The sequence below is a fragment of the Bufo bufo genome, chromosome 8 (genome assembly GCF_905171765.1).
Source record: "Bufo bufo chromosome 8, aBufBuf1.1, whole genome shotgun sequence".
NCBI lineage: Eukaryota > Metazoa > Chordata > Amphibia > Anura > Bufonidae > Bufo > Bufo bufo.
Window position 1 is genome coordinate 174,563,549 of NC_053396.1, and position 72,089 is coordinate 174,635,637.

Consider the following 72,089-nt stretch of genomic DNA (forward strand, 5'->3'; position numbering starts at 1 on the left):
GCTGACAGAAGTTTATTTTTAACTTCATTTTTTCAATCCCTGTCAGCTGAGGAGTGGGATGGGGCTAACGAAATCGAGGCATGGCTTAGCGGGACCTAGAAGTAGATTTTTAACTTTATTTTTTCAATCCCTGTTGGCTGAGGAGTGGAAGGGGGCATGGCCTAATCGGATCAGGAGCGTGGCTTATCGTGACCTGGGGGCGGGGGTTTTAAGTTCGTCTGGACAAATTGTAGCAGGGTGGACAAATTGTAGCAGGGGGCATGTCTGTACTCCCTTCTACAAGAGTGACACCCCTCTGGGCATCTTATTGGCTCATTTGCATACCAAATATGCTGGATTTTCAGAGGATAAAAACATCTATTGCTGGCACAAAGGCACATCTTGAAATAAGGTAAGAAGTGCTATTAGGCCATGGCTTTACTTCAATAGTGATTATCCTGGTGACAGATTTCCTTTAAAGCTCACCTACAGCAGTGAAGCAGTGGCTGGGTTTTTATGGAAACCTGGAGTAAAACTGTGTATGTGGAGGCTAACGGCCTGCGAGCTTCTATTGGCTGATAAGGGTCACGTGTCAATAGAAGCTCGCTAATGCATTTTTTTGGGAATATCTCAGGAACGGTATGTCCTAGAGAACTGAGACCTGATCTAAAATCTTCCCGGACACCTGATGTACCTGTGTGCCAAATTTCGTGATTGCAAATGCGACGGTGCAGATTCCTTTAGCGGACATACATACACACATACACTCAACTTTATATATTAGATGATGATGATGATTATTATTATTACCATGCATTATTATTTTTTTACTTGTACTCATATTATTATTACTATTATTATTATTATTACTTATTGTTTTGGCTTTTTGTTGTTTTTTTGTTGTTGTTTTTTTGGGGGAGTTGCAGTATATTAAACCAGTTTTTTTGTTTTGCTTTTTTCTGCTCTCTTTATTAAGTTTTCATCTTTTTATTTTGGAAACATGTCAAACGGGTGAGAAACAAATAGGAAAAAAGGTGCTCATGCTCCCAATAAAAATCTATAATATATATGAATTTACCACAAATAGGCAAGTAAGATCTACATAAACAGCACTTAAAATACATTAGAAGCACAGAATTTTTAAGCTTCTACACAAAGCTGGCTACAATCAGAAGAACCCATCTTTCAAGGCAGACCTTCTGCTTTTATCTATATTTTAAACCCCACACAAGGTATACAAGGCGAATGGTGCTGTTATCGTCTCAGGGACTTAAATAATATATGAAGAACAGAAGTTGCTTCGAAAAAAAAGGACATAGAGAAAATTGTAGAAAAAATGATGTGCAGTGGGAAAAAAAAAACCTTCATTTTAGTAACTACACGGAACCAGCTCACAGAGGTTTTATGGCGGAAGCAATGATTGGAGTCTATTGATGAAACCATTATTTTAGACACAGTGATTAGTGGGATCAACTCTAGATATGTTTTGTATGTTTGTTGGTGGGATAGGGATTGGTTTACTTATGTCCTACTGTATCTGTAAATCTGGATATGGAATACATAGAGTGAAAGAGGTTTTCTGGGCTCCACATATTAATGACATATCCTCAAGATGTGGGGGACTGAAACCAGTCCCCCACACAGATCAGTTGTTACGTGCAGCTTCAGATATCTGAACTAGTAGCTCCGCTCAAGGTGTTAGTTCTAGTGCTGGAGGCCCCATGGAACTAACGATCAATGGTTGCCGGACTTGAGGATAGGTCATCAATATATGGAGTTTAGAAAACCCCTTTAATAGATAATAGATATACGTAAATATCTAATTTTGACCACAATTCACAGGTCAATGTTACCCTTTTAAAAGGTACCCTTGTCTCAGGTCTTTTCATGCTTTGTATATCGGAAAAAACACAGAATCATGGAAATTCAAATAGTTGGGTATGTGTAACCTGTATTTCATGTATGGATGCAGGTTAAAAGAAATTCTCGAACTAAAGAACCAATCAGAACCAATCACATTTCTCCTAACCCAGATAGGCATTTAAAATATACTGTACAGGGTGAGGCAAAAGTCTGGACACACCCTTTAAACTAGTTTAATTTGTAGAAGATTGACTTCCAATGTGTGCCAAGGTTGATGTATCATATGACCCCCTCCTCATTGGAAAAATATTGGCTGAATTCAATATGATGGCTGAAACCTTTTCCTCTACCAAATAATGCAGCCCCCATTATTACTTTGACACATTTGAAGTGAATTGTCTACATATTGCAAATTATACTTGAAAGGCATGTTAAGAAAAAAGTCCATATATTTTTCAAAAACAGCACCCCTCTGGACTGTTTGGTATTGCAACTCAACCACCTTCGGAAAGAAAAATGCAGAATTATTTTTTAATTTGTGACATGGGTTCGCCTGGGTTATAAAATTTGTATCCTAAACCTAGGCTGTGAATGATGTTTAACCAGTGTGAATGAGCGATGATATCCTCTGACTAGTAAATTACAGTGTATTGTTTCCATCAAAAATCATTACACTCAAGGCTACCTTTAGACTGATATTAGATTTTTACATCTCATTTTAATCATCTACTTTGACATTGGCAAGTTGCTTGCCATAATGTGCTGGCACAGGCATAAATGAACTTAGATGTAAATCCCAATCTCAGTGGTACAGAATATGTGATGAGCATGAAGACTGAACATCTGGAGCAAGTATGAAAAGAAAAAAACAGCACAGTTTAAGAGATAACGGCAACCTTTCAATAGGTTGTCACAACCTAAATATACATTATGACATATCTCCTATGTTGTCAGCAGATCACTAATTCATAAGAATTGTCTAGTACCAGGTAATATTAAAATGTCAAAAGGACTTTAAAGTGCCTGTCAAAAACAGTGCCACTCTTGTTCATGGGTTGTGCCAGGCATTTAGCTCCATTTACTTGAAAGGGCATAAACTAGATTGTCAGATATAGGCAAAAGACCGGAGTGATGCTATTTCTGGAGAAAAGGGCAGATTCTTTTTTTCTAATTCTGGACAACCCCACTAATCTAGTTAAGTTAAACTTTATGGCTCATTATTGCAAGGTACTTAGGGGTCCATTTTCTAATAACTAGTTTTTGGACAGTGTAACAGAAATTGAAGAGATGACATGCATGACCAGTCCACCACTGAAATCATTGGTCACCATTGACCAGTCCCAAATCTGGCCGAGTTGTTTCTTAAATGCCATGATCCCATTGATCAGACCATTTTTGTGGGTCCAAGCTACAGGACCATATATGCGTGGTGCATAGGTTGAACCTATGGCAAATTTCCAAATAAAACAGGTTGCAACATGTTATAGACTGATTATACATGGAAATCTCTGACACACAATCTCTGATGCACTGTTCTATGATTGGTGTAGCCCCTGAATTTAAAGGGAACCTGTCACCGGGATTTTGGGTATAGAGCTGAGGACATGGGTTGCTAGATGGCCACTAGCACATCCTCAATACCCAGTCCCCATAGCTCTGTGTGCTTTAATTGTGTAAAAAAAAAACGATTTGATACATATGCAAATTAACCTGAGATGAGTCAGAGATTGAAAATATGACTCTTCTCTGGTCACACAAGTAAGATATGACTCTTTTATGTTAATTTGCATATGTATCAAATTGTTTTTTTTACACAATAAAAGCACACAGAGCTATGGGGACTGGGTATTGCGGATGTGCTAGTGGCCATCTAGCAACCTATGTCCTCAGCTCTATACCCAAAATCCCGGTGACAGGTTCCCTTTAAATGAACAAATGCCTGGCTGTAGTAAGGGACGGAGCTGAACTCCGGGTAGGGGTCCTATTACAACCTCTGGATTTGCAAATGCGCTCCTCCTGAGAAGGATAAAATTTGAAAAGGAGTCTTGCAACTCTGAAACGCATTGTCACCTTGGCATCACATAGAAGCCATTATGTTTATCCTGTTGTGGTGTCGGAACAACGCAGGCTACCCTTTGCCTGCATTTCCTTCTTTTGTCTACAGTATATATACTCCTCCAGAGGGTTGGTTACCCCTCTACATGTGGATTTCACGACATCGGCAGCACTGACCAACTTACATCCACACGCCCTCACTACTATTGTCCCTATGGTCGCAAAACACAAAAAGGTGACCATAATAATCTAATTGTTACACCTACAGGTTTATAAATATCTCCCTATGGGCACCTTCCCTTTTCTATTTTTTCCATAATGTGCTATTCTATCTCTCTGTCTGACCTGTGTCCATTACCCTGGTCTGTTCATCTACCTATGTTCCTCTTCTGGTTGTTGGCTGGATCCTAACCCTGTGCCACCTGCTCTGGTCGTGGGATTTTCTGGGATTTGCATGTACTGTACTCTGCCTGCCTGTCCTTAGTCTGGTTCTGACTGTGCATTGTTTGATCCATTGGTGCTTTGCACCTGTTGATATCTCTGACCCCCATGGGACAGCTGCCAACTACACCAGGAGTATTCCAAGAGATAGTGGCCTGGTGGCTCCCCTGTAGCTTAGACCATATCCCTGTACTGAAAACTAGGGGTGCACCAGGACAACGTCCTTAACAATAGCATAAAGTCAAACTGGTTAGTTGGCACAGTGGTTCCACAACCATTGTCCATAACAAACACATTCTCTAATTAATAATTCTCTAATCAATTCTCTAATCTAAGCAGTGTAACAATAATGCTGGGAATTATTATCAAACGTAACAATGTTCAGTGTTCTGTTACCATTTTTTCAACACATTTTGTCTTGTTCATTGAACTATAGTTATAAAACAGACAAATTACATGTTCTGTTTATGTATAATTTGCATATATACATGACTTGGGCTGAGCATCTCTTAGCTAGGATAAATTAGGGCTCTGCCGAGTTTTCATATGTAAATGATGGGCTTTCCTTATTTCTTTAGCATTTTCCTTCTGAATATGTAAATATCTTTAACTAGAAATGTTTTTCATGCCTTGTACTCTTAAACAGCAGGGTGCTCTCAGCTTGGCTACAAACTATGAAGACGACTTGTCGAGGATCCCTCAAAGTTACCTTTGATCACAGGGTCGTTTGTCAATCTCATGTTTAATGTAATTAAATATGCAGGCATCTAAAAAAAAGTGTTTTAAACAAGTAATTTCTGCTTAACTTGTGTATGTATTGATCACAATTTTCTACATTTTTAGATTTATTCTCACTTTTTACACTTTGCTTTGAACTTATATCAAATCATTTTTATTAATCACAGGAGTAAATATTATTACATACATGACTTTTTTAATTTAACTTTTTAAAGTTATTGTATTTTTAATATTTTATAGTTTGATTTGAATTTTTTTATTTCCTTTTATCATTTTGCTTTTACATTTCTAAGTTTACTTTTATATTATTATTATTTGTTTGTTATTTTTTTTTTTAAAAGCCCTTACAATGACAAAGTTTATTTTATTGGTACGGTTTTTCTTTTTACACAGCTTGATGTTCTTAGCCCACGTTTGATGTTAACTGTTGTAAACCAAAATGATCACGGTGAGCTCAAGGCTTTTTCCGACCTCCTGGTGGGCAGCACCATATGAAGCTATACGTTTGTTTCTACTGATTGACCTCTTTTTGTGGTCACTTCTCAAGAAAGTTTTTTATTGGGATTCTTTTGTTTTAAACCCAGATGTTTGGATTATATTATATTATTATTTTGATAAAATGAAGAAACATTTATGCTTAAAAATTGTACAAAAATGAAAACTTCTATATATATTTTCTTTTACTTGAATTATGTTCAAGGTAGACTTTCCATTAATATTTCAGTGACATTGTTATTTTTTTTTTTACAAAAAAAAGAAGAATATTTAGTAAAAATCACAGATATGTAAATTGCAAATAGTTTTTAAACGTCTTGACTCAAAGTCAACCCATAAATCAGATTACCACTGCTAGTCCAGCTTCTTAAATCCCTGGCTTACCACGCTTGGTGGTAGACATACTTTTTCTGAGCATTGACCTTACATGTTACCCATGCCAATAAATAGGTGACCATGTAAAATACCTGGGTGAGCTGAGACTACCAGAACAGGTGCTGCTCTTTATTGCAGAGTGGGGTCTTGAGAGGTGGAACCCCACTGTAGAACACCCATATACATTTTCTTCAACTGAGAATCTGCAAGATCCATCAACTTGCACTCAACCAATAGAGTCAATGCTATCAAGATATAGTATAGCCTCAGCATTTACTTCATTATGTGTTCCTGAGCATAAATCCAGATTCGGACAAAGTAGGAATGGATAAAATGCAGCAGTAGGGTGTTATAGCTGTATTGGAGCAACAAGCTCTATAGAAGTTTCCAATTTCAATTGACACCTATCAAGATTCCGCAGGATAATTTTCAAGGAGAAATCCAAGGTACCCATACACATTAGTCTAAAGTTAAAAAAAATTGCAAGTTTCAACCAAAACCATCATTTGTCTGGTGAAATTTAACAACGCATGACTGTTGTAGCCGACCTATGACAGACCATCCTTGTCTGAAAAGAAGTTGGCCATGTTTGAAATTTTGGACTGATAGTCGGACAAAAGACCGTTCTTTGAAAAAACATTCTCAGAAAGATCTTTCATCCCTTGCCCAATTTCATTGAATGTGTATGACCAGTTTGAACAGCTATAAAATCCAATATGGACTAAAATGTGTATCGTCGTGTCTGTGAAAACATTTTTCACCAGATGATTGTCTGTTTAATGTTCAGCCATCAACCAACTTCTATCTAATGTGTATGACCATATTTATTTAAAGGACAACTGTGTATAAGAAATTGGAAGGGGGGGGGGCAGTGTGAATTGAGAAACTGTGAGCATATGTCACTGTGTGCATTTGTTTCCAAGGCTGTCTTCTATGCTAACATCTTTAACAGCTTGGCTGTCAGTATGTATTTTTGTCAGCTTGAAGTCAAGCTACTGTAGCTTAGCTATAATGCACCTACATGCATTTTTTTTCTTTGGTTTTCTCCAGGTTTGCTGTGGGGCCCCCTGGCTTATGAGTTCAGCCCCTGGCTACACAGATATCTTCACTTAAAAGTAACATCTTTAAATATTCTTTATTCTAGAGAGATTAGCTGAAATGCACTTTTCTTAATCTTGTTGGTTTTCTTAGTTCAGTGCATTTCCCAACTGTTTAAAGGGGTGCCTTGGCTACTGCAAGACACGTGAAGTCACAGTTTTCTTTCTTAGGAATTACAATTGATCACTAGGCGTTTCAGTTGTAAGGCTCAGTTCACATTGGAGACTCTGTTAGGAACCTTCATCACAGAGTTTGTCAAAAATAGCGGAGAGAAAAGTCCTGCAAGCAGGACTTTTTTCTCCTCTAAAAAAATAAAAATAAATTCTCTCTAACGGAAACTGAATGGATTCAATTGTAGGCAGATATATCTGCCAAATGCAGCACTTCCGTTATTTCTGTTCTTCTGCTCCTATAACAGAGCAGGAGAATGGAAACTGATGGCACAGATGTGAACTTATCCTTAGGGCTCATGCACACGACCGTATGTATTTTGTGATCCGCAAAACATGGATCCCCCAAATAACGGATGACATCCGCGTGATGTCCGTGTTATATCCGTTTTTTGGTGGATCCTTTGTAACAATGCCTGTCCTTGTCTGCAAAACGGACAAGAATAGGACATGTTCTATTTTTTTGCAGAATGGATTTGCGGACATATACGGATATGGAAGTCACACATGGAGTCATTTCCATTTTTTTTTTGCGGCCCCATTGAAATGAATGGTCCAGCATATGGAAAATAGATAAAAACGGAACAGACAAAAAAGCCCTTGGACTGGTGATCACCATCACATTCTGAGAGAATGGTTTATCCACATGGGACCACTGATTTAAAATACACAGCGCACCAACAAAAATATAGGAAAATCCACACAGACCTATATAAATCGTAAATTATCTTTATTCTTAAACAGTATAATGTTAAAAACAATACATAAAAAATTAAGTTGTCATAGAAAATAAGAGAGCTGAGGAGATTACTTAGAAAATAGACTACATACATAAAGTGCCAAACAGGATTAAACAATTAATACCCTCACAGGTAAAAATAAATAAGTAAAAACACGTGTTTCGCTTGCACTTCTTCAGAGGAGGACTCCACCCCCGGAATGCGTGTTGGGGCTAGGAGCTTCTATGTGGTCTGTATCATATATATGTACTTGCTTTTTACTTATTTATTGTATCTGTGAGGGTATTTCTTTTTCTTATATCTAATTATATATTTTTATGTATTGCTTACATTATTACCGTAAGTTCTTTCTGAATAAAGATTATTTACTCTTTATATAGATTTGAGTTGATGGTTTTGATAATGTGATCTTTTTAGGGTTTTATTTGAACCCTTTCTCTTGTCTAGTAGACCCCCTTATTTGAATAGTGTCGGTGTGTTCTTTAAAATGTAGTAGGATAAAAGTGGTCATACACCTTAGATAGAAGTAGGTTGACGCGTTTCGGAAAAAACGTAGTTTCCTTCTTCCCTGATTTCTGGATCTGGCATTGCCGGAAGCTGCCTGAATGCGAGCTGGCCCCATTAACTGCAAGAACAGCCTGCCGGAGCTCTCAAGCGTCAGTGTGAAACTAGCCTAACCCCTTTACATCAAATAAAAAGCGAACAAAAGAAAAGTTTCTATTATTCTACTAAAGGACCAAACCTCATGATAAATAGCTGCTTGATAAAATAGACTCAGAAAGCTGTGAAGCCGTTGTCTTCATTGAAAGCATTTGATTTGTCATGCAAATTAGAAGCAGCAAATTAAGCAGCATGCTCTCCATTCATTGTTCACTGTGGCTTGGAGACACCGCACAGAACACTTGCTGGTCTTACATGATCAAACTGTTACTTCATTCTGCTGTAATTTGTAAACAATTACGATTCCCATCCCATCTCACCAGGCACAGGAATCAGAAGTCAAAGGAGTTTTCACAGAACGAAACGTAGAAAGTTCTTGAAAGTTCTTGTTTATGCTGCATGTTATATCACTGATATTGTTTTTCTCAAATAGTATCCACTTTGCAATATTCAATGACAGAACTACTCAATAATTTTTATACAACAAAAATAAGCAATGAGTTCTTACATTTCCTAATTTAAAAAATAATTTTATTTTATTTATTTAACCCCTTAAGGACTCCGCCCTATTTCACCTTAAGGACCAGGCCATTTTTTGCAAATCTGACCTTTAAGTGCTGATAACTTTAAAACGCTTTGACTTATCCAGGCCATTCTGAGATTGTTTTTTGGTCACATATTGTACTTCATGACACTGGTAAAATAAAGTAAAAAAATTCATTTTTATTTATAAAAAAAGACCAAATTTACCAAAAATTTGTAAAAAATTGCAAATTTCCAAGTTTCAATTTCTCTACTTCTATAATACATAGTAAAACCTCCAAAAATAGTTATTACTTTACATTCCCCATATGTCTACTTTATGCTTAGATCATTTTGGGAATGATATTTAATTTTTTGGGGATGTTACAAGGCTTAGAAATTTAGAAGCAAATCTTGAAATTTTTCAGAAATGTTCAAAAACCCAATTTTTAGGGACCAGTTCAGGTCTGAAGTCCATTTGCGAGGCTTACATAATATAAACCACCAAAAAATGACACCATTCTATAAACTACACCCCTCACGGTATTCAAAACTGATTTTACAAACTTTGTTAACCCTTTAGGTGTTCCACAAGTATTAATGGAAAATAGAGATACAATTAAAAAATTTCACTTTTTTGGCAGATTTTCCATTTTAAGAATTTTTTTCCAGTTACAAAGCAAGGGTTAACAGCCAAACAAAACTCAATATTTATGGCCCTGATTCTGTAGTTTACAGAAACACCCCATATGTGGTCGTAAACCGCTGTACGGGCACACGGCAGGGCGCAGAAGGAAAGGAATGCCATACGATTTTTGGAAGGCAGGTTTTGCTGGACAGTTTTTTTTGACACCATGTCCCATTTGAAGCCCCCCTGATGCACCCCTAGAGTAGAAACTCCATAAAAGTGACCCCATCTAAGAAACTACACCCCTCAAGGTATTCAAAACTGATTTTTACAAACGTCGTTAACTCTTTAGGTGTTCCACAAGAATTATTGGCAAATGGAGATGAAATTTCAGAATTTTAATTTTTTGGAAAATTTTCATTTTTAATAAATTTTTCCGAGTAACAAAGCAAGGGTTAACAGCCAAACAAAACTCAATATTTATGGCCCTGATTCTGTAGTTTACAGAAACACCCCATATGTGGTCGTAAAACAGATGTACGGGCACACGGCAGGGCGCAGAAGGAAAGGAATGCCATTCGGTTTTTGGAAGGCAGGTTTTGCTGGACTGTTTTTTTTGACACCATGTCCCATTTGAAGCCACCCTAATGCACCCCTAGAGTAGAAACTCCAAAAAAGTGGCCCCATTTTAGAAACTACAGGATAGGGTGGCAGTATTGTTGGTACTAGTTTAGGGTACATATGATTTTTTGTTGCTCTATATTACACTTTTTGAGAGGCAAGATAACAAGAAATAGCTGTTGTGGCACAGTTTTTATTTTTTGTTATTTACAACATTCATCAGACAGGTTAGATCATGTGATATTTTTATAGACCAGGTTGTCACGGATGTTGCGATACCTAATATGAATACTTTTTTTTATTTATGTAAGTTTTACACAATGATTTCATTTTTGAAGCAAAAAAAATCATGTTTTAGTGTTTTCATAGTCTGAGAGACATAATTTTTTCAGTTTTTGGGAGATTACCTTGGGTAGGGTATGATTTTTGCGGGATGAGATGATGGTTTTATTGGCACTATTTTGGGGTGCGTGTGATTTTTTGATCGCTTGCTATTACACTTTTTGTGATGTAAGGTGACAAAAAATGGTTTATTTAGCACAGTTTTTATTTTAAATTTTTTACAGTGTTCACCTGAGGGGTTAGGTCACGTGATATTTTTATAGAGCCGGTTGATACGGACGTGGCGATACCTAATATGTATACTTTTTTTTTATTTATGTAGGTTTTACACAATGATTTCATTTTTGAAGCAAAAAAAATCATGTTTTAGTGTCTCCATATTCTGAGAGCCATAGGTTTTTCAGTTTTTGGGCTATTATCTTACATAGGGTCTCATTTTTTTGCGGGATGAGATGATGGTTTGATTGGCACTATTTTGGGGTGCATATGACTTTTTGATTGCTTGCTATTACACTTTTTGTGATGTAAGGTGACACAAAATGGTTTATTTAGCACAGTTTTTATTTTTTATTTTTTTACGGTGTTCATCTGAGAGGTTAGGTCATGTGATATTTTTATAGAGACGGTCGATGCGGACGTGGCGATACCTAATATGTATACTTTTTTTTTATTTATGTAAGTTTTACACAATAATATAATTTTTGAAGCAAAAAAAAATCATGTTTTAGTGTCTCCATATTCTGAGAGCCATAGTTTTTTCAGTTTTTGGGCGATTACCTTGGGTAGGGTATGATTTTTGCGAGATGAGATGACAGTTTTATTGGCACTATTTTGGGGTGCGTGTGACTTTTTGATCGCTTGCTATTACACTTTTTGTGATGTAAGGTGACAAAAAATGGTTTATTTAGCACAGTTTTTATTTTACATTTTTTACAGTGTTCATCTGAGGGGTTAGGTCATGTGATATTTTTATAGAGCCGGTCGATACGGACGCGGCGATACCTAATATGTATACTTTTTTTTATTTATGTAAGTTTTACACAATGATTTCATTGTTGAAGCAAAAAAAATCATGTTTTAGTGTTTCCATAGTCTGAGAGCCATAATTTTTTCAGTTTTTGGGCGATTACCTTGGGTAGGGTATGATTTTTGCGGGATGAGATGACGGTTTGATTGGTACAATTTTGGTACCATACACCTTTTTGATCGCTTGCTGTTGTACTTTTTGTGATGTAAGGTGACAAAAAAAATGTTTTTTTTTTACGGTGTTCATCTGAGGGGTTAGGTCATGTGATATGTTTATAGAGACGGTCGATACGGACGCGGCGATACCTACTATGTATATTTTTTTTATCCTCCTATTTTTTACCAATTTTTTTTACTTTATTTGGGGAAAATTACGTTTTTGTTTATTTTTACTTGAAACTTTTAATTTTTTGGGGGGGGAAACTTTATTTTTTCAACTTTTTTTTTCACTTTATTTTTTGTCCCACTTTGGGACTTGAACATTTGGGGGTATATTCCTTTACAATGCATTCCAATAATTATTTTTTGGAATGCATTGGCTGTATGAGTAATACTGTGTGTATTACTCATACAGCTTCCGGGGCCTGTGAGATCTAGCCCGTGAGATCACCGGAAGGCAGCGCAGATGCCTCAGGAAGGCATCGCGCTGCCTTCCATGCCATCGGGTCCCCCCCACAGCCCCATCGGGACCCGATGGCACCACCGCCGCACCAGGTAAAAGCCGCAAACCGCAGGTCTGAATTGACCTGCGGTTTGCGGCGATTGCCGACACGGGGGGTCACGGGACCCCTCCGCGCATTTAGCCGAGGTGCCTGCTCAATGATTTGAGCAGGCACCTTGTTCCGATCACCGCCCGGCGGCGGTGATCATAACAACACATGACGTACCGGTACGTCATGTGTCCTTAAGGACTCGGGAACCATGCCGTACCGGTACGTCATGTGTCCGTAGGGGGTTAAAAATCAACCAATCAATTATAGGTGGGATCCAACAAACTGCCTACCAAAACCACTAATAATACTATATTGATTAAAGACTTCTGCTATACCTTGGAGCCCCGGTGTTATCCTTCGGGGACACAGAAGCCATGTTTACAACTGACAGGCGAGCTCGGCAGGGGAGGCACAAGTAAAGGTGTTTTGAGTTTATCCTATACTTCCCTCCCTGGTAAAGTAAGTCCTTTACCTTTGCAGTCACAACTAATTAATTAATCGTTCAAATTAATTGTTCGAACTGTCACAACATGTGAATTTTTATGATAGGTTTTGTAAAACCTAATACTTTATGCACTCCATCCCTGTACTCATTTCTCATGTACTAACAACGACCGCCAATAGTAGTGATTGATTCACTAATTTGGATAAAATTCCGACCATTTCTTGTGTCTTGCTCTTTTGGCGCCCCCACAGTGCTTTCCAGTAGGCCACTGGAGTAGTACTGTATAACTTTTTCCCTTGTCCCATAAAATCAGTAATAGGGCAGTGCTAGTGTGAGTTAATATATTGCACTATATCCTTTGCTAAAAAAAAACATACAATAATACACCCCTATTAATAATAATATTATCCATGCATTATGTAGTTCAAGACCTCTATGTAAAGTATAAAAGGCAATATGAACAATATATGTAAATAACCTGCAATGAACTTGCAATGGATGGGGGGAAAAATAGCTCAATAAAGGTAATGGTGGCCCCCTTGATGTGTGTTTTGTGTGAGCTTCTTCAGGAGGAGAGCACCTGAGGACAGCCACCATATAGGATCGAGGGCAAATTTTTCCAATGGGAAGGGGGTCAAGTAGCATATCGAAGAAGACACAAATTTTCTTAGAAATCAACTGACTCAATCAGATTTGCAATATCTCTTGTGGTTCAAAAGTTATCAATACAGAAAGTTGCAACAAAAATCAGGAATGTTCCCTGTGATGCACAGGTATTTTACGTGTTTACTGTGTTGTCCATGGTGCTGAACACAGAACTTTGAAGTTTTGAACCTTTTCTTTTGATGAAGCTTGGAGCGAAACCCGGGTCGGGCAGAAGTACTAGGCTGTTATATCTACTTGATATGCCGATATTTTATCTGTATTTGTGAGTATAATTAAATACTTTTTATGTGGTTATTGACGACGGTGCTTTACTATGGGAGTGATTTTATGATGTCTCATAGAATTTTCTGTGGGAAGGAAAGGTTGGGAGAAGCACGAGGCGGCTGGATTTTTCTGATGTGCTTGCATATGCATGTGAATAGTGACGACAATACTTCACTATTGGTACGATCTTTGATATTTCACAGGAGGTGTGTAGGAGGATACTTGTAGAACTCAATGTTTTTTCCATACATGCACAAGTGGATAGCTCTGATTTAAAGAGGTTACCTCCTTTACCATTGGAATCGCACGGTCCGTGAAAATGCATTCGCCTCTCACCCATTACTTGCTCGGGTGTTCAGATATTTCATTTTCCCAGTCTGAAATAAAAGGGTGTCCTGCAACTTTTGACTCACCATGTAGATTGATGGTTCTAAAAACTTTACAGTACATGAATAACTAGCAAACCACATGTAAGGTATAAAATACAGTAATTTAGACCAAAGAGAATACACAGTACCTAAAAAGAGTCCAAAATCTCATACAGTAAGCAGGTATAAGTATTGAAGTTACTCCATATGTAAATGCTGAAAACAAGAAAACTTAAAGATTAGACTGAGATTCCTGTGCATTTACTGTACCAGAAGGCAGGATGGAGGACATTCCAAGGCTGTTCTTTCCACATAGGTGATCCATGTTGGGAGTGGATATGTTTACTGTCCAGGTTACGTCCTAGTTTTGCACAATTAGATCTCACCCTGGTACCCCAATGATACTGTAGCTAATACCATAACAAAGGCAGTACTAAGCTGCCTCTATATATACAGTTGCAATAAAAAGTATGTAAACCCTTTGGAATGATATGGATTTCTGCACGAATTAGTCATAAAATGTGATCTGATCTTCATCTTACTCACAACAATAGACAATCACAGTCTTCTTAAACTAATAACACACAAAGAATTAAATGTTACCATGTTTTTATTAAACACACCATGTAAACATTCACAGTGCAGGTGGAAAAAGTTTGTGAACCCTTGGACTAATGACATCACCAAGAGCTAATTGGGGTGAGGTGTCAGCCAACTGGAATCCAATCAATGAGATAAGATAGGAGGTGTTGGTTACAGCTGCCCTGCCCTATAAAAAACACACACCAGTTCTGGGTTTGCTGTTCACAAGAAGCCTTGCCTGATGTGAATGATACCTGGCACAAAAGAGCTCTCAAAAGACCTACGATTAAGAATTGTTGAATTGTATAAAGCTGGAAAGGGTTATAAAAGTATCTCCAAAAGCCCCGCTGTTCATCAGTCCTTGGTAAGACAAATTGTCTATAAATGGAGATAGTTCAGCACTGCTGCTACTCTCCCTAGGAGTGGCCGTCCTGTAAAGATGACTGCAAGAGCACAGTGCAGACTGCTCAATGAGGTGAAGAAGAATCCTACAGTGTCAGCTAAAGACTTACAAAAGTCTCTGGAATATGCTAACATCCCTGTTAGCGAATCTATGATACGTAAAACACTAAACAAGAATGGATTTCATGGGAGGATACCACAGAGGAAGCCACTGCTGTCCGAAAAAAACATTGCTGCATGTTTACAGTTTGCACAAGAGCACCTGGATGTTCCATAGCAGTACTGGCAACATATTCTGTGGACAGATGAAACCAAAGTTGAGTTGTTTGGAAGAAACACACAACACTATATGTGGAGAAAAAGAGGCACAGCACACCAACATCAAAACCTCATCCCAACTGTGAAGTATGGTGGTGGGGGAATCATGGTTTGGGGCTGCTTTGCTGCATCAGGGCCTGGACGAATTGCTATCATCGAAGGAAAAATTTATTCCCAAGTTTATCAAGACATTTTGCAGGAGAACTTGAGGCCAGTTGCAACAGGACAACGACCCAAAGCATAGAAGTAAATTAACAACAGAATGGCTTAAACAGAAGAAAATATGCCTTCTGGAGTGGCCCAGTCAGAGTCCTGACCTCAACCCGATTGAGATGCTGTGGCATGACCACAAGAAAGCGATTCCCACCAGACATCCCAAGAATATTGCTGAACTGAAACAGTTCTGTAAAGAGGAATGTTCAAGAATTACTCCTGACCGTTGTGCACGTCTGATCTGCAACTACAGGAAACGTTTGGTTGAAGTTATTGCTGCCAAAGGAGGTTCAACCAGTTATTAAATGCAAGGGTTCACATACTTTTTCCACCTGCACTGTGAATGTTTACATGGTGTGTTCAATAAAAACATGGTAACATTTAATTATTTGTGTGTTATTAGTTTAAGCAGACTGTGATTGTCTATTGTTGTGACTTAGATGAAGACCAGATCACATTTTATGACCAATTTGTGCAGAAATCCATATAATTCCAAAGGGTTCACATATTTTTTCTTGCAACTGTAGTTATTAGTGTTGATCGAGCACCATAGTGCTCGGGTGCTCGGGCTGAACACCTTGGGATGCTTGGGTGTTCTACCAAGCACCCGAGCACAATGGAAGTCAATGGGAGAACCTGAACATTAAACCAGGCACCCCTTGGTCTGAAGAGGAGAGTGTGTCTGGTTCATATGAAAAGTTCCTAAATTGATGGAAACACCACTGAAATGGTTTGGGAACAGCATGGGGTGGATGTCTGGATGCATATTGGACTCCCAGGTCGCTGCTGGGTGCAATGTTGTCTGAGTAGTACGCCACTTTTACAGACTGACAATAATGTGCACGAAACCGAAGATAAAATCGATTTTAGATGGAGGAAAAATTGTTAGGAAACATTCTTTCCTGTATATTTACTTGTATGTATATAAAGTGCAAGTGCTGCCAAAAATTACAAGGAAGAGGCACTTCAATACAACCTATATATCACATAAAGGAGGGCCTCATTCACATTGTGGTACAATTGTTCAGGTTGTGGGACTCCTACACTCATAAAGTGCCAAAAATTACAAGGAAGCTGCACTCCAATACACCTTTTATTACACATAAAGGAGGGCATCATACACCCTTGAAAAATTATGAAAGATGGTGAGCTGACCCTCTAAAACATTATATGCGAGGGCCTGCAAGTGAGCTGACCTTGTAAATTATTTTAGGTGCGTGCCTGCTGGTGAGCTGACCCTGTAAAAGATTGCAGGTGAAAGACTGCTGGTGAGCTGACCCTGTAAAACATTATCTGCGAGGGCCTGCAAGTGAGCTGACCCTGTAAAAGATTGTATGTGAGGGCCTGCTGGTAAGCTAACCCTCTAAAAAATTATATGCGACGGCCTGCAGCTGAGCTGACCCTGTAAAAGATTGTAGGTAAAGGCCTGCTGGTGAGCTGACCCTCAAAAAAATTATATGCGAGCGCCTGCAGCTGAACTGACCCTTTAAAAGATTTTCCTTGCGGACCTGCTGGTGAGCTGACCCTGTAAAAGATTTTAGGTGGAGGCCTGCTGGTAAGCTGACCCTGTAAAACATTATATGTGAGGGCCTGCAGGTTAGCTGACCCTGTAAAAGATTGTAGGTGAGGGCCTACTGGTAAGCTGACCCTCTAAAAAAATGATATGTGTGTGCCTGCAAGTGAGCTGACCCTTTAAACGTTTGTAGGTGAGGGCCTGAAGGTGAGTTGACCCTGTAAAACATTATATGTGAGGGCCTGCAGGTGAGCTGACCCTGTAAAAGATTGTAGGTGAGGGCCTGCAGGTGAGATGACCCTCTAAAAAAATTATATGCGTGTGCCTACAAGTGAGCTGACCCTTTAAACGTTTGTAGGTGAGGGCCTAAAGGTGAGTTGACCCTGTAAAACATTATATGTGAGGGCCTGCAGGTGAGCTGACCCTGTAAAAGATTGTAGGTGAGGGCCTACTGGTAAGCTGACCCTCTAAAAAATTATATGCAAGTGCCTGCAACTGAGCTGACCCTGTAAAATATTGTATGTGAGGGCCTGCAGGTGAGATGACCCTCTAAAAAATGATATGCGAGTGCCTGCAAGTGAGCTGACCCTGTAAACGTTTGTAGGTGAGGGCCTGCTGGTGAGCTGACCCTGTAAAACATTATATGCGAAGGCCTGCATGTGAGCTGACCCTGTAAAACATAATATGCGAGGGCCTGCATCGGAGCTGACCCTGTAAAAGATTGTAGGTGAGGGCCTGCAGGTAAGATGACCCTGTAAAAGATTGTAGGTGAGGGCCTGCAGGTGAGCTGACCCTGTAAAACATTATATGCGAGGGGCCGCAGGTGAGCTAACCCTGTAAAATATTGTAGGTGAGGGCCTGCAGGTGAGCCGACCCTGTAAAAGATTATATGCAAGGGCCTGCAGGTGAGCTGACCTTGTAAAACATTATATGCGAGGGGCCGCAGGTGAGCTAACCCTGTAAAATATTGTAGGTGAGGGCCTGCAGGTGAGCCGACCCTGTAAAAGACTATATGCGAGGGCCTGCAGGTGAGCTGACCCTGTAAAACATTATATGCGAGGGCCTGCAGGTGATCTGACCCTGTAAAACATTATATGCGAGGGCCTGTAGGTGAGCTAACCCTGTAAAAGATTGTAGGTGAGGGTCTGAAGGTGAGCCGACCCTGTAAAAGATTATATGCGAGGGCCTGCAGGTGAGCTGACCCTGTAAAACATTATATGCGAGGGCCCGTAGGTGAGCTAACCCTGTAAAAGATTGTAGGTGAGGGTCTGAAGGTGATCTGACCCTGTAAAACATTATACGTGAGGGCCTGCAGGTGAGCTAACCCTGTAAAACATTATATGCGAGGGCCTGCAGGTGAGCTGACCCTGTAAAACATTATACGTGAGGGCCTGCAGGTGAGCTAACTCTGTAAAACATTATATGCGAGGGCCTGCAGGTGAGCTGACCCTGTAAAACTTTATATGCGAGGGGCCGCAGGTGAACTAACCCTGTAAAAGATTGTAGGTGAGGGCCTGCAGGTGATCCGACCCTGTAAAAGATTATATGCGAGGGCCTGCAGGTGAGCTGACCCTGTAAAGCATTATATGCGAGGGCCTGCAGGTGAGCTGACCCTGTAAAACATTATATGCGAGGGCCTGCAGGTGAGCTAACCCTGTAAAAGATTGATGCAAGGGCATTAAATGCGACGAATAAGCATGTTGATATGATGGAAGAGGAGGAGGAGGAGGATGAGAAAATAAAGATTCAACCATATACCCTTGTTTGTGGTGGAAAGGGTGCATGGGAATACAATGTATTCAGTACATTATATACAACACATTTAAAGTGCCTTTATGTTCAGCCACTTTCCTCTGGTGGAGTCGAGAAGTCATGGTCAATCCAGGCCTTATTCATCTTTATGAGTCAACCTGTCAGCATTTTCAGTTAACAGGAGGATACGCTTATCTGTTATAATGCCACCAGCAGCACTTGGACACCCAGTAGTTGTAAGGCACTGAGGGATCATTGAGGACGCTGACACGGTCTGCTATGTACTCCTTCACCATCTTCCAAAATGTTTCCCTCCTTGTGACACTAGGCCGCGCATCAGGGTGAGCAGTGGCGTAACTACCGGGGAAGCGGATGCTTCGGGGCCCGGCGCCCCAGCAGCGTGTGTGACAGTTTATTTTCAAGTTAGTTAAATAGCCGCAGCAGACCAGGCCCCCTCGCTAATGTGATCTAATCTTACTGTCTCCTGATGTGTCTGGGATTCGAACCCACAACCTCCATGTACCATGTATCAGATGCAAAGCATTTACCCACACAGCCATAAGGGCTGCATTGCTACTGAATGAAAAAATATAAGACTTCTACTGTTATAGCTGGCTAAGTGTACATCTATACACATGACAGCTGCCCCAACACACCCAGCACAGAGCTGGGTGTGCTGGGGCAGCTGTCATATATAGAGATATATTAGAGCTGAGTGTGCTGGTGCAGCTGTCATGTATATTAGATGTAGCAGAGCTGGGTGTGCTGGGACAGCTATCATATATAGAGATATAGCAGAGCTGAGTGTGCTGGGACAGCTGTCATATAGAGATATAGCAGTGCTGGGTGTGTTGGGGCAGCTGGGTGTGTTGTGTATAGCTGTAGACTTAGCCACCTATAACAGTAGAAGTCTCAAATTTTTTCAGTCAGCAGCAAGGCAGCTCTTATGGCCGTGTAATTAGGTGCTTTGCCTCTGATACAGAAGGTTGTGGGTATGAATCCCAACAGAAACTTTTCTGAAATACAAGCACTGACTCCATATATGGACATACAGGAAGAGACTGCATCGCATCGCTAACATGGAGGTAAGTATAAGTGTTTATTTTTATTTTTTTAATACCCGACTGTTACTGCCATGGGGGCAGCGGGAGGCACTTGATACTGGCACATGGGGGGAGGGGGTTTGGCACCTGATACTGGCACATGGGGGGGGAGGGGTGAGGGGGGTTGGCGCCAGATACTGGCACATGGGGGGAGAGAGGCACCTGATACTGGCACATGGGGGGGGGGAGAGGGGTTGGCTGGCACCTGATACTGGCACATGGTGGGGGGGGAAGAAAGGCACTTGATACTGGCACTTTTTTTTGGGGGGGGGTGGCACTATGATACTGGGATATGGGGGGGGGGAGAAAGACACTTGATACTGGCACGTGGGGGGGGGGTTTGGCACTTGATACTGGCACATGGGTGGGTTTGGCACTATGATACTGGCACATGGGGGGAGAGGCACTTGATACTGGCACTTTTTTGGGGGGGAGATGGCACTATGATACTTGGACATGGGGGGGGTTTGGCACTTGATACTTGCACATGGGTGGGTTTGGCACTATGATACTGGCACATGGGGGGGAGGCACTTAATACCGCCACTTTTTTTTGGGGGGGGAGATGGCACTATGATACTGGGACATGGGGGGAGAGAGGCACTTGATACTGGCACATGGGGGGGGGTTGGCACTATGATACTGGCACATGGGGGGGTGGGAAGGAGAGAAGCACTTGATACTGGCACATTGGAAGGATGGGAGATGGCACTATGATACTGGGACATGTGGGGGGGGAGGAGAGAGGCACTTGATACTGGCACATGATGGGGGGGCATCTATGGGGACACTTACTGGCACATTATTGGGGGGCATTATAGGGGACACTAGGCCGGCAGCCTATCAGAGGCCGGACACGGAGGGGCATCTACTGGGGCACTATATATGGGGCATTTTATACTGGTACATTATGGGGGGCACTAGCAGGAAGGGGGGAGAGGAGCACTATGGGGGCACTATATAGGGGTATTTTATACTGGGACATTATGGGGGCACTATGGGGACATTAGCTCAACTGGGGGCATTACAAGGGGGTATTTTTGCACTGTCACATTATAAGGAGAATTATTTCTACTGGGGGGGGGCATTATGGTGGGCTTTTTTACTCCCCCATGGTATGACCCCCTAGTAGCAGCACCATCCTCTCCCTGCTCTGCTATCCCTCTGCCCCTTCTCCAAATCCTTATTATGAAATCTTTCTCATTAGGATAAAGCACAACATCAGCTCCACCGAGCCCCCGACCAAAGTGTGGAAGTGGTGTCCGATATCCCCAAGGGCCAAGTATAGTAACTGTAAGTTTTCATATGAAATATGTTTATGTTATACACATATAGCCTACACTGTGCCACACAATATACAGTATACGCTACACTGTGCCCCACAATATACAGTATACCGCTACACTGTGCCAAAGGAGTGGGGTTTACACAGGAGGAGGGAGGTGCGAAGTGCGCTGGGGGGGCCCTTACAAATATTTGCTGTGGGGCCCAGTCACTTCTAGTTATGCCCCTGGCACTATGATACTGGGACATGGGGGGGGGGGGAGAGAGGCACTTGATACTGGCACGTGGGAGGGGGGGTTTGGCACTTGACACTGGCACATGGGTGGGTTTGGCACTATGATACTGGCACATGGGGGGGAGAGGCACTTGATACTGGCACTTTTTTCGGGGGAGATGGCACTATGATACTGGGACATGGGGGGGTGGTTTGGCACTTAATACTTGCACATGGGTGGGTTTGGCACTATGATACTGGCACATGGGGGGAGTCACTTGATACTGCCACTTTTTTGGGGGGGAGATGGCACTATGATACTAAGACATGGGGGGGAAGAGAGAGGCACTTGATACTGGCACATGGGGGGGTGGCACTATGATACTGGCACATGGGGGGTGGGAAGGAGAGAAGCACTTGATACTGGCACATTGGGGGGATGGGAGATGGCACTATGATACTGGGACATGTGGGGGGGAGGAGAGAGGCACTTGATACTAGCACATGATGGGGGGGCATCTATGGGGACACTTACTGGCACATTATTGGGGGGCATTATGGGGGACACTAGGCCGGCAGCCTATCAGAAGCCGGACACCGAGGGGCATCTACTGGGGCACTATATATGGGGCATTTTATACTGGTACATTATGGGGGGCACTAGCAGGAAGGGGGGAGAGGAGCACTATGGGGGCACTATATAGGGGTATTTTATACTGGGACATTATGGGGGCACTATGGGGACTTTAGCTCAACTGGGGGCATTACAAGGGGGTATTTTTGCACTGTCACATTATAAGGAGAATTATTTCTACTGGGGGGGGGCATTATGGTGGGCTTTTTTACTCCCCCATGGTATGACCCCCTAGTAGCAGCACCATCCTCTCCCTGCTCTGCTATCCCTCTGCCCCTTCTCCAAATCCTTATTATGAAATCTTTCTCATTAGGATAAAGCACAACATCAGCTCCACCGAGCCCCCGACCAAAGTGTGGAAGTGGTGTCCGAGATCCCCAAGGGCCAAGTCAAGTAACTGTAAGTTTTCATATGAAATATGTTTATGTTATACACATATAGCCTACACTGTGCCACACAATATACAGTATACGCTACACTGTGCCCCACAATATACAGTATACCGCTACACTGTGCCAAAGGAGTGGGGTTTACACAGGAGGAGGGAGGTGCGAAGCGCGCTGGGGGGGGCCCTTACAAATATTTGCTGTGGGGCCCAGTCACTTCTAGTTATGCCCCTGGCACTATGACACTGGGACATGGGGGGGAGAGGCACTTGATACTGGCACGTGGGAGGGGGGGTTTGGCACTTGACACTGGCACATGGGTGGGTTTGGCACTATGATACTGGCACATGGGGGGAGAGGCACTTGATACTGGCACTTTTTTCGGGGGAGATGGCACTATGATACTGGGACATGGGGGGGTGGTTTGGCACTTGATACTTGCACATGGGTGGGTTTGGCACTATGATACTGGCACATGGGGGGAGGCACTTGATACTGCCACTTTTTTGGGGGGGAGATGGCACTATGATACTGGTACATGGGGTGGAAGAGAGAGGCACTTGATACTGGCACATGGGGGGGTGGCACTATGATACTGGCACATGGGGGGTGGGAAGGAGAGAAGCACTTGATACTGGCACATTGGGGGGATGGGAGATGGCACTATGATACTGGGACATGTGGGGGGGAGGAGAGAGGCACTTGATACTAGCACATGATGGGGGGGCATCTATGGGGACACTTACTGGCACATTATTGGGGGGCATTATGGGGGACACTAGGCCGGCAGCCTATCAGAGGCCGGACACGGAGGGGGATCTACTGGGGCACTATATATGGGGCATTTTATACTGGTACATTATGGGGGGCACTAGCAGGAAGGGGGGAGAGGAGCACTATGGGGGCACTATATAGGGGTATTTTATACTGGGACATTATGGGGGCACTATGGGGACTTTAGCTCAACTGGGGGCATTACAAGGGGGTATTTTTGCACTGTCACATTATAAGGAGAATTATTTCTACTGGGGGGGGGCATTATGGTGGGCTTTTTTACTCCCCCATGGTATGACCCCCTAGTAGCAGCACCATCCTCTCCCTGCTCTGCTATCCCTCTGCCCCTTCTCCAAATCCTTATTATGAAATTTTTCTCATTAGGATAAAGCACAACATCAGCTCCACCGAGCCCCCGACCAAAGTGTGGAAGTGGTGTCCGAGATCCCCAAGGGCCAAGTCAAGTAACTGTAAGTTTTCATATGAAATATGTTTATGTTATACACATATAGCCTACACTGTGCCACACAATATACAGTATACGCTACACTGTGCCCCACAATATACAGTATACCGCTACACTGTGCCAAAGGAGTGGGGTTTACACAGGAGGAGGGAGGTGCAAAGCGCGCTGGGGGGGGCCCTTACAAATATTTGCTGTGGGGCCCAGTCACTTCTAGTTATGCCCCTGGCACTATGATACTGGGACATGGGGGGGGGGGGGGGAGGAGAGAGGCACTTGATACTGGCACGTGGGAGGGGGGGTTTGGCACTTGACACTGGCACATGGGTGGGTTTGGCACTATGATACTGGCACATGGGGGGGAGAGGCACTTGATACTGGCACTTTTTTCGGGGGAGATGGCACTATGATACTGGGACATGGGGGGGTGGTTTGGCAGTTGATACTTGCACATGGGTGGGTTTGGCACTATGATACTGGCACATGGGGGGGAGGCACTTGATACTGCCACTTTTTTGGGGGGGAGATGGCACTATGATACTGGGACATGGGGGGGAAGAGAGAGGCACTTGATACTGGCACATGGGGGGTGGCACTATGATACTGGCACATGGGGGGTGGGAAGGAGAGAAGCACTTGATACTGGCACATTGGGGGGATGGGAGATGGCACTATGATACTGGGACATGTGGGGGGGAGGAGAGAGGCACTTGATACTAGCACATGATGGGGGGGCATCTATGGGGACACTTACTGGCACATTATTGGGGGGCATTATGGGGGACACGGAGGGGCATCTACTGGGGCACTATATATGGGGCATTTTATACTGGTACATTATGGGGGGCACTAGCAGGAAGGGGGGAGAGGAGCACTATGGGGGAATTTACTGGGGGAACTATATAGGGGTATTTTATACTGGGACATTATGGGGGCACTATGGGGACATTAGCTCAACTGGGGGCATTACAAGGGGGTATTTTTGCACTGTCACATTATAAGGAGAATTATTTCTACTGGGAAGGCATTATGGTGGGCTTTATTACTCCCCCCTTGTCAGATGGAAATTTTTGGAGAAATTTTTCAACAAGGACCTTCTGGTATTGCACCGTTTTGCTCGTCCTCTCCACCAGAGGAATGAAAGATGAGAAGTTCTCTTTGTAGCAGGGGTCGAGAAGGGTGAACAACCAGTAATCCGTGTTGTCTAAAATGCGTATAACACGCAGGTCGCTGAAAAGGCAGCCTAACATGAAGTCAGCCATGTGTGCCAGAGTACCAACAGGCAAGACTTCGCTGTCGTCATCAGGAGGATGACTCTCAATGGATGAGGAGCCTCTTCTTCATCTTCTGCCCACCCATGCAAAACAGATGGAATTAAACTTCCATGGGTACTACCCTCTGTAGCGGAAGCAACCTTCTCCTGCTCCTCCTCCTCTTCATTGTCCAATTTGTGCTGAGAAGACAAACTGAGGGTGGTCTGGCTATCACCCTGTGTAATGTCTTCCCCCATTTCCACCTCTTCCACATGCAAAGCGTCATCCTTAATTGTGAGCAACGAGCGTTTGAGTAGACACAGGAGTGGGATGGTTACGCTGATAATAGCGTTATCGCCGCTTACCATCTGTGTTGATTCACAGAGGTCAGACATCCATGCCCATTCCTCGCTTGTGAATAGCGCAAGCTGACTGGAAAAGTGACGACCATGTTGCAGCTGGTATTCCACTACTGCCCTCTGCTGCTCACAAAGCCTGGCCAACATGTGGAATGTGGAGTTCCAGCGCGTGCTCACGTCGCACAGCAGCCGCTGAGCTGGCAATTTCCTGCGCTGCTGCAGCGTTGACAGCTGTCGATGACTTGCCGAAATGTGCACACACACGGTGCACCTTTACCAGTAGCTCAGGCAAATTGGGTTAGGTTTTGAGAAACCGCTGAACCACTAAATTTTAGATGTGTGCTAGGCATGGGATGTGTGTGAGCTTGCCGAGCTCCAAAGCCGCCACCAAGTTATGGCCATTATCAGACATAACCATGCCTAGTTCTAGGTTGAGTGGCGAGAGCTACAGCTCAGTCTGGTCTCTTATCCCCTGCCACAGCTCTGCGGCGGTGTGCTGTTTGTCACCTAAGCAGATCAGCTTCAGCACGGCCTGTTGACGCTTATCCACTGCAGTGCTACAATGCTTACAGCTACGACTGATGGCTGACTGGTGCTACAAGAGGATAATTCTGAGGTGGAAATAGAGGAGGAGAAGGAGAAATGGGGGTTGGAGCCACTAATGTAGGTGGTGGCGGAAACCCTGATAGAATTGGGGCCTGAAATTCTTGGCGTTGGTAGCACCTGTTCCATCCCAGGGTACTACTTGCTCCCGGCCTCCACAACGATCACCCAGTGTGCGGTCATGGAAATGTAGCGTCCCTGGCCAAAAGCACTTGTCCATGTGTTCGTGGTTAAGTGGACCTTCCCAGTAATTGCGTTGGTCAGGGCATGTGTGATGTTACGGGACACATGTTGGTGTAAGGCGAGCATGGCACACCTTGAAAACTAGAGGTGGCTGGGGACTGCGTAATACGGGACGGCCGCCGACATCAGGCTGCGGAAGGCATTACAGTGAGGGCAGTACGTACCTGCACGTTTATTGACTGCATAGCCGAATACCACCATGTACCGAGCATCAAGATGCTCGAGCCGAACTAGTGTTCGGCCGAGCATGCTCGATCATCACTAATAGTTATCCTTATACCACCCTTATCTACTTCCAAAATGTTTCATCCTCTGGGTGCTGAGAAGTCATCAGGGTATACAAGATGGCGTCCCTATATACAAGAAGAAGTACCCGGTAACTAGCTAAGTGCTCCCCAGGTGAAAGACAGCCATATGGCTTTTGGTCATCAACTAGCAATGTATTTTCTTGTTATATGATACACATTTTAAATATTATATACAGGACATGATGATGTAGGTGGTGCGTCACGCCCCCCCCCCCCCCCTCCTGCCATGCTGCACCGCGCTCCTGACTTTCCAACTGTTGGATCTATTCCAGAGTGATAGATCTGTGCCCCCGTCAAGCTTGCCGATTGCTGAAGTGCTGTCTTCCCGGCTGCTATGTGGAACCTTAGGGTCTGGACAGTTTTCTGCTGCGGCTGCCCCTCATGGTATAAGGTTCCCTTGGTTGCTGTTCTCGGCTGGAACGAGGTCTGGAGTCTCAGGAAGCCCCTTATCTTTCCGCTCTGCCTAATTCCCCTGTCTCTGCCTCCTACGTCTCTGTTTCTTGGAGAGGCTGGTATTGATTTAATTCTCTGTGTTCTTGCATGCTTTGGAAAGTCCGCTTGCCGTTCCCTATATTGTTTTCCCATTTGCGTTCTTCTGGATAAACTGCTGCGGTCCGTGGCATGTTAGAAGAAGACCGGTGAGATCTTTTTGATTTGGACTGTTTTTCCCTTTTCTTAATTTGTTGTTTTGCCTACTGTTCTCCCTATAAAGCATCAAGAATAAGGAGGAACAAGGAGAGAGGGAGATTAAATAAATAAAAATAAAATAAAATAAACTGTACGGGGAAAAAATAAATAAAAAAAAGTGAGGGAAAAGGACAGAGAAGGAAAGAAGGAGAGAAAAAAAAAGGAAAAATAAAAAGGAAAAAAAAAGGGAAGAAGGAAGAAAAAGAGAAAAAAAATGGGTACTAAGGGGGACTATTCTGTTTTAAAAACAAGTCAAAGACCTTCGGATTTGGCAAAAATCAACCAGTTTATGAAATCTCCAAAGCTCAAATACAAGAGCAGGGCAAAAGGGGACTTCAGATACTAAGGGCTCATTCAGATGCCCGTATGAAACATGTCCTATACTTGTCCGTGAAAATCAGGACATGGCCCCATTGAAGTCTATGGGTGGACATGCTGAACTGTCCGCAAAAAAACTGATCCGCATTTTTGCGGACAGCATACGGCCATCTAAATGAGGCCTATCAGGGGTAGAGGTGTGAGACCCCCTAGAAGATCCATATTCTGGAGGTCTTTTGGCTGATTTTATGTCAGTTAGGAGATAGAGTAAAAAGACAGGCGATTGCGAATTTGGTGCGGAGACATCTGCCAGCGATTGTTTGCCTGGTGGAGACACACTTCATCAGGGAAACTATCCTGCGTCTTGACAGAGGAATGGGCTGCGCAGATGTATCACTCCACTTTTAATACTGTAGTTATTCTAGAGGAGTGTCAGTTTTCATCCATAGGGGGTTGATTTTGTCTGCGAGGCATTCTCTGTTGATAAGCAGGGAAGATTTGTTTTTCTTTATGGTAAAATTACTGGAAGAACATGCATTTTGGCCTTTACCTATATTCTACCGCCTTTTTCGTTATATGTGCTTAATTGTTTACTAATAGTGTTGAGCGCACCCGAACTGTAAAGTTCGGGTCCGTACCGAACTTTGCGAGTTCGGGTACCCAGACCCGAACCCGAACTTTGCCGGAAAAGTTTGGGTTCGGTGTTCGGGCATTTAATAAAGCTTGTTGAAAGGCTGCAGGGCAGCCAATCAACAAGCTTTTAAGCTGTAGGCACTTAGAAGCCATAACAGCCATGCCTACTAATGGCATGGCTGTGATTGACCAGTGCATCATGTGATCCAGCTTCTATAAAAGCTGGATCACATGTAGCACTGCCCATCAGCTCTGCGTATTGCAGGGACAGGAAGCAGGCAGCTGAACTGAGGGAGTTAGGAACCTGGCTATTTGTTTTGTGGGTGACCTACAGTATAAAGATTTTTTGTGGGTGCAATACACCGGCTTTGCACCCCTGACACAGAAATATAATAGTAATCTGTCTGTTAGTTTGGTGGGTGACATATACCCATTTTTTGTCTGAGGTACACCTGCATTGCATATGTGACAGTGAAATTGATATAGTTAATACATCTGTTAGATTGGTGGATGACATATTCCCGTTCTTGTTGTGAGGTACACCTGCATTGCATACCTGACAGGGATATAAATACAGTTAATCCGTCTGTTAGTTCGGTGGGTGACATAAACCCATTTTTTGTCTAAGGTATTAGTGATGAGTTTTTAGCCGAATATTTGCCATAAATTCGCAAATCCGAGAATTCGTGATCTCCAGTCATTGTTTACTTGATTGCGGCAATGTAAAATATTCACGATACATTTGCGATAAATTAGTGATTAGAATATTCAACACTATTTGCAAATACAAATATATAGCACTATATTAACCCCTTAAGGACTTAGGACGTACCGGTACGTCCTAACTTTAAATCGCGATTGCGGCTCGGCGGGGGTTAATCGCTACAGGATGTCCGCTAAAATCATTCAGCAGGCATCCTGTCACAGAGCCGGGGGGGGGGGGGGTCTAGTGACCCCCTGTGTCGGCGATCGCCGCAAACCGCAGGTCAATTCAGACCTGCGGTTTGCGGCTTTTACCTTATCCGGCGGGTGGCGGTGCCATCGGGTACCCTTGCGGCTGTAGGGGGGACCCAATGGCATGGAAGGCAGCGCGATGTCTAAGGAATCGCGCTGCCCTCCGGTGACGAGCCTGTGAGGTCCAGCCCCCTGGATTTCACAGGCCGGAAGCTGTATGAGTAATACACACAGTATTACTCATACAGCCAATGCATTCCAATACTTCTGTATTGGAATGCATTGTAAAAGGGATTAGACCCCCAAAAAAATAAAGTAAAAAAAAAGTTGGAAAAATAAAGTTTTCCCCCCCAAAATTTAAAAGTTTCAAGTAAAAATAAACAAAAACGTCATTTTCCCCAAATAAAGTAAAAAAAATTGGTAAAAAATAGGGAAAAAAAAAAGTATACATATTAGGTATCGCGGCGTCTGTATCGACTGGCTCTATAAACATATGACATGACCTAACCCCTCAGATGAACACCGTAAAAAATAAAAACTGTGCTAAATAAAAAAAAAATTGTCACCTTACATCACAAAAAGTACAACAGCAAGCGATCAAAAAGGTGTTTGCCAACCAAAATAGTACCAATTTAACCGTCACCTCATCCCGCAAAAAATGAGCCTCTACCTGAGACAATCGCCCAAAAAAAAAAAAAAAACTATGGCTCAGAATATGGAGACACTAAAACATTTTTTGTTTCAAAAATGATATTATTGTGTAAAACTTACATAAATAAAAATAAAAAATAAAAACTGTGCTAAATAAACAATTTTTTGTCACCTTACATCACAAAAAGTGTAATAGCAAGCGGTCAAAAAGTCATATGCACCCCAAAATAGTGCCAATAAAACCGTCATCTCATCCCGCAAAAAATTAGACCCTACCTAAGATAATCGCCCAAAAATTTAAAAAACTATGGCTCTCAGACTATGGAAACACTAAAAAATGATTTTTTTTGCATCAAAAATGAAATCCTTGTGTAACACTTATATAAATAAAAAAAAGTATACACATTAGGTATCGCCGCGTCCGTATCAACCGGCTCTATAGAAATATCACATGACCTAACCCCTCAGATGAACACAGTAAAAAAATTTAAATAAAAACTGTGCTAAATAAACCATTTTTTGTCACCTTACATCGCAAAAAGTGTAATAGCAAGCGATCAAAAAGTCACACGCACCCCAAAATAGTGCCAATAAAACTGTCATCTCATCGCGCAAAAATCATACCCTACCCAAGGTAATCGCCCAAAAACTGAAAAAATTATGGCTCTCTGACTATGGAAACACTAAAACATGATTTTTTTTGTTTCAAAAAAGAAATCATTGTGTAAAACTTACATAAATAAAATAAAAAGTATACATATTAGGTATCGCCGCATCCGTGACAACCTGGTCTATAAAAATATCACATGATCTAACCTGTCAGAAGAATGTTGTAAATAACAAAAAATAAAAACGGTGCCAAAACAGCTATTTCTTGTTACCTTGCCTCACAAAAAGTGTAATATAGAGCAACCAAAAATCATATGTACCCTAAACTAGTACCAACAAAACTGCCACCCTATCCCGTAGTTTCTAAAATGGCGTCACTTTTTTGGCGTTTCTACTCTAGGGGTGCATCAAGGCGGCTTCAAATGGGACATGGTGTCAAAAAAAACAGTCCTGTAAAATCTTCCAAAAACCTTCCAAAAGCCCTTCCAAAAACCGTATGGCATTCCTTTCCTTCTGCGCCCTGCTGTGTGCCCGTACAGCGGTTTACGACCACATATGGGGTGTTTCTGTAAACTACAGAATCAGGGCCATAAATATTGAGTTTTGTTTGGCTGTTAACCCTTGCTTTGTTACTGGGAAAAATTGATTAAAGTTGAAAATTTGACAAAAAATTAATAAATTCTGATATTTCATCTCCATTTGCCAATAACTTGTGTGGAACACCTAAAGCGTTAACGACGTTTATAAAATCTGTTTTGAATACCTTGAGGGGTGTAGTTTCTTAGATGGGGTAACTTTAATGGAGTTTCTACTCTAGGGTTGCATCAGGGGGGCTTCAAATGGGACATGGTGTCAAAAAAAACAGTCCAGCAAAACCTGCCTTCCAAAAACCATATGGCATTCCTTTCCTTCTGCGCCCTGCCGTGTGCCCGTACAGGGTTTACGACCACATATGGGGTGTTTCTGTAAACTAAAGAATCAGGGCCATAAATATTGAGTTTGGTTTGGCTGTTAACCCTTGCTTTGTAACTGGAAAAAAATTATTAAAATGGAAAATTTGCCAAAAAAGTGAAATTTTTAAATTGTATATCTATTTTCCATTAATTCTTGTGGAACACCTAAAGGGTTAACAAAGTTTGTAAAAATCAGTTTTGAATACCTTGAGGGGTGTAGTTGATAGAATGGGGTCATTTTTGGGTGGTTTATATTATGTAAGCCTCGCAAAGTGACTTGAGACCTGAACTGGTCCCTAAAAATTGAGTTTTTGAAAATTTCTGAAAGATTTCAAGATTTGCTTCTAAACTTCTAAGCTTTGTAACATCCTCAAAAAATAAAATATCATTCCCAAAATGATCCAAACATGAAGTAGACATATGGGGATTGTAAAGTAATAACTATTTTTGGAGGTATGACTATGTATTATAAAAGTAGAGAAATTGAAACTTGGAAATTTGCAATTTTTTGCAAATTTTTGGTAAATTTGGTATTTTTTTTATAAATAAAAATGTTTTTTTTTTTTTACTTCATTTTACCAGTGTCATGAAGTACAATATGTGACGAAAAAACAATCTCAGAATGGCCTGGATAAGTCAAAGCGTTTTAAAGTTATCAGCACTTAAATTGAAACTGGTCAGATTTGCAAAAAATGGCCAAGTCCTTAAGGTGAAATAGGGCTGAGTCCTTAAGGGGCTAAAAATATTAGCAAATTCTTGAAGTGGCAATATTCGCGATTAAAATTTGCAATTAGAATATTTGCGCTTAACTCTATGAGGTACACCTGCATTGCATACAAGACAGGGAAATTAATATAGTTAATCCGTCTGTTAGTTCAGTGGGTAAACTCAAAGAATGAGGAGAGCATCAAATAAGGGCTGTGGCCCTGGTCATGGTGCTGGTTGTGGTGGTGGAGCTTCTATTGCAATGCAGGGAGAGGACGTGGTCGATCTGTGCCAGCTACAAGCCCAAATGATACACCTTCCTCAGGTGCACATACACGCCAAAAACTTCAGCATTATTTTGTAGGCCCGAATACCGGTGTACGAATGGTGAGGCCAGAACAAGAAGAGGCGGTAGTAGATTGGGTGGCTGACAGTGCCTCCAGTTCCTTCACATTGTCTCCCACCCGGTCCCCTGCTGAAAGCACAGAGTTGGCAATTGCAGGCCATGGGCATCTGTCTTTCACCTCACCCCTTTGCAAATCATCCAAGTAGTCTGAGCCTTAAGTAATACAGCAGTCTCTTATGCTTTTTGATGACTCTGCTGGCGGGGTTTCCGTGGGACATCCACCTAGCCCTGCCCCAGAAGTGGAAGAGATTGAGTGCACCGATGCCCAACCACTTATGTTTCAGGATGTGGACATGGGAGGACCACCGCAGCATGCTCTCTGATGATGAAACACAGGTGCCAACTGCTGCAGCTTTTTACAGTGTGCAGACCGGCAAGGGGTGAAGAGTGGGTGGAAGATGATGTGGAGGATGATGAGGTCCTAGACCCCACATGGAATCAAGGTCATGCGAGTAACGTGTGCAGTTCGGAGGAAGAGGTGGAGGTGACACAGTGCCAGTCCCACAGCAAAAGAGGGAGCAGGGTGCAAAAGCAGAGTGGCCATCCCCTAGCCAGTGCGCCTTCTATTGCCCACCACACCCAGGAACTGAGCACACCAAAACCAGCACCAAGGAGTTCCCTGGCATGGCAGTTCTTCAGACAATGTGCTGACGACAATACGCAAGTGGTTTGCACGCTGTGCAATCAGAGCCTGAAGCGAGGCATAAATGTTCTAAACCTGAGTACCAGCTGCATGACCAGGCATCTAAATGCAAAGCACGAGCTGCAGTGGAGTAAACACCTAAAAAAAAACACAAAATATCTCAGGCTCCTCCTGCTCCCTCTTCTGCTGCAGTCTCGGCCTCTTCCTCCCCCTCTGGAGTGACAGTGGCACCTGCCACCCAGCAAACGCCACCACCTCCGTCACCATCACCAAGTTTCTCCACACTGTCCCATGGAAGCATTCAGCTGTCCATCTCCCAAACACTGGAGAGAAAGAGGAAGTACCCACCCGCGATCCCTGGCCCTGAATGCCAGCATTTCAAAATTCCTGGCCTTTGAAATGCTGTTATTCCATCAGGTGGAGACGGAGACTTTTAAAAACCTTATGGCGGTTGCTGTCCCACAGTACGTGGTTCCCAGCCGCCACTACTTTTCCAGGCGAGCTATCCCTGTCCTGCACAACCAAGTGGTGGACAAAATTAGGTGTGCACTGCACAATGCCATCTGTGGCAAGGTCCACATAACCACCGATACGTGGACCAGTATGCACGGGCAGGGACGTTATATCTCCCTAACTGCACACTGGTAAATACAGTGGCGGCTGGGCCTAAGGCGGTTAGCAGTTTGGCACATGTCCTTCCGCCATCGAGGATTGCAGGACTTTTCTCTTTGCCTCCAGTTGCCTCCTACTCCACTTCCTCCTCTACCACCTGCTCATCCGATCAGCATAACACCTTCTCCACCAACTTCATCGCAGCCAGGGGGAAACGACAGCAGGCAGTTTTGAAACTCATCTGTTTGGGGGAAAAACCCCACACCGCGCAGGAGCTGTGGACGGGCATGGAACAACAGACCTATGAGTGGTTGGTGCCACTGAGCCTCAAGCCCGGCCTGGTGGTGTGCGATAATGGGCGAAATCTCGTAGCAGCTCTGGGACTAGCCGGTTTGACGCACATCCCTTGCCTGGCGCATGTGCTGAATTTGAAAAATTACCCCGATATGTCAGAGCTGCTGCAGAAACTGCAGGCCATCTCTGCGCGCTTTCAGCGTTCTTACCCTGCTGCTTACCTGTCTGCGCTGCAGCGTAACTTCGGCCTTCCAGCTCACCACCTCATATGCGACATACCCACAAGGTGGAACTCCACCTTGCACATGTTGGAGAGACTGTGCGAGTAGCAGCAGGTGATAGTGGAGTTTCAGCTCCAGCACGCACGGGTGAGTCGCTCTGCGGAACAGCACCACCAACAAGTGGGCCTCCATGCGGGACGTGTGTGCCGTTTTGTGCTGTTTCGTGTACTCCACCAACATGGCCAATGCCGATGACGCTGTCCTCAGCATTACTATCTAACTTCTAGGTCTCCTTGAAAAAACACTTCTGGCGATGATGGAAGAGGATGTGGCACAGGAGGAATGGAGGGGGAATCCACGGTTATCAGGCCAGTCATTCACAAGTGGCTTGGAGGGTGGGTTCCTGCACCAACAGAGGCCAGGTTCACAACTGTCCAGCCAGGGCACAATTCTGGAGGATGTGGAGGAGGATGATGATGATGAGGAGGAACCGTGTTCACAGCAGGTTGGCACCAAAAGCAGCTCATGGGTATCACTGTAGCGTGGCTGGGGGGATACAGAGGAGACAGACGATACACCTCCTACAGAGGACAGCTTGTCGTTGCCTATGGGCAGCCTGCGCAATGACCACCCAGTTGCCCACATTCTAACCAGTGCTGATTACTGGGTGGCCACCCTGCTGGATCCCCGCTACAAGGACAAAGTGCCATCTTTAATTCCGTCAGTGTGATAGGAAGATGCGCGAGTACAAGGGCACGCTGGTAGACACACTGCTGATGGCATTCCCACCTGACACTGGGGGCTCAGTGTAAACACAAGGCGAAGACAGAGAAGGAGGAAGTCGCCAACGCAGCTGGGGCACCGCCAGCACCTCAGAAGGGAGGGTTAGCATGGCCGAAATGTGGAAAAGCTTTGTCAGTACGCCTCAATAACCAGCACCACCAGCTGATATGGAACATCTTAGCAGGAGGCAGCATTTCAGCAACATGGTGGAACAGTATGTGTGCACAAGCCTACACGTACTGACTGATGGGTCTGCCCCATTCAACTTCTGGGTCTCCAAGTTGGGCATATGGCCTGAGTTTGCCCTTTATGCCTTGGAGGTGCTGACCTGCCTTTCGGCCAATGTATTGTCCAAACGTGTGTTTAGCACGGCGGAAGGGGGGGTGATCACAGACACGCGCAGACGCCTGTCCACAGCTAATGTGGATGAGCTCACATTTATTAAAATGAACCAGGCATGGATCCCACAGGACTTGTTGATACCTTGTGCTGAGTAGACAAGTATACCAGCCGCACCTAGCCATTGTTATACTTCAGCGCACTTTCTCTTTGCATTCTCTATTCTATTTCCCAATGTTTTGGGGTCTTCCCAAATTTATTAAAAAAAGCAGCAAAAACAGTGTTGGCTACCTCCTTCTCCTCCACCGCCACTTCCACCTACATCGCCACGTCCACTGCCTCTTCAACCTCCTACTCCACGTTGACCTCCGCCTCCTAGTTCAAGATTATAATTTTTTTTTTTCTATTCTATGTTATTTAAGTAATTTCCCTATCCACATTTGTTTGCAGGGCGATTGTCCTGCTCTTACCCCCATTTTGCTTCTTACTAGCCCTTACTATGTCTATTTTACAGGCATTTTAGAGCCCCAAAGTTTGGGTCCCCATCGACTTCAATAGGGTTCGAGTTCGGGGTCAAGTTCGGGTCCCGAACAAAAACTTTGAGCCGAAGTTCAGCCGAACACGGCAAACCCGAACCTCCAGGTGTTCGCTCATCCCTATTTACTAACCTTTATGGAGAAATGGCCTGAATGCCCCTAATTAGTTAATGGGGATTTTAATTGTGTTATTAACCCTACCTTAGATAGGATCTCCATGGGGGGAGATATCTATATCTCTCCCCAGGGGTCTCCCTTAGCACGCTTCTGTCAAGAATCAGGCTTTGTGGATGTTTGGGGATGTCTGGGGCGGGGAAAGAGAGTGTTTTCTTGTGTAAGTAACTCTGGAAATTCTATGTCCAGGATATACAGTACAGACCAAAAGTTTGGACAAACCTTCTCATTCAAAGAGTTTTCTTTATTTTCATGACTATGAAGGCATCAAAACTATGAATTAACACATGTGGAATTATATACATAACAAACAAGTGTGAAACAACTGAAAATATGTCATATTCTAGGTTCTTCAAAGTAGCCACCTTTTGCTTTGATTACTGCTTTGCACACTCTTGGCATTCTCTTGATGAGCTTCAAGAGGTAGTCCCCTGAAATGGTCTTCTAACAGTCTTGAAGGAGTTCCCAGAGATGCTTAGCACTTGTTGGCCCTTTTGCCTTCACTCTGCGGTCCAGCTCACCCCAAACCATCTCGATTGGGTTCAGGTCCGGTGACTGTGGAGGCCAGGTCAACTGGCGCAGCACCCCATCACTCTCCTTCATGGTTAAATAGCCCTTACTTTCAAAGTTTTCCCAATTTTTCGGCTGACTGACTGACCTTAATTTCTTAAAGTAATGATGGCCACTCGTTTTTCTTTACTTAGCTGCTTTTTTCTTGCCATAATACAAATTCTAACAGTCTATTCAGTAGGACTATCAGCTGTGTATCCACCTGACTTCTCCTCAACGCAACTGATGGTCCCAACCCCATTTATAAGGCAAGAAATCCCACTTATAAACCTGACAGGGCACACCTGTGAAGTGAAAACCATTTCAGGGGACTACCTCTTGAAGCTTATCAAGAGAATGCCAAGAGTGTGCAAAGCAGTAATCAAAGCAAAAGGTGGCTACTTTGAAGAACCTAGAATATGACATATTTTCAGTCGGTTCACACTTGTTTGTTATGTATATAATTCCACATGTGTTAATTCATAGTTTTGATGCCTTTAGTGTGAATCTACAATTTTCATAGTCATGAAAATAAAGAAAACTCTTTGAATGAGAAGGTGTGTCCAAACTTTTGGTCTGTACTGTATATATTGAGCAGCTAGCTTTGGCGTTTAGGCAAGATTCTAAGATTGAAGGTTTTGGATCAATGGGGGCTGATGACCGCATTTCTTTATATGCGGATAATTTTTTATTTTTTAATAATCATACCAATGTAATACTCCCAAGAATTATGCAGATAGTTGATCTTTTTAATGAGGTCTCGGGTCTTGATATAAATTGGCCAAAAACAGCTCTTTTGCCAATAGACAGTTTTGAACTTTCCAGTAAGGGATCCCTGAACATGTTTAAGTTCTCTGACTCATTTCAATATTTGGGTATTATGATATCTGCAAAGATTGAAAGTTTTTTGCAACTTAATTTTACTCCTTTGATTACTAAACTAAGGTCCAAAATTGCGATATGGCTCCGACTTCCTTTATCTAGAGCTGATAGGATATCTTTGGTAAAAATGGTAATTCTACCTCAATTCCTTTATATTTTAAGGAACTCACCCATATGGATTGAGAATAAGTTTTTTAAATTAATTGAGAGAATCATTAATGATTTTTTGCGGGGAAGAATGCGGGTAAGGCTTAAACTAGAATATTTATACAGGCCGGTGGAACAGGGAGGGCTGAGCCTTCCCTTTTTCAAGGGCTATTTCATTGCTGGTCAGTTATGGTTATATTATCATTGGGAGAATAGTGCACTCTGCAAGAGTCTGGTTAGGAGATCTCCTTATAACAACATATTTACATTACTGGAGTCTGGGCAGTTAAGTAATGTACAGGGTGGGCCATTTATATGGATACACCAAAATAAAATGGGAATGGTTGGTGATATTAACTTCCTTTTTGTGGCACATTAGTAAATGTGAGGGGGGAAACTTCAAGATGGGTGGTGACCATGGCGGCCATTTTGAAGTCAGCCATTTTGAATCCAACTTTTGTTTTTTCAATAGGAAGAGGGTCATGTGACACATCAAACTTATTGGGAATTTCACAAGAAAAACAATGGTGTGCTTGGTTTTAACGTAACTTTATTCTTTCATGAGTTATTTACAAGTTTCTCTTTGTTTACAGCTATTGACATGTCGCCGAGGTTAACACGTGAGGAGCTGATAGAAATTGTGTTGATGTCTGGTGAATGCAGTAACCGGGTAATTGCAGCAGATTTCAATGCAAGACAACCTACGAGACCACCCATCTCCCATGCTACAGTTAGCAAACTGCTTGCTAAGTTTCGTGAAACTGGTTCAGTGTTGGATTTGCCAAAATGTGGACGCATGAAATCTGTCTCTAATGAAGAAACATCAGTGGCTGTCCTAGCTTCATTCAGCAAGAGCCCACAGCGTAGCACTCGCCGCATGTCACTGGAGAGTGGCATTAGTCGAACATCCCTTCGGCGGATATTAGCTACTCACAAATGTCACCCTTACAAAATCCAGCTACTGCAGCATCTCAATGAGGATGATCCAGATCGGCGCACTGAATTTGCAGAATGGGCAAAACAAAAATTGGAACAGTACCCTTAGTTTACGCACAAGATTTTGTTCAGTGATGAGGCAAACTTTTATGTGAATGGTGAAGTTAACAAACAAAACTACCGCTATTGGTCTGACACTAACCCACATTGGATAGATCCCTCCAAGACTGTTGGAACAAAAAAATTGATGGTATGGTGTGGTATATGGGGTAAAAAGATAGCCGGGTCATTCTTCATCAATGGAAACCTCAAGGCCACTGGATATGCGAAATTGCTACATGATGATGTGTTTCCCTCTTTATGCACTGAAGCTGGCACGTTTCCTGAGTTTTTCCAGCAAGATGGTGCACCACCACATTATGGGTGTCAGGTCCGAGCATTCCTAGATGAACAGTTTCCTGGAAAGTGGATTGGTCGTCGTGGGCCAGTTAAATGGCCCCCAAGGTCTCTCGATCTGACCCCCTTAGACTTTTATCTTTGGGGTCATCTGAAGGCAATTGTCTATGCTGTGAAGATACGAGATGTGCAGCACCTGAAACTACGGATACTGGAAGCCTGTGCAAGCATTTCTCCTGCGGTGTTGCTATCAGTGTGTGAAGAGTGGGAGAAGAGGGTTGCATTGACAATCCAACACAATGGGCAGCACATTGAACACATTTTATAAGTGGTCAGAAACTTGTAAATAACTCATGAAAGAATAACGTTACGTTAAAACCACGTTTTCTTGTGAAATTTCCAATAAGTTTGATGTGTCACATGACCCTCTTCCTATTGAAAAAACTAAAGTTGGATTCAAAATGTCCGACTTCAAAATGGCCGCCATGGTCACCACCCATCTTGAAAAGTTTCCCCCCTCACATATACTAATGTGCCACAAACAGGAAGTTAATATCACCAACCATTCCCATTTTATTATGGTGTATCCATATAAATGGCCCACCCTGTAGATCAGGACTACAGAGAGGGTAGAAAACTACTCTCCAAGACATGGGATACCATTAGAGGATGGCTAGGAGTAAGGGGATTTCTTTGGTGTACTCCTCTATGGCAGAACTATCATCTTCAGGTTTTGCATAACTTAGTCGGGGATCACTATTGGCAATGGAGAGACTTTACCAATTTTGGGGTTAGCACAGAGCAATATTAGGGGTAATTTCCTCTGCTTTAGATATTTTCAGTTATGTTCGGCACTTTCTACTGTAAAGGATAAATCACTACTGGAGATAGACACTTCCACTTTTTTGAATGATTTGTTGGGGAATTCTGACCAGAGGGTCAAGATTGCTGATTTGTATAAATCTTTGCTTAAGGCACTATTTATTAGTTCTTGTTCACCTGGACAAAGGGCCTGGGGTGTTGACTGTCCAACGATTCACTTGGATGATGGGGAAACATCTTTGCGAATTTAAGTTTGATTTCCCACAATTTTAATCACATATTCGTTCAATTCAATATTTTGCATAGAGTTTATGTCACCCCGAAATGTTTAGCTAGATGTCGACTAAGAGATATCTCTAAGTGTCCATGGTGTGACGTACTCGGAGCAGATCACTTACATATGCTATGGTCCTGCATAGAATTAAAAGAATATTGGATTGTGGTTAATAGTTTTATTATAAATAAGTTGAAACTGATGATCCCTTTCACTGTGGAATGTTGGATATTGGGTGATCTTTTCAAGGTAAATTGCCATAAATATGAAAAGATACTCCTAACCAGAATAATGTTTTTGGCCAGACTTTTGATTACCCGAGTGTGGTTTTCACGTAATACTCCAAATGTGAATGCATAGATAAACCTGGTTAAGAGGGTCAAAAAATATGAACATATATTATATAAGCAAAGAGATACTGAACAGAAATGGACTAAGATATGGGAGGCTTGGAGATTTTAATATTTCCTGCCTCCACTTGCATGCTTAATTTTAATAGTTTTTTCTAGTTTCTGTATTTTCTTTTTTTCCTTCTTCTTTTCTCATCATTGGGTTGATAGAGAGTTTTAGAGACGCATCGCAAGGGGATGGAGGATAATGATTGTTGATTGTGATTTTTATGTAAAGACAATCTTTTGTACTGTATTGAAAATATAGGAAAAAATATATATATTGTATACAGTAAGTTTGCTCGGAAGTTTGTGAGCGCTTCAGAATTTTCAATATTTCTACATGAATTGTACCTAAAAGTATATAATGATAACCAAACAAATGAGTTCAATCAAAATATTAGACGTGTTCTTATATTTAATTGAAGAAAATGATCCAATATTACGTGCTTGTGAATTGCAAAAGTATGTGAACCTTTGATTTCAATATGTGTGATCCTTTTATGTAGGATTAACTGCAACTAAACATTTTGATAATTGTTGATTGGTCCTGCACATCAGCTTGGAGGAATTTTAGATCATTTCTCCATACAAAACAGCTTTAACTCTGTTGTGCTAGGGGGTTTTCTCCTATGAACTGCTCGCTTCAGGTCCTTCCACTACATTTTTATTGGATTAAGGTGTTTGACTTCGCAATTCCAAAACTTCAACTTTATTCTTCTTTAATTATTGTTTGGTAGAACAAATTGTGTGCTTAGAGTTGTTTTGCTGCATGGTTCACATTCTTTTGAGATTCAACTCACAGACAAACTTCCTGACATTTTGTATCATTCAGAATTCATTGTTCCATCAATGATGGCAGGCAAGCTGGCTTGACCCAGGTTCAACAGCACAGTCCAAAACCATAATGCTACCAAAACAAGCTGGAATGAAGTGTTTTCCTTTCTCTAAACATAATGCGTCTCATTTAAATAAAAAACTGGTATCATAGTCTCAGTTCACAAAACATTGTTCCAATGGCCTTCTGGGTTGTCCAGGTGATCTTTAGTAAATGGCAGATGGACAGCAATGCTCTCTTTTGAGCAGTGACTTTCTCCTTGCAATCCTGCTATGCCCACCATTGTTGTTCATAAACATTAATGGGATTCTGTCACCAAGTTTTAGGTTAAAGAGCTGCGGACATGCACAGCTAGATCGCCGCTAGCATGTCAGCAATATACCGGTCCTATAGGGCTGTGTGCTTTTATTTTATTTAAAAAGGATTTTAGAGATATATAAATTAGTCTTGTAAGGTGACCAAGGGGCTGTACGAACCTTACTGGTGCCCAGCCACGCCTGCCTGTAAAGGAGCCCAGCACCGCCTATCTCCTTCGAATCTCCTCCTTTTGTCACCGTTAGATAGCCGTAATCTCACGATGCGCGAGCTCGCGCATGCGCAGTGCCGGTGTAGTGTTCCTTCCCTGTGCTCGCATCAGCCTCAGGGAAGGAACTGCGCATGCACGAGCTCGCGCATCGCGAGATTACGGCTATTTATCGATTAGTTATATATGTTCAGTTATATATGGACGTACTGTGCGTCAGACTCATTGTCAACAGGCGGTGTAATATATAGGCACGTTTTTCTAGTCTATCTGCTCCGCAATTTATAATTCATCTGTTACATTGCGGATTCGGTTACTTTACACAATGGCCAATAGACAGGTGCCTGGGCCCTCAAAAAGAATGGGCAGTGAAAAAAATATTGTTTGGAAATGGGACTTCTGGAGCCACGTGTGCCCGGGGTAGACCGTCTGGTAATCATGAGCCTACCTGTCATGAACAACATTTCAGATGACCCGCTAACCCAGGAGGTCAAATTTAATATTCCAATAGTCTACTGACTATACTTTCCTGTTTCTGGTCTTATAATTAAAATATAACCTTTATTTTCCTTTTATTAAACAATATATCCCACAAAAAACACAAAGTGAATTATTAAAAATACATATGGAGGGCTTGGACCTGTGGGTACAGTATCTCTACTATTATGATAGATCAGGGAAACACTATATCGCTGAAAACCACATGCAGGCTATTTGTATCTGACCTGTGTACTTACACTTTAGTGCCTATAGTGTCAGCCGACACCAGGCATTTAATCACCTAAGCCGCACTTTATTGGCTAAACGCTCTGTCCAAGACGCCTGCCTTGGTTATATACTGTCCCTCACTGAAAATCTCTCAGTAGCTATACTACTTATGTACTTCTATCTAGACTGGCCCACATGGAGGTTCGGCGTCTGCAGATCGCCTTTCCCTAATCCATTCTTAGCCCTACCATAATTTTTAAAATGTTAAAGACACAGCTCCCCCAACATGTTTCACCGCTAAACGCGGCGTCTTCAGGGGAATAGAGCTACTACTGTCTTTCCCCTTCCTTCTTGTTGTCTTTTGGTGTTCTCCCCTACTACATCCGTGACAATGCCGGTATGCAGGATATGTGGGCAGAAGGTTAAGTGCTGTCAGGGTGCTTATGTTGGCACCACGGCCCTGCTTCAACACATAATGCATCACCATTAAATGGCCTGGGAAAACCATAGCACTAATGCAGTGGTACAGCCTGACTTAGCAAGCGCTGCATCTTCCAGCAGTCCTTCTCCAGCAGTCAGGGCTCCTCAACCTCAGCAGAAGGAAGCTGTCATCCCTTCCCTTTGTCTATTGCTCCTGATACTCTTCCTTCTCCTACCCCCTCCTTCATCACGAACCAGTAGATGGTAGCATACTTGGACTGTACCCTGTCACTCCAGATCCAAGATCCCCTCAGCCAAACTTGAATTGTGGCTGCAACTGGCCGAGTTTGCCCTGGGCAATCTTTCCTGCCCAGCCAGTAGTGTTACAGAGCGGGTTTTTAGTGCAGCGGGGGGCATAGTTACCCCAAAGAGAACTTGCCTTTCAAAACAAAATGTTGAGAGACAGGCCTAGATCAAACAGGATTTCATGACACATACAACAAATTAGATCATTCTGGCAGTAATGATCTGACTGTAGTGTGCTGCCACACCAGACCATTTTGACAAATGGCCCGTTATTTCTGCCCACGTGCTGCTGCCACTGTTCTGAAGCTATAACCTGCCTGATGCCACTACTGCCATCTGCCCCTACTGTGATCTGCCACCATCTTGTGCTGTTACTGCCACTGCTGTTGCCCCCCTTCCTTATTCTGTTCTTGGGCTATTATTGTTACTCTTCATGCTGTTGCCATGCTCACTAGTCTGTTACGGGTCCACTAGTGTCCCTGTTTGGCCGCAGGTAAAAAAACAGGGAACAGGAAAAAAAAAGGTCCTGTCGTTTGAGCCTCCAGAAGACCTCTATCACACAGTCAGTATTTTTCATCAGGATTTGCTTTACTGAAGGATGCTGAATCGTTCTTATTTTGGTTTAGGGGTTAGCTAAGAATGTTGGTGGCCTGCATGATGATGCGTGCATCCATATATGTGCCCTGCCTGTCATTGTGATGCACAGTAACTGTTTTGGTACCAGAAAGGACTAGTTATGCATGTTGCTGCACTGCACAGTGATGTACACCAGGATATATTAACCCTATTGTTTAACTGCAGGCTGGGATAGACCTGATTTAACGTGCTTCGTGAGTAATTTATTCACATTGAAGCAAATTTTTTTTTAAAGTTCGGCAAAGCGACCAAATCTAATTTTTGAAAACTACTACTGATGAGCATCCGCAACACTTCTACTGAGGTCCTTGGAAATCTCTGTTTGTACAGTAATACACTTCCTCAAACATGTGTTGTGTAGATCAGACTTTTATAGATCCCTGTTCTTTATATTAAAAAAATCACTCAATCACATTTGTTTGTAATCCCATTGATTGAAAACGGCTAACTCTGACTTCACCATAAAATTATTAGCTATTCCTACAGGTTCACTTATAGAAATGAGCAAACTTCTTGAAATTTGTTTCGTGTCCGATTCATAGAATTCTTATAAAATTTTCATTTGTGGCCAACTCGATTCAACACAAAGCAAAAGTTCTCTAAGGATACTTTCACATTTGCGGCAGAGTGATCTGGCAAGCAGTTCCGTCGCAAATGGACAGCATTTGTAGACGGATCCAAGTGCGGATCCGTCTTACAAATGCATTGCAAGAACGGATCCGTCTCTCCGGATGTCATCCGGAGAAACGGATCCATTATATATTTTTTTTCACATTTTTACTGGTCTGCGCATGGAAGGACGGATCCGGCATTGTGGTATTTTTAATGCCGGATCGGCACTATTACATTTCAATGTAAATTAATGCCTGGCAGCATGCAGTATTTCCTCCATCCAAAACGCCTTTCAGTGACTGAACTGAAGACATCCTGATGCATCCTGAACGGATTTCTCTCCATTCAAAATGCATGGGGATGAAACTGATCAGTTCTTTTCTGGTATTGAGCCCCTATGATAGAACTCAGAAATGAAAAATGCTAGTGTGAAAGTACCCTAACAGGCCTGAAAATTGGTAAATTGTTTTATGACAATCTGAGGTCTCATAGGAGTAGGATTTTTTATATCTTGTTGTGCTCTCTTTTTTAATTATATATTTTTTTTAATGTTGCTCTTTCGCCCCACTCCCCTTTTAAAGGGGTTGTGCAGCAAGTACATATTATTAGTATTTATTATTAAAGCGCCATTCATTCCATAGGACTGTACATATGAAAAGCGGTATACATTCATAATACAGACAATTGCACTAAGCATGAACAAGACGAGTTACAAAATGGTACAGAACGAGAGAGGGCCCTGCCCGTGAGGGCTTACAATCTACATGGACGCGGATGTGGGAGATGTTTTTGAATTGGAGGCGGCAGGTGGTGGAAAGGGCTTGGATGTGTAGTCGGAAGGAGAGGGCAGAATCCAAGGTCATTCCAAGGCAGCAGACTTGGTTGACCGGGGAGAGTGTGCAGCCATTGATCGTAATAGATAGGTCTGTTGGGGGGGTTGAGCAAGATGGGGGAAATATGATGAATTCTGTTTTATTACTGTTAAGTTTTAGCGAGAAAGCGAGTTTAGTTAGAAAGCGAGAGGAGAAGAAGGAGGAAATGGATGATAGGCATTGTGGGATTCTGGATAGTAAGGGGGTGATGTCTGGACCAGGTAGATTTGTGTGTCATCAGCATAAAAGTGATACTGAAAGCCATGGGACTCTCAATCAGCTGTCCCAGGCCGAATGTGTACATACAGAAGAACAGGGGTCCTAGGACAGAGCCTTGCGGGACACCAACAGAAAGGGAATGAGACAAGGAGGTGGTGTAAGAGTGGGAGATGCTAAACATCCACTCTGTAAGGTATGATGTGATCCAGGAGAGGGCCAGGTCAGTGATGCAAAGAGATGAGAGAGTTTGTAACAGAAGGGAGTGGTCGACAGTCTCAAAGGCAGAGGACAGGTCAAGGAGAAGGAGGACAGAGTAATGTTTTTTGGTTTTGGCTGTTAGTAGGTCATTGGTGACTTTGGTAAGGGCAGTTTCAGTTGAGTGGTGGGGTCTGAAGCCAGATTGTAGCCGGTCAAAGAGGGAGCAGGATGAGAGGTGAGAGGACAGTTCAGAATGGACACGTTGCTCAAGTATCTTTGAGGCATATGGAAGAAGTGATATGGGGCGATAACTGGACAAAGAAGATGGGTCAAGTGAAGGCTTTTTGAGGATTGGTGTAATGGTAGCATGTTTAAAACCAGAGCGGAAGACACTAGAGGTTAGTGATAGGTTGAAGAGATGAGTTAGGGCTGGGATAAACACTGTGGTGAAGTTAGGGATGAGGTGGGATGGGATTGGGTCAAGTGCACAGGTGGTGAGATGTGATCTGGAGAGTACAGTGGAGAGTTTTTCTGCTGTAATGGTGGAGAAGCGGGTTTTGGGAGAAGAGGACTGAGCAGTTGTGTAGAGGGTCTGTGGGGACTGAACACTGAGGCATTCTCTGATGTTGACTATCTTTTGTTTGAAGTATGTGGCAAAATCCTCATCTGAGATGAGAGTAGAGGGTGGGGGCGCTGAGGGATGGAGAAGGGAGTTAAAAGTGTTGAAAGGTCTTTTAGGGCTGTGGGAAAGGGAAGATATGAGAGATGAGAAGTAGGTCTGTTTTAAATCAGCGAGTGAGGATTTGAAAATGAGGAGGGATTGCTTGTATGCGGTAAAGTGATCCTTGAAATGGTATTTCTTCCATCGCCGCTCAGCAGCCCTGGAAGCTTGTCTGAGTTTTTTGGTCAAGTTGGTGTGCCAGGGTTGTCTGTTGATTTTTCATTTTTTTTTGTGTGTGAGCAGGGTAACAATGTCTAGAGCTGTACTTATTGTGGTGTTATATAGGGTGGTGGCAGTATCTGGGTCTTGGGGGGAACAAATGGTAGAGAGTGGCAGAAGAGAATCAGAAAGCAAGCGAAAGTCGAGATGTTTAAGGTTCCTGCAGGGGTGTGTTAGTGTGTGTATGGGGGAGCAGCAGAAGAGACAAGTGAAGAGAAGGTGAGTAGGTTGTGGTTGGATAGGGAGAGAGGTGAATTAGAAAGGTTAGATAGGGAGCAGAAGTGGGTAAAGATACGATCCATAGGGTGACCATCTCTGTGGGTGGGAGCGAAAGACTACTGTGAGAGTCCGAAGGAGGAAGAGAGTGATAGGAGTTTAGAGGCGGCTGAGTGGCAGGTGTCAATAGGGATGTTGAAGTCACCCATGTTGATAGTGGGGATGTCGGCAGAAAGAAAGTGTAGGACCCAGGTGTTAAAGTGGTCAAGAAAGATGGTGGCTGGGCCTGGGGGGCAGTAAATGACAGCTATTTGGAGGTTGGAGGGAGAGTAGATTTAAACAGAGTGTACTTCAAATGAAGTGAGTTTAATGGAGGGCGGCAGTGTAGTTGAGGTGTAGGAGCAGGTGTCTGATAGTAGAAGACCAACTCCTCCTGGATTTGAAGAGATATCACCAGCAATGAGGAGAAGCAGATAAAGTGTTATTTGGTTAGAATAAGAGAGGGCAGGAGGTATCTGTGTGTGTTTGAGAAGGAAGTGTTTTATGTTGTCAAACAGGTTTGTGCAAGCGTTCAGATGAGATGGTAAGATGGAGGGAGAGATAAATAGTTCCTTGCTGGGTGAATGGATGTGGGGGTATTTCAGGAGGTTTTGGAAAAGTGCGAAGAGTAAGATGAAAGATTGAAACATTGTTTGAATTATCTATTTCTGTAATTACCTTTGGTCCCCACCTGGTTCAATTCTGGTATAATTCGGTATGTGCACTTAAATAGTTGCACTTGAAAGATGTTGCATTGAAAAGACCAAGTATAGCTAATCAATATCTACTCGATGGGTGTCCAATTCCCAGCACCCCCACTGATCAGCTGTTTGAAGAGTAGGAGGCACTTGTTCAAGTACTGCTTCCTCTTCAAGATTACATTGCACGCCTTCTCACTTGCAGAGGAGGCACAGTGTAATTACAAGTGCTCATCCCATATAAGTGAGTGCAACAAACACTTGCAATTACACTGCCCCGCTGAGACTTCCGCGATGATGGGCACTGAAATCTTGAAGAAGAAGTAGGGCTCGAACGCTGCCTCCTCTCCAAACAGGTGATCGGCGGCTGTGCCCGGAGTCGGACCCCCACCGATCAGATATTGATGACCTATCCTGAGGATAAGTCATCAATATGTACTGGCTACATAACCCCTTTAAGCTCTCCAACGCAATTACAGTAATAGCAAATAGTGTTAAAGAAACAAAGAAAAAAGTCAGCTCACCAAAACCAGACCAAGCAGTGCACACAATAGGATACCAGCACTGGAGAGAGTATGTCCAAACAGTGAGAAAAAAATATATTGTAGCACTTAAATAAATAATCCAGCCTTTAGTGTCACAAGTACAAAAAAAGTTCCATACAGATGCTCAGACGTTTCGAGCAATAAAATCCATGTTATGCTAAGTCATAGCATAAAGTCTAGTATCTAAACACTCCCCTATATACCAATACGTCAGTCAACACCTCAGGTGCTCTAACACACCGCTCTAACAATTAACTCACTGGTAGCAAGCTAAATAGTCAAAATATTCAGAACCTAATAAAAACATAAATTAATATATGAAAAGAAAGAAAGAAAAAAATGCTTCTCTTAGATGTAGCTTATGCTCCCAATCTTCACCCCTTTTAGGTCTCAACATTTTTCCAAACATGGCTTCCCATTTACAGAAAAATTTATTTGTGAAAGGATAGAACTTGCCAGCAAGCTGTATGAACTGTGCAGTGGCATAACTAGAAATGACTGAGCCTCACAGCAAATTTTGAACAGGGCCGCCCCCAGCAACTTCTTCGCAACCCCCTCCTTACATGCAATCACAACTCCTGTGGCTAGTCAAGATCTCTCAGACCAGGCCCAGCAATCGCTCCGTCCATTTCCTACACATATATACTGTATGTCATGTCTTTGTATATACTGTCACTGTATAGTACTCATAGTACTGAGCTGGCCCTGACAATAAAATCTTTTAGTCCTCCTCCTGGGTGGACCCTTCTGAGTTTGGGTCCCAAATCAGCTGCTTGCCCTGTTTTCCCGATAGCTACGCTCCTGGATCTGTGAAACAACACACAACTCAGTGACCAGTCCCTCACTCTCTATGTTAATCTTTTCCTGATAAAACCCTGAAATTTATCCAATTATATCTCCTTATTCTCTCTATAGTGTGTTCTGAGTATGGCTTGATCGCTGCCTTGTGTCTGCTCTGCAATTGCTTTTTGGCAGACACAGAATGGTATTCTATTGCATTCTCAGCAGCAGGACTTGCCAGAATTCTGCCCCTGATTGGCTGATCAGGCAGTTTTTCAGCTTCTGAGCCAATTAAGACAAGCTCTCCTCTCCTCCCTCCTAGGGTCATATGATCCCCCATCTTCTTCCTTCCTTTTATTTTCCCTGCCAATTTTCACAGTTAAATGGTGCTGGGTGCTGTTTTTGCATGATTTGTCCAAAGCAAATACCGTAGCAAAAACTTTGGATGCGTTTGACAGAAAAATGTATGTGAAATTCATAATGAATCTGATTAATTTAGAATTGATTCACTCATTTATATTCACATACATACTGCCCCTCACAGACATGTGATATTGGATAATTTTTTTTCAATAAATAAATGACTATGGTTAATATTTTTAATTTGTTTGATGTGGTTATCCTTATCTACTTTAAAGGGGTTTTCTGAGGCTTTACTAGTGGTGATCTATTCTCTGTATAGGTCATCAGTATCTGATCGGTTGGGGTCCGACATCCAAGATCCCTGCCGATGAGCTGTTTGAGAAGGTAGCGATGCTCACAGTAGCATTGTGGCCTTCTCATAGCTTTCCCTACGCCATGTGATGCCACATTCATAGCCTAGGGGCAGCTCAGACTTATAATAGTGAATCGGGCTGAGCTGCGATACCAAGCACAGCCACTATCTAATGAACAGCGCTGTGCTTAGTGAGCAGAGAGAAGGTCGCAACGCTACTGCGAGTGCAGGTACCTTCTCAAACAGTTGATCAGACAGGATCCCAGGTGTCAGAACCCCACGGATCAAATACTGATGACCTATCCAGGGGGATAGGTCATTAGTAGTATAGTCTCAGAAAACCCTTTTAAGGACTTGTAATAATCAGATTTTTTTTTAGGTTAAATTTATGCAGAAACATGGGAAATTCTGAAGGGTTCAACAACTTGCAAGCACCACTGTAAGTATTTCTATTTACCATAGAAGATGTGAACACAATCTCGATACCAGGTGAATTGGATCAAGAAGATGGTTTTGGTGGTAAATGTCTCATTCACTTTTATTATAGTATTAATTTTCTATGTTCTATGTTCTCTTGTTATGTTTTTTTGTATTTTCTTTTAACAAGTATATAAGCAAGCATCACCCTCCACAAGCCAATTAGGTTATAAAGACAATTGTCATCAAGTTGAAGTACTCCATCCCTCTTGTTGCTTTTCATAAAGTTTATCAGATGATCCTTGTAAACACTTTTGTACTTATAAGCATTGTTGAACAAGGCAAATGTTTTTGACAAGCTTTTGGGAAATAAACTCTTTTCATCGAGTCAAGAAATTCTGACTGCATTTCTCTTGACCTGAAGGAATTTCATCTCCCAAATGCTTGTCAAAGTTAATCTAGTCCAAAAAAAAATTCTTCTGTACATTGCGAGGCACTGAGAAAAAAAAAATATTGCATCAGTATAAAAAGTGCATGAAAAGGTTTTCTTGATACCACTCACTTTTTATTTCCCTAAAACAGACTCAAATATTAAATGAGTGAAAGGCATCTTCTACAATTGATTTTAGCCACTGGCCTTTCATCTATGTTCTGTTTAAAGAATATCTTAATTTAGACATTAAGGGGGACATTTATCAAGACCAGTGTTTTATGCGTCAGTCTTGATTCCCTCTCTGTTGCTGGAGTATGCAACAAATTTCTGTTGAAGCCTCTTACGAATTTGTCACATCCTCCGGCAGGCCATGTGACACAGTTAAATCTATAAAAAAAACGGAGAAATAAGGATCATTCTAACTTAAAGCGGTATTATACTATTATATTACTATTATATTATACTCTCTATAAATGAAAAAAATAGAAGCTTTTCGCGCACAATTTTAATCAAACATGTGTCGGACCCATCTACCAGGCGTCAAGGTGGCTTCGGCAGATGGGTCCCTAGCACTAACAGAACTGCCTCACCTGGGCTTGACTAAGCCTACAATATTCAGGGCAGTGTAGGAACCAGCTACATTTATACTCTGCTCAGAAGCCCCAGGCAGATGGGAGTGCTCAATCTAAAAGAGGCCGCTACCCTCAATATATACTACAAGAAAATTTAGACTAGCACATCCATAATCACAGATGCATATCCATAAAGCTAACATGCAGGAAGCAAACACAAAAAGGTATGGCAGCACAATATTTCACATACAAATAATTTAAAAAAACCTGAGAAATAAGGTCATTCTAACTTAAGGTACCTTTTCTTGTCTGCTTCCTGCATGTTAGCTTTATGGATATGCATCTGCGATTATGAATGTGCTAGTCTAAATTTTCTTGTAGTAACAGTTAAATCTATGGCAGCCTCCTAGCTGTCATAGGTTTCTATCCTAATTTACACCAGAAATAAACAGATACAGACAGATATGTTGGAACCCTCTGGCCCACCCCTCCCTGCTTTCTCAATGCCCCCTTTTCACATCACTTCTCAAAAGTGGTGTGAACTTCAAAAAGTTGCACATTTTACCGTAACTACAGAGTGCGATGACAGTGATTTTTCCACACCAGAATTCTAGTGAAAAAGCCATAGTACTGTAAATGTTCCCCTAAGTTTTTGCCAATTGTACAACATCCACAGCCCTATGCCACACACTAGCATTATCTCGTTCATCTGATGCTTCTTTCTTCTGACTAGCATTTATCCTTGAACCTTTCATCACTGTCTTCCAAACTATAACATAGATGGTCACCTGAGCAGTACATGCCAACTCCTGGTGATGACAGATTTTGTTCCTGTTATATACAGTATGTATATTTAGACAGAGTAGTCACCAATTCAAGAAATAAGATTTATCTTTTAGTAAACTGGAAAACGTGATGAAAACTTTTAAGCAGCTCTTATGGCTCTTATGTCAGCACGTTTTCTAAGCACTAAGCAAAAATAAAATGTCCCAAAAACTGAAATATTAGGTCTATTCAAGGTTTTGAATTTGGTATTTTTGAATCTTCTTGACAATGTGTTTTGATAGTCTTACATTTACTGTGACTCTTTCCAAATAAGTTTAAAGGGATTTGCTCATCTCATACATTGATGGCTAGGATAGGACATATATATACAAAAATTATACCTCAATGCACCAGATGCGTATGTGCAGAGATATGTCATACCTCCTATAAATATATTTACCATATGTAGACTGAGTATATATAAAATTTAACTTTTACTATGATTTCACTTAAAATACGTTGGTGGTAGCAGTGAGACAGAGACAATAGACTTACATACATATAACACTTATTGTGCCACCTAATAAGACCACAGTGACATAGTACTGGGTGGGTCTTACCCCGTCCTGTAGATACACGGTCAGGGTTGATGGGTGGCGGCAATGCTCCAGTGTAGTCACAGGCACTGGTGTCCAATTGTTAGAATATGGCAATCTGGATACTCCTATTATGCCCTGGTCTAGAGCCCTCCCTATATGGATGGTCAGGGGCTATCCTCATAGACCTGCCTCAACAACACGGAGCACTCGCCCCGACAGGGGCGACCCCATACGGAACCTGTCCCTATCTGGAACCTATTCCCTAAAGGTCTCTTACTGAATGGCCCTACATGCCATGTTTCGTTCCATAAAATGGAGCTCATCAGGGGCTCATTAACATCAGAAGGTTTTATCAGAAGGTTTCTACAAAATACACAAAAAGAAATATGCATAGCGTGGTCACTATCAGACGCCTATTATAATACATATTTAAACAGCATTAGGTATATAGTCTCCAACTTACTGTTTCGGTAGAGAGTTGCTTGTAAATACAAGGTGGTAAGAACGGTTAGTGATACGCGTCCCTGCCAGGGTATGGAGAAGTGTCCCCAGTAATACCCTCGCCTCACCTCACTGCTAAATGCCGGCAGTGTAGGAACACAGCCCATTCAGCCGCCTCACCTTTTAAAATCAGCGCCTCCAGCTGTTACCGCCCTCCTGCTCCGCCTTCCCCCGGTGGAACGCATGTGGAACGCACGCTGTTTCCATGCGCTCCACTCCACCGGAAGTCAGTGTCACATGACCGCTCGGGCTGCCGGAAGTACATGCGGATGTGTCCGAGCGTCACCCATTGCATAGCAACCGGATGACGCGCAGGCACTCCACGCTGATCAGCTGTCTCAGATGCCGGACAGTAGTTCTAGAGAATACAATCATTCAAAGGTGGATTTCTTTAACAGGTTTCCTTCCATACTAGTTTCTACATGCGCTTGGCCATACAGTACTTATGAGAGGGGAAATTACTGGACACACATGTCCATTGATGTACCACAAGGAAATTGCAGAGTAATACTCTTTTTGTCATTAGATATACATGAGACAAAAGAATTTTTGCACTTATTCCACACTAGGGGATATTTTTGGCTCTATCAGAAAGTTCATATCCCAGATTGTGAGGGGGGAAACTTTTCAAGATGGGTGGTGACCATGGCGGCCATTTTGAAGTCGGCCATTTTGAATCCAACTTTTGTTTTTTCAATAGGAAGAGGGTCATGTGACACATCAAACTTATTGGGAATTTCACAAGAAAAACAATGGTGTGCTTGGTTTTAACGTAACTTTATTCTTTCATGAGTTATTTACAAGTTTCTGACCACTTATAAAATGTGTTCAATGTGCTGCCCATTGTGTTGGATTGTCAATGTAACCCTCTTCTCCCGCTCTTCACACACTGATTGCAACACCGCAGGAGAAATGTTAGCACAGGCTTCCAGTATCCGTAGTTTCAGGTGCTGCACATCTCGTATCTTCACAGCATACGCAATTGCACAAACACTGACAATCCAACACAATGGGCAGCACATTGAACACATTTTATAAGTGGTCAGAAACTTGTAAAAATCTCATGAAAGAATAAAGTTACGTTAAAACCAAGCACACCATTGTTTTTCTTGTGAAATTCCCAATAAGTTTGATGTGTCACATGACCCTCTTCCTATTGAAAAAACAAAAGTTGGATTCAAAATGGCCGACTTAAAAATGGCCGCCATGGTCACCACCCATCTTGAAAAGTTTCCCCCCTCACATATACTAATGTGCCACAAACAGGAAGTTAATATCACCAACCATTCCCATTTTATAAAGGTGTATCCATATAAATGGCCCACCCTGTATAATGGTTATACAAGGATTATATTTATTTATTTATTTCACTACTTGTGATCCTGTGTTTTCTATATCTGAACACAACTCTATGTGTATCATTATCAAAGCATTATTACCATATGTAACTCCTGCACAACAATACTACAAACTCAATATACTTTTTAAAGGAGTTTTACAGGCTTTTGATGGCCCATCTCCCTCCATTGATCAGCTGTTTTAATAGACAGCTGCACTTCGCTGAATGCCGAGGTCTCTTTCTTGGTCTGTGATGTCACGTTCATTGGTCACATTGCCTAGGCCGAGCTCAGTCCCATTCAAGTGAATGGGGCCACAGCAGCTATGATTGGACGTCACTGTGTTTGGTATGCTGTGTTAGGTTCACGACACTCACAGGAGGGCAGCAGCCTCTTCAAACAGCTGATCATTGGGGGTGCCAAGAATTTGACCCACACTGATTACATACCAAAGACCTATTCTCAAGATAGGTCATTAATATTAAACACTCAGACAACCCTTTAAAAATATCTGACCACGACTAGTAATTTAACTTTGTTTAATTACACAAAGGGAATGAAATAAAATACGGAGGTGCGTCATAGTGTGAATAGGTTGACACAAGGTAAAATTGCACAAAGCTGTAATTATGTTCACCAGATTGAGTTGCAGAAGGATTAGGCACAATTTTGGTTAGGGATTGGGTGAACATTTCTTGCAGCCATCACGGCTGCTCCACCAGCCTGCAATCGTCTTCAGATCTAATAAAAATTAAAAATGGAATCAAAAGCACTTCCACACATAAATTCCAAAATAAAATGCATTTTCTAAAAGGCATGACAGGAATAATGTACAATGTTTTGGAAACTCGGGTGCACGAGGAACAAAATGTGTTCGTCTAGATGGGGGACGGGGAGGACTGCTCCATCCTGTGCTTGGATGCCGCTAAGGCCTTCGACAGGGTGGAGTGGCCCTTCCTCTGGAGAGTAATGTCTCGGGTCAAAATTGGTGAATACTTCTCCAGATGGGTTCGCATTCTGTATCAAAGCCCGGTATCCAGGGTCCGAATTAATGGTGAATACTCTGTCCCTTTCCCCCTGACCCGAGGAACACGTCAGGGTTGCCCTCTTTCCCCTTTGCTCTTCTCGTTGTTCTTGGAACCAATGGCATGTAAAATTAGAGCGGATGGGGAAATACCGGGTTTTGGGTGTGAGGGAGAAGTTGACAAAATAAGTCTTTATGCGGATGATACGCTGGGGAGAGGATATATGAATTTGCCCAGGGTTATGGAAAGCCTGGACGAATTTGGATGCCTATCGGGATACGAGATAAACTGGGAAAAATCAAAATTTCTTCCATTAAGACGTCCGGTTCCGCCCGGTCACAATTTTCGGGTTAGCATATTGACCCCAGCAGACTCCTTACTATATTTAGGTATCCAGATGGGGACTAAACTGGAACAATATACGAAACTGAATATACTTCCAATAATAGATAGAGTTAAGGAAAAAATTAGAACATGGCTAAAACTTCCCTTGTCACAAATTAACCGTATAGCATTGATAAAAATGACGCTATTACCAATGTTACTATATGTATTTAACGCAAGCCCAATAACGATAGAAGATAAGTTCTTTAATAAGCTAGAGACTCTCTTTAATGAACTAATATGGGGGCGCAAACGAGTTAGAATTAAGATACAACATTTGTATAAAGAAGAGGGTGGAATCTCTGTCCCTTTTCTAAAAGGATATTATGTTGCTGCTCAATTGAGATGGTGTGTGAGGAATCGAAGGAATAAATGCATTCGGCTTATTTTTGGGGAGCACTGTAGACCCTGGGAGGATCTCTTTCATATTCTCGAAACTGATATCCTGGAGAAGAAAACAATAACAAACCCGTTTAGTAGAATGCTTGGGTATATTTGGCAACAAGTTAGATATATGGTCGGAGTATCCCAAGCAGTTCAGTACACACCATTGTGGGGGAACGCTCACCTATCACAAGTTACGCAACTGGTTGATGTTAAATATTGGGAAAAATTTGGGATATACTTAATTGCACAGGTTTTCCATAAAGGACAGATTAAGCCCTTAAACGAAATCCTACCAGATATTACATTAGGATTTATTGATCAATTCCGATATGAACAACTACGACACGCTATACACTACACGGAGAATAAGAATTATTTAAATATTGTACGGAACACTTTTTTAGACTTATGTCAAGACATGACACTTAACACTTCTATATCACACATTTATGCAAAGTTAAAATACGAATATACTAAAACGATCACATTTAGAGGTGAGGTTAAATGAGAAAGGGACCTGCAAAATGGGGAACCCATCCTGTGGAATATTGTTTACAGAAATATTAAAAGATCGACAGTCTCCCCCGCCCATGCATGGATTCTTTTGAAAATCATACACCGCCTCTATTATACACCAGTATTATTGCATATTATTTATAAAGACAGAAAAGAGAACTGTTATAAATGTAACAAAGACAGAGGATAATATAAACACTTGTTGTGGGAATGCCCAGGGATAAAAGACTATTGGACAAAAAATTTCCGGAAACTGCGGGATAGCTCCCCCATGAAATATGAAGCATGCATTGAGTATGTTATCTTGGGTACTCTTCCAGAGATAGATAAAAATAAAATTGAGCAGACACTTTGGCTCCGGGGCGTTGCCCTGGCCAAAATAATAATTGTTAAATATTGGGGCACTGCGAAATATCCTAATTTTCAGGAGTGGATGGAGCGGATGAATAGGGTTAAGCAATATGAATATATTCTTGCCCAAACAGTGGTGAAAAAAGCAGTCTGGTGGCGGATATGGGGCAATTGGAAATGATAATATTAGGTGCAATGACAGTGACTTCGCGGAAAAACGAGGGGGTTGGAGGGAGGGATGGGGGGGTAAAAAATAAGAGGGAAATTCAGTATAAGAGATATGATCTATTATTGTTTTGTGACTTTAAAATGGAAAATAAAATAAAACACATACAAAAAAAAAAAAAAAGATACGAGATGTGCAGCACCTGAAACTACGGATACTGGAAGCCTGTGCTAGCATTTCTCCTGCGATGTTGCTATCAGTGTGTGAAGAGTGGGAGAAGAGGGTTGCATTGACAATCCAACACAATGGGCAGCACATTGAACACATTTTATAAGTGGTCAGAAACTTGTAAATAACTCATGAAAGAATAAAGTTACGTTAAAACCAAGCACACCGTTGTTTTTCTTGTGAAATTCCCAATAAGTTTGATGTGTCACATGACCCTCTTCCTATTGAAAAAACAAAAGTTGGATTCAAAATGGCCGACTTAAAAATGGCCGCCATGGTCACCACCCATCTTGAAAAGTTTCCCCCCTCACATATACTAATGTGCCACAAACAGGAAGTTAATATCACCAACCATTCCCATTTTATTAAGGTGTATCCATATAAATGGCCCACCCTGTATAATGGTTATACAAGGATTATATTTATTTATTTATTTCACTACTTGTGATCCTGTGTTTTCTATATCTGAACACAACTCTATGTGTATCATTATCAAAGCATTATTACCATATGTAACTCCTGCACAATAATACTACAAACTCAATATACTTTTTAAAGGAGTTTTACAGGCTTTTGATGGCCCATCTCCCTCCATTGATCAGCTGTTTCAATAGACAGCTGCACTTCGGTGAGTGCTGCGGTCTCTTTCTTGGTCTGTGATGTCACGTTCATTGGTCACATTGCCTAGGTCCAGCTCAGTCCCATTCAAGTGAAAGAGGCCATAGCAGCTATGATTGGACGGCGCTGTGATTGGTATGCTGTGTTAGGTTCACGACACTCACAGGAGGGCAGCAGCCTCTTCAAACAGCTGATCATTGGGGGTGCCAAGAATTTGACCCACACTGATTACATACCAAAGACCTATTCTCAAGATAGGTCATTAATATTAAACACTCAGACAACCCTTTAAAAATATCTGACCACGACTAGTAATTTAATTTTGTTTAATTACACAAAGGGAATGAAATAAAATACGGAGGTGCGTCATAGTGTGAATAGGTTGACACAAGGTAAAATTGCACAAAGCTGTAATTATGTTCACCAGATTGAGTTGCAGAAGGATTAGGCACAATTTTGGTTAGGGATTGGGTGAACACTTCTTGCAGCCATCACGGCTGCTCCACCAGCCTGCAATCGTCTTCAGATCTAATAAAAATTAAAAATGGAATCAAAAGCACTTCCACACATAAATTCCAAAATAAAATGCATTTTCTAAAAGGCATGACAGGAATAATGTACAATGTTTTGGAAACTCGGGTGCACGAGGAAGAAGACAAAATGTCTACAAAATGTGTTCTACATTTTTCCGGTCATTGTTATTTTATTTTGGATTTTATGTGTGGCAGCACTCTTAAGTTTTTAATTTTTATAGGATTTTATTACAGAAAGTAACATGGTAAGGTAGTCTGTAAGGGTGAATAAGACCTATATCCATTCAGTTCAGCCCTTTATCCTGCAAAGTTGATAGAGAGGAAAGCGGGAAAATAAAAAAAATATGAGGTCGAAGCCAATTTTTCTCATCTGAAGACCTTTTTACACAAGCCACTATCAGGAATCAACTAAACATTCCCAATAATTGCGTATGAGACAATAATCTCCTCTTTATGGCACAAGTGATCGTTACTGAAATCAATTCTCCTAACTTCCTCTACAGTTACCTTGATTCTGGGCAGCAGATCCCACTTTGCACAAGACAATCTGCTGCTCAGACACAATGATTTTGGGTGTTGGCCGAAAGATATGATCACCTGATGAACAAGCGTTTTCTTGTTCATTTGGTGATCGGTGGCACCTTTACACAGGAAAATTATTGGGAAACAGCATTTATACGAAAGCTCACCCCTGATGATTGCCCTGATCCTCACCCCAAATAAAAGAGGCTTTAGGTAAAAATAAATCTTTCTTCTATCCAAATCTGGCACTCAGAATAACTCCCTGGATCAACAACCTTTCGAGAAATCTGGTAACTATAACTTGTAATATTGTTTCTGGTTTCAAAAGTCTTGGAATTAATAGTTTACAGGGGTATTCTCATCTCAATCATTGGTGGCATACCACTAGTATGTTCCAACTGTGTGACCCGCTCCTATCTCCAGAATGGGTCTTTCAAACTGAAGGAGAACATACCGATCAAGCACACCCACCCTCCATTCACTGCTAAGGCAGTTTCAAAAATAATTAAAGGGGTTGGCCACTCTCCATGTATTTGCTACTACTCTGTGGGAGGCAGGGAAAAAGCTAATTTCCTAATATATGTTATTAAGGGTACTTTCACACTGGCGTTATTCTTTTCCGGCATTGAGTTCCATCCTAAGAGCTCAATACCGGAAAATAACTGATCAGTTTTATCCTAATGCATCCTGAATGGAGAGCAATCCATTTAGGATGCATCAGGATGTCTTCAGTTTAGTCTTTTTGACTTTTCAGGATGGAGATAATACCGCAGTATGCTGCTGTTTTATCTCCGTCCAAAATTCCGGAAAACTTGCCGGAATGCCGGATCCAGCATTTTTCCCCATTGATATGCATTACGCCAGATCCACGCCAAAATGTTCGGGCAAAACAGACCTGGCATTGCGGTCTGCACATGCTCAGACTGCAAAAATTTTTTACAAAATAAATGCCGGATCCGTTTTTCCAGATGACACCGGAGAGACGGATCCAGCATTTCGATGCATTTGTCCTAAACCGTATGACAAGTGCCATCAGTTTGCATGCGTTTTGACGGATCCAGTAGGCTGTTCCGGTGCCGGAATCATCTGCCGCAAGTGTGAAAGTAATTAAGTGTCAAAGTAATTAAGTGTGAAAGTGTGAAAGTAATTAAAGGGGTTGGCCACTCTCCATGTTTTTTCTATTATCTGAAGCTACGCCCTTTAAGCCCGCTCTGCCCTGCAGCCGAATCCGTCCATAGCTGCACGCAACATAAAGGAGCTCCACAACAAGCTCGTCCATGCCAGATGATCTGTGCAGTCTATCTGCACCTGCGCTCTTCTCCCTCACCTGTAAGAGCAGAGCATGTACAGTCTGCTCCCATCACTGGTGCCCTCCGAGTGTGAAAGAAATCAGCAGCTAGTGGAGAAAGAGGATGTGCTTCCCTGAAGTTCCCTGCCATAACACCCTCCTGAGCCCACAGTAGGCATTTGAAATAATTTTTTCAGGTCGCTGTCCCGATCCGAAAATGGACGGGGCTAACGAAATGTGGGCGCGGCCTAGATTTTACCAACTATATATATATACAGTCCTGATCAAAAGTTTAAGACCACGTGAAAAATGGCAAAAAATCATATTTAGCATGGCTGGATCTTAACAAGGTTCCAAGTAGAGCTTCAACATGCAACAAGAAGAAATGGGAGTGAGACAAAACATTTTTTGAGCATCCAATTTAAGAAAACAACAAATAAACTGAAACAGGCTGTTTTTCAGCTGATCAAAAGTTTAGGGCCACACCTCCAAAAAAAAACTAAACCCACCCAAAACAGAAATCCAACTTCCAAACATCAGTAATGAGTAGCTCTGCTGTTATTGTTTATCACTTCTTAAATTTGTTTCGGCATGCTTGATGCAAGCGTTTCCATGAGGTGAGTGGGAACATTTCTCCAAGTGGTGAAGACGGCCGCACAAAGGCATCTACTGTCTGGAACTGTTGTCCATTTTTGTAAACTTCCCTTGCCATCCATCCCCAAAGGTTCTCAATTGGATTTAGATCAGGGGAACCAAAAGAATGATGTTATTCTCCTGGATGAAGTCCCTTGTCCTGCGGGCATTGTGTACTGTAGCGTTGTCCTGTTGAAAAACCCAGTCGTTACCACACAGACGAGGGCCCTCAGTCATGAGGAATGCTCTCTGCAACATCTGGACATAGCCAGCGGCCGTTTGACACCCCTGCACTTCCTGAAGCTCCATTGTTCCACTGAAGGAAAAAGCACCCCAGACCCTTATGGTGCCCCCTCCACTTTGGCACGTAGAAAACATCTCAGTTGGGATCTGCTTGTCATGCCAGTAACGTTGGAAACCATCAGGACCATCAAGGTTACATTTTTTCTCTTCAGAGAATAAAACTTTCTTCCACCTTTGAATGTCCCATGTTTGGTGCTCTCTTGCAAAGTCCAAACGAGCAGTTCTGTGGCATTCAAGGGGACGAGGTCTTTGAAGAAGTTTTTTGTTTTTAAAGCCCTTCAGTCTCAGATGCCGTCTGATGGTTATGGGGCTGCAGTCAGCACCTGTAAGGGCCTTAATTTGGGTCAAGGATCGTCCAGTGTCTTGACGGACAGCCAATTGGATCCTCTGGCTCAGTGCTGATGAAATTTTTTTGGGTCTTCCACTTGACTTTTTTGTTCCATAACCCTCAGGATCATTTAAGAAATTCCAAATGACTGTCTTACTGCGTCCCACCTCAGCAGCGATGGCGCGCTGTGAGAGACCCTGCTTATGCAGTTCAATAACCCAACCACGTTTAAAAAGGGAGAGTTTTTTGCCTTTGCCATCACAACGTGTGACTACCTGACAGAAAATGACAATGAATCCACATCTTTGTACAGATTTGGCCTTTTAAAGGCATGTGGTCCTAAACTTTTGATCAGCTGAAAAACAGCCTGTTTCAATTTATTCGTTGTTTTCATTAAATTGAATGCTCAAAAAATGTTTTGTCTCACTCCCATTTCTTCTTGTTGCATGTTGAAGTTCTACTTGGAACCTTGTTAAGATTCAGCCATGCTAAATATGATTTTTTTGCCATTTTTCAAGTGGTCTTAAACTTTTGATCAGGACTGTATATAGCTGTGTGTTTATTCTAGTAGCGCTCTTCACCCTCCTCGCTGTGAAGTTGCAGTATCGTAGCAGGACCACAAGAAGCCTGCCACATAAAATAAACAATAAGTAAAATAATCTTGATACCGCGCTCTGTCAGTTTTAGCTGCAATGTGAATAAGACCGTAGTCACAGTAGTGACATCACTCCTGCTCTGTACGAGCGTGAACCACGAGATTGAACAAACAGAGCCGCGCTGCCGGCCGGGGCGTTTCTCCTGGTTCAAGACACTCTGACCTGACCTGTGCATGCAAAACAAAACTCCAGGCACATCCCAAAAGGACTTGGACTTGGGAGAAAACATCTAGAGTAAAGGTTAGTCCCACAGCTTAGTCCGTGCGGAGGGTGTGAGGGGGTCTTAGAGCGCGGTATCAAGATTCTTTTACACACATATATATATATATATATATATATATATATACAGTACAGACCAAAAGTTTGGACACACCTTCTCATTCAAAGAGTTTTCTTTATTTTCATGACTATGAAAATTGTAGATTCACACTGAAGGCATCAAAACTATTAATTAACACATGTGGAATTATATACATAACAAACAAGTGTGAAACAACTGAAAATATGTCATATTCTAGGTTTTTCAAAGTAGCCACCTTTTGCTTTGATTACTGCTTTGCACACTCTTGGCATTCTCTTGATGAGCTTCAAGAGGTAGTCCCCTGAAATGGTTTTCACTTCACAGGTGTGCCCTGTCAGGTTTAATAAGTGGGATTTCTTGCCTTATAAATGGGGTTGGGACCATCAGTTGCGTTGAGGAGAAGTCAGGTGGATACACAGCTGTACTGTTAGAATTTGTATTATGGCAAGAAAAAAGCAGCTAAGTAAAGAAAAACGAGTGGCCATCATTCCTTAAGAAATGAAGGTCAGTCAGTCAGCCGAAAAATTGGGAAAACTTTGAAAGTAAGGGCTATTTGACCATGAAGGAGAGTGATGGGGTGCTGCGCCAAATGACCTGGCCTCCACAGTCACTGGACCTGAACCCAATCGAGATGGTTTGGGGTGAGCTGGACCGCAGAGTGAAGGCAAAAGGGTCAACAAGTGCTAAGCATCTCTGGGAACTCCTTAAAGACTGTTGGAAGACCATTTCAGGGGACTACCTCTTGAAGCTCATCAAGAGAATGCCAAGAGTGTGCAAAGCAGTAATCAAAGCAAAATGTGGCTACTTTGAAGAACCTAGAATATGACATATTTTCAGTTGTTTCACACTTGTTTGTTATGTATATAATTCCACATGTGTTAATTCATAGTTTTGATGCCTTCCTAGTCATTAAAATAAAGAAAACTCTTTGAATGAGAAGGTGTGTCCAAACTTTTGGTCTGTACTGTATATATATATATATATATATATATATATATATATATATATATATACAGGGAGTGCAGAATTATTAGGCAAGTTGTATTTTTGAGGATTAATTTTATTATTGAACAACAACCATGTTCTCAATGAACCCAAAAAACTCATTAATATCAAAGCTGAATATTTTTGGAAGTAGTTTTTAGTTTGTTTTTAGTTTTAGCTATTTTAGGGGGATATCTGTGTGTGCAGGTGACTATTCAAGTGCATAATTATTAGGCAACTTAACAAAAAACAAATATATACCCATTTCAATTATTTATTTTTACCAGTGAAACCAATATAACATCTCAACATTCACAAATATACATTTCTGACATTCAAAAACAAAACAAAAACAAATCAGTGACCAATATAGCCACCTTTCTTTGCAAGGACACTCAAAAGCCTGCCATCCATGGATTCTGTCAGTGTTTTGATCTGTTCACCATCAACATTGCGTGCAGCAGCAACCACAGCCTCCCAGACACTGTTCAGAGAGGTGTACTGTTTTCCCTCCTTGTAAATCTCACATTTGATGATGGACCACAGGTTCTCAATGGGGTTCAAATCAGGTGAACAAGGAGGCCATGTCATTAGATTTTCTTCTTTTATACCCTTTCTTGCCAGCCACGCTGTGGAGTACTTGGACGCGTGTGATGGAGCATTGTCCTGCATGAAAATCATGTTTTTTTTGAAGGATGCAGACTTCTTCCTGTACCACTGCTTGAAGAAGGTGTCTTCCAGAAACTGGCAGTAGGACTGGAAGTTGAGCTTGACTCCATACTCAACCTGAAAAGGCCCCAGAAGCTCATCTTTGATGATACCAGCCCAAACCAGTACTCCACCTCCACCTTGCTGGCGTCTGAGTCGGACTGGAGCTCTCTGCCCTTTACCAATCCAGCCACGGGCCCATCCATCTGGCCCATCAAGACTCACTCTCATTTCATCAGTCCATAATACCTTAGAAAAATCAGTCTTGAGATATTTCTTGGCCCAGTCTTGACGTTTCAGCTTGTGTGTCTTGTTCAGTGGTGGTCGTCTTTCAGCCTTTCTTACCTTGGCCATGTCTCTGAATATTGCACACCTTGTGCTTTTGGGCACTACAGTGATGTTGCAGCTCTGAAATATGGCCAAACTGGTGGCAAGAGGCATCTTGGCAGCTGCTTGCTTGACTTTTCTCAGTTCATGGGCAGTTATTTTGCGCCTTGGTTTTTCCACACGCTTCTTGCGACCCTGTTGACTATTTTGAATGAATTGCTTGATTGTTCGATGATAACGCTTCAGAAGCTTTGCAATTTTAAGAGTGCTGCATCCCTCTGCAAGATATCTCACTATTTTTGACTTTTCTGAGCCTGTCAAGTCCTTCTTTTGACCCATTTTGCCAAAGGAAAGGAAGTTGCCTAATAATTATGCACACCTGATATAGGGTGTTGATGTCATTAGACCACACCCCTTCTCATTACAGAGATGCACATCACCTAATATGCTTAATTGGTAGTAGGCTTTCGAGCCTATACAGCTTGGAGTAAGACAACATGCATAAAGAGGATGATGTGGTCAAAATACTCATTTGCCTAATAATTCTGTACAGGGTGTATATATAAATTTTTCTTAAATATGTTTAGGGATGAGCGAACCCGAACTGTATAGTTTGGGTTCGTACCGAATTTTGGGGTGTCCGTGATACGGACCCGAACCCGAACATTTTCGTAAAAGTCCGGGTTCGGTGTTCGGCGCTTTCTTGGTGCTTTTTGAAAGGCTGCAAAGCAGCCAATCAACAAGCATCGTACTACTTGCCCCAAGAGGCCATCACAGCCATGCCTACTATTGGCATGGCTGTGATTGGCCAGTGCAGCATGTGACCCAGCCTCTATATAAGCTTGGGTCACGTAGCGCTGCACGTCACTCTGCTGTGCTTAGTGTAGGGAGAGGTTGCAGCTGCGACGTTAGGGCGAGATTAGGCAGTGATTAACTCCTCCAAAACACTTAAGACAGTGATTGATCTACAGCTGTGGATCATTGAACTGCTGCTATTCAATTGCTCACTGTTTTTAGGCTGCCCAGAGCGTTTTTCAGTCACTTTTTTCTGGGGTGATCGGCGGCCATTTTGTGGCTTGTGGTGCGCCAGCACAAGCTGCCACCAAGTCCATTTAACCATCAATAGTGTGGTTATTTTTTGCTATATCCTACATCAGGGGCAAGCTGTCACCAAGTCCATTTAACCATCAATAGTGTGGTTATTTTTTGGCTATATCCTACATCAGGGGCAAGCTGCCACCAAGTCCATTTAACCATCAATAGTGTGGTTATTTTTTGGCTATATCCTACATCAAGGGCAAGCTGCCACCAAGTCCATTTAACCATCAATAGTGTGGCTATTTTTTGGCTATATCCTACATCAGGGGCAAGCTGCCACCAAGTCCATTTAACCATCAATAGTGTGGTTATTTTTTGGCTATATCCTACATCAGAGGCAAGCTGCCACCAAGTCCATTTAACCATCAATAGTGTGGTTATTTAAATCTATCCCTAAAAGGGTATATTAGATTCAAGGTGCTGATAGGGTCATTCTCAATAACTTCACACACACGCTACTGTGCATATCCAAGTCTAATTCTGTGTGTAAACGTATACCTGTCACCCAGCGCCTAAAAAAATAGGTCTCAAATTTATATTCATCCAAATCTGTCATTATTGCTGTAGCTGGTCAAGTTATTTAGTGTCCGTCAAAGCACAGTTTTTGTTCTGGGTTGAAATACAATTCCCAGTTTTGAAATTCTCTAAATTAGTGGTTTCTGCTGTATCAGGCCTACTTTAAATCTATCCCTAAAAGGGTATATAAGATTCAAGGTGCAGATAGGGTTATTCTCAATAACTTCACAAACACGCTACTGTGCAATTCCAAGTCTAATTCTGTTTATGGTCAGGGCTAGGACAACGTCGCCGTACGCAGAGAAACCTGCCCTGAACATAGTGGCTGAATTGTGCCGGGAGCCACGGGCGCGGGTACACCAGTGAAAAAAGGGGGCATACCTGATGGAAGCTTGAGAAAAAGGGCGGGAGGGAGGGGCGTGAGGCTCAGGCGCCTGGCTGAGCGGCAGGTAGGGGAATAAATAGCCAGACGCCCCTCCCACAAATGCAGGCTGTTAACAGCCTTACTATTTATGGTCAGGGCTAGGACAACGTCGGCGTACGCAGAGAAACCTGCCCTGAACATAGTGGCTGAATTGTGCCGGGAGCCACGGGCGCGGGTACACCAGTGAAAAAAGGGGGCAAAAAACAACAGTTAGATACAATACTTTATTACAAATTACAAAGCCAGTGATTGAAAGGCACGAGATATCTCTACTTGAGGATTGGGTATATACCTGGTAAAGCAGGAGGACCGCCACCGCCCCATGGACCGGATGACGTGGGCTGGCACCTGATGCTGAGAAGCAGCGGAGGCCGCCCCTATGCGGAATGAGTGCCCCGAAATTACCTTGGGCTCATAACCTAGTCCCTGGGCGAGGGCACGGATGTAAGATATAAACTGAGAGGAGCTGAGAGGCTTGCCTGCATGCGGCAGGAGCGGGCTATCTGGCGATGAACCTCGGATGAGTGCTAGCAGTTGATGCAGCACTTGAACTGGGCACCAATCGTTCAACGTTGCATAGAATTTAACCTCAGTGGGGGGACCCGTCTGATTGGTTTTGGTGGAGGGTAGCAGGAGAGTGTAATGGCCCTGGCCCCATAACAGATGCTGCTTCAGAGGATGGTTTTGACGATTTGGACCGGCCAGAACCTCTCCGGGCCGGAGGAACCCATAAAAGGTGAGAAACATGGCCGCTTTCAAAATCAGGCTAGTGGAGGGCCCAAAAGGATTACCATCCAATGACGAGGAGAGATCCCTGAACAATTTACTGGACACTGGTTGCCTACGGCTCACCGACCCCTTCCCCTCCTTTTGAATACCCCGAAGGGTGGCTTTAATAGCTTGAATGGAAAAAAAGGACCTGTGATGAGGGGTGGCCAGCATAGCGTGATGTTGAAGTCCGGCTAAATAAAGTCTGATGGTACTATATGACAGAGAGAGATGTGAGTGACAATAGGCCAAGAAGGCCATGATGTAAGAGGTTTCGGAGTGTTGACCCCTCGGATGACTCTTAGAGAATTTATCAAAAGCTCTTAGGCCAGCCTGATAATTCCTTGCCGTATTGCGTGACAATGATTTTGCGACCAGACCCTTGGCCTCCTCTAAGAGCGAATCTAATCCAGGATGAGAGTGCTGAATTGGGGCACCGGTGTGCCCGACTCATCCGCGTCGGGCATTTCCTGAAAGAAAACCGCAAAATTAGCACGGGAAAGAGCGTCCGCGGCCCTATTCTGTTCGCCTGAAATGTGTACGCAGCGCATGTGAAAATTGTGGTGGAGGGATAACCACACTAACTTGCGCAACAACGCCATGATCCTGGGGGACTGGGCCCTGCCCTTGTTGACAATGTCCACCAAGGTCTGACTATCCGTAATGAACGTCACAGAAGAGTTAGACCAATGGTGACCCCAAACCTGAGCAGCCGCCACAATGGGATACAGTTCCAAAAGGAGGGAGGATTTTAGAGCTGCTAAGTCTGAGGCTAATTCTGGCGGCCATCCGGCAGCCAGCCAATGAGACCTGAAAATGGCAGCGAATCCGGAGGAACCGGCGTCGTCGAAAAAAACCATGGGGGAAGAGGAATCCCACCGCGGAACGAACAAAGAAATGCCATTCCAGTCAGAGCGAAAACTGCTCCACATGTCGAGATCTGCAATGGCCTGGCTGTCCAGATGGACGACAGAATCCTGCTCTGGGGCAGAGGGCAGGAGACATAACAACCTGGAAAGGAAGGCCCTGCCTTGAGGCATAATTCTGGAGGCGAAGTTGAGCATCCCCAGCAAGGATTGGAGCTCCGCCCTGGTCAGAGAGTGAGACTGGCCCGCCCGGGAAATGGCTGAGCGGATCCTGAGCAACTTCTCGCTGGGGAGGCTAGCCTCCATTTTGACGGTATCTAAAATGATGCCCAGGAAGGTGACCTTGGTGGCCGGACCCTCAGTCTTGGCCGTGGCCACGGGAACCTGGAGACGGGAAAAAATATCGAGAAGTGACTGGGGAATGGAAGGGACCTGACTGGGCCTTTCAATGAGAAGGAAGTCGTCCAAGTAGTGGACGACCATGGATAAGCCACCGTGATGGATGAGAATCCAGTGCAGGGCTTTGACAAGTTGCTCAAAAAGCCAAGGGCTGCTCTTGGACCCAAAAGTAAGCCGGTTGGCAAAATAAAATTTATCTGCCCACTGAATGCCGTAGTACTTCCAAAGCTGCGGGTGTATTGGGAGCAGCTTGAAAGCGTCGGCAATATCTACCTTGGCCAGCCAAGCCCCGACACCTGCTTGAAGAATATACTGGATGGCCTCGTCAACTGAAGAATACTGCATGGAATATTCCTCAGAGGGAATGAGTGAATTGAGACTGGGAATGGAGGACATATGAGGCGCGGAGAGGTCATAAATAAGACGTTTTTTATTGGACGATAGCTTTGTGACAAGGCCGATAGGGTTGATGCGCCACGACTGGAACAGAATCTTTAGGAAGGGACCAATGACGAACCCCTTATCGACCTCTGCTTGAATGAGGGTGGTCACCGCCTCAGGATCACTGGAGGCGGATAGCAGATTGGGGCCCATCCAGCAGCCCTGAGGGCGCGTGATAATGCCGGTGTGAAACCCCTCTCTGCACCCATCCAATAAGCAGGCGACAAAGGGACGATCTGGATGGCCCTGCAGGAGTGCAGCCAGTAACTCCAAGTTGAGGTCGGCTAGTCAGGAGTCCCTGGCTGTCTTCCTGGGACAGGAAGGACGAGGGTGAGCCCGAAAACAAAGAGAGCAAATGTGCAGTGCTCGACACGCATTGAAGGCGCAGCCCTTGGCATTAAAATTGTTGCACATCTGGCTACTACCGAGGTACACAATTGGCCTGCCCAGCTTATCTAATTAGGAGGAAGACCTGGAGGACCCGGAAGGACCTGGATTGGGTGCTGACTGTGGATCTTGTACCGGATTGGGGCACCATTCCGTAGAATGAAAAATAGATTGGCAGATAGCACAAAGAGGAGCCTTCAGACCCGCAAAGTGCCGGCAGAATAACTCCATGTCCAAGTCTGCCCAGTTGGACATGAACTGGAATTGATGCAGGGCCGCGGCGGCTTTGGCAGAAAACGAACGATGATAGTCGTAAAATGCCGAGCCGCCGTACTTGTGCCCCAAATCCGCAATCCGGTACAAGTAGGTATCTAACTCCTCCCTGTGATTAGGCTGAGCGGAGCACACCACGTCCCTATAGAGGCTGAAGGCCAGGACGAATTCGGAAACGGACAATTTCCTATTTAGCCGAGCATCCTTGGCCTTCAGGACCACGGAAACCTCACTGCAGTTAATCACCCGGTTTTCGGAAATATCCTGGGAGGCAATCAAAATGGATGCCAAATTGACGTCCTTGCCTGCCAGGATATCCTTCTTAATATGTTCTGGCACAAAATGGGAAGGAGCAATTTGGGGGGTGGCAGAAGGCCTACCTGCAACGTCCGGAGGAATGGCAGAAATGACTGCCGAACCTGGATATTGCGGTGAGGCAGCTGGCCTGGTTTCTAAAACCGCTACCCTAGACTGAATGTCCGTGACTGAGCTAACAAGTCCGGCGATGGACGACTGGATCTGAGCTAGAACCAGCCGGATGGAGTCGTTATTGGACTGCTCAGCTGTCGAACCCGGAGTAGTCATCAGGAGACTGTATAATTCGGCCTTGCGGGCAGTTGCGGGATGCCGAATCCCCCTGCGATTGAGCTCGGCGATCAACTTTGGCACTGTCCAACTCCTTAAAGATGTGCAGCTATTATGCCTCGAGATGGACGATCCTGGCATGGAGAGGTTGTCATCCATATCGGACATGTGAGACATGTTGACCTGAGAAAAAAAGGCGAACTTATGTCTACCTGAAAACGGAAAGAAGCACAGACGATGCGGAGAGAGCGACCGAAAGAAAGTGTGAGACTGAAAGTGCGTAAAAGTGAGCAACGTAAGAACCTACCTGACGGGATACAGACGGATTTGGAAACACGGCTCCAAAAAAAAAACAATCGTTTAAATGGAACTAATGAAAAAGAACGGACTTGAGTATCGAACTGACGGTTAACCCCTGCCCCAGTGACCGTCTCTGAGCAGACTTACCTGGAATTGCCTCGAAATTCCTAGATGAAACGAAGGAGAGGAAGGAAAAATAACAACTGCCCAATCTAAAGGAAGGAACAACCGATATCAGAACAGATGAAAAACCCTGAGAAAACAAAGACAGAACCTGGGCGATCCAGGAACATTGACAACCTGGGTGATCCAGGGACATTGACAACCTGGGCGATCCAGGAACATTGACAACCTGGCCGATCCAGGAACATTGACAACCTGGGCGATCCAGGAACATTGACAACCTGGGCGATCCAGGAACATTGACAACCTGGGCGATCCAGGAACACTGATAACCTGGGCGATCCAGGAACACTGATAACCTGGGCGATCCAGTGACAACTGACAACCTGGGCGATCCAGGGACAACTGACAACCTGGGCGGCCCAGTGACGTGACACCCTGGGAGAACCACAAGTCACTGAAACCCAGGATGATCCAGAGGACCCCGAAAAAGTGGGAGGATCCGGAGACGGAAGCAGCGTGAGATAGAAGAACCGCTGAATTGAACAGTAATGTATCACCAACCTCACGGCGCAAATTCTGGCAATGTGATGCTGAGGCAGTGACGAGGGCGGACTGACTGTAGAGAATCGTTCCCCCCCCCCCTGATTGATGGATTTTAATTTTCATTTATTTTTAAATTTATTTATTTTCCTCTTCTTTTTTTTTTTTTGGAATTGTGCACCGCATATCAAGAGGGCACCTGGTTTCAAAAACTGCAGCCCCCCCCCAGAGGGCGCTCTGCCTGCATCACAGAGCCAGAACAATGCCTGAATTACTTGTGCTAACACTTGCCAAGAACAAAAGATTAGAAGAGTGCCTGGGTGGCGAAATGTGGGAACAACACTGTCTGTCCAAAGTGAAACTACTTAGCACCCCCAGTTGCGCGGCACGTGACCGGCAAAAGAGTGAACCAGGACGCAGCTCGTCAGCCCTGCAGCCGGAATCCAATGATCGGAACTAGGCTGGGGGAGAGCGGCCCCTGACCTATACCACTAGGGGGCACGAGCCCGGACGTGAGGCACAGCTAGGACGGCGCCAACTGCGCCTCGATTACCTGGAAGGCTGGAGAGGAGGGCGATGATTCAGACGCCGGCGGTGCGTGTATGCAGAAACCGGAAGGAAGGTCTCGGATCAGGGGAAGGAGCGCGATACCGCAGGAATGCGTGAGGCTCGGGCCCCTGGCTGAGCGGCAGGT